We start from the raw sequence: 71,794 nt of genomic DNA, 5'->3' as shown, positions 1-71,794 counted from the left end.
AAGACAACAAGGATAAAATCTCAGGCTTGGTAAAAAGTTCTTACATATGACACCAAAACCATGGTCTGTAAATAAATAGGACTCCATCAAAATTTAAAAACTTTGCTCTAAGAAAGTCTGAAAAGACAAGCTACAGATTGGAAGGAAAATATTTGCAAACTAATATCTGACAAAGGTTTCATATCTAGGGTGTATAAAGAACTCACAAAACTTTAATAATAAACAGTTCATTTAGAAAATGACAAAAGACAGTTCACTGAAGAGGATATAGTGATAGAAATTAAGCACATGAAAAGATTTCCCCCATCATTGCCATTAGGGAAATACAAATTAAAACCACAATGATATATCACTACATACTTGTCAGAATGGCTAAAATAAAAAAATAAAAAAACAGTGATAACACCAAATGCTGATGAGGATGCAGAGAAACTGGATATATTCAAAAATTGCTGATGGGAATGTAAAATGTTACAGCCACTTTGGAAAATGGTTTGGCAGAGTCTTAAAAAGCGAAACATGCACTTACCATACAACCCAGCAATTGCACTCTTAAGCATTTATCCTAGATAAATGGAAATTTTTGTTCACACAGTAACCTATAAATCAATATTCACAGCAGCTTTATTCCTAATAGCCAAAAACTTGAAACAACCCTGATATCCTTCATGGATGAATGTTACACAAACTATGATACAACCACGCCAAGGAATACTACTCAGCAATAAAAAGAAATGAACTACTAATACTTCACATTCCCAACCACTTGGATGACTCTCCAGAAAATGATGCTGAGTGGAAAAAGGCTACAGACTGTATTATTCCATGTCTGTAATATTCTTGAAAAGAGAAAATTATAGAAATAGACAACAGATGATTAGTGGTTGCCAGGTGTTAAAGGAGAACCTGATGGAAATGGATGTGGTCAAAAAAGGGCAACGTGAGGGATCCTTACGGTGATGGAACTAGTCTATATCTTGAATGTGGTGGTGGATGCATGAACCTATGCATGTGATAAAATTAGGTAGAGCTAAATACACACACACATACACACATACACATACACAAGAACAAATAAATTGAGGAAATCTGAACAAGATAGATGGATTATATCAATATCCTGATTTTGATATTGTACTGTAATTTTGAAAGATGCTACCACTATGGGAAACTGGGTAAAAATACACTGGGTCTCTCTGTATTTTTTCTTACAACCACACCTAAACCTACAATTATCTCAAAATAAAAACTTTAATTAAAAAATCAATTGTAGATCTGTCTACTAACAACAAACATGTGAAAACCAAAATTAAACACACAGTACTATGTACAGCCACTCCAAAGAAAATGAAATAGGTATAACTCTAACAAAATATTTACAGGGTGGCTAAGTGAGAACAAAGAGGTAGCCCAAAGTAGTTCTTTTGTGGTGATGGAATATTTTTGAATCTTCATTGTGGTGGTGGTTACACGAATGTTGACATGGGAAAAAAATTGCTAGAGCTATACATGTACACACACAAACACACACACACACACACACACACACACACACACACACACACAAAAATTAAAGCAGGTTAGAACAATGGTGAATGCTGAATTAGCCCTGTGGTCTAGTTAACAGTAATGTACCAATGTCAGTTTCCTGGTTTTGGTATTATACTACAATTATTTCAAAATAAAATGTTAAAAATAAATGAGATGAGGGGCCGGCCCGGTGGCTCAGGTGGTTAGAGCTCCATGCTCCTAACTCCGAAGGCTGCCGGTTCGATTCCCACATGGGCCAGTGGGCTCTCAATCACAAGGTTGCCAGTTCGATTCCTGGAGTCCTGCAAGAGATGGTGGGCAGTGCCCCCTGCAACTAAAATTGAACACGGCACCTTGAGCTGAGCTGCCGCTGAGCTCCCGGATGGCTCAGTTGGTTGGAATGCGTCCTCTCAACCACAAGGTTGCCGGTTCAACTCCCGCAAGGGATGGTGGGCTGTGCCCCCTGCAACTAGAAAATGGCAACTGGACCTGGAGCTGAGCTGCGCCCTCCACAACTAAGACTGAAAAGACAACAACTTGAAGCTGAACGGCACCCTCCACAACTAAGATTGAAAGGACAACTTGACTTGGAAAAAAAAAAAGTCCTGGAAGTACACACTGTTCCCCAATAAAGTCCTGTTCCCCTTCCCCAATAAAAAAAAATCTTTAAAAAAAAAAATAAATGTGATGAGGCCAAGGAGAGGTTTCAGAAATGTTTGGAGGCTGCAAATGAATGAGGCTGGATCCAGTTTGGAATAAAGGAGTTTCTATGTGGCTTAAGTCTATATTTCTGTGACCGCTTTTTCAAATAATAATTGTTTTCATTGTATTACACGAGTAATATTTATATACATGTGGATATGCACGCATATGGAGTTTAAAGTGTTAAGTTGTCATTCCTACTGCCTTAACCAGAGGTAAACAATGTTGAGTAACTTGATGTATCGGTCCTAGTATTTTTTATGCATTCATACCCATGTATGATTGTTGTTGATAAAATTGTGATGCCACACAATAATCTAGTGTCTCTGAAACTCGCTTTTTTTCCTTGACTGTGTACTAGTAGGTATGACAATTGCTCAATCAGTGTATATGAATCTGCTGAGTTCCTTAAAGCGTTGCATGGATGCCATAGGGATGTTCACATGTGGCAGTGAACAGGCATTTTGAGAGGATCTTAATACTTAGGTCAGTGTGGGGGCAGAGCCCCAGAAAGTAGTTTCCAGGCTCTCGGCCTCACATAGACAGGTGCTGGCTCAGGTAGTAAATGGCCATCAACTGTGATTGCATGGCCATCAGCTGTGGCTAGTTGACCGTCAGCTGTAACCAGTGAGCCATTGGCCACTAATATAACTGCTGTGGCTACGCTAGCAGGAGGAGAGAAGAATGGGGGCTAGCAAGAAGATGGCGGCTGGGCTGGCAAGCATGGATGGCGGTTTGCGGACAGTGTGGATCGAGCCTCCAGTGAGAGTATAGTGCCGCCAGAGAGAATATAGTGGTATGACTCCCCTACCTATGGCTCCGTGGGTGTTCCTTTTTGGCCTCACCATATCCTGCGTTATGTGGGGAGCGGGAGCTGAGACTCCACATGACGCCCTGCACGACAAACAGCGCAGCGAGCAGGGTCTCCCGCCTGACAGTCAGCCTTCCTCTTGAAAACTGGCGTGAGGTCGTCGTGAATCTACTTCTTGCAGACAGATTTTTGGAAGTCATGACTAAGGAAATGTGAGCATTTCAATAGTCTTGAAAACAGTTTGGACTGGATTTGGTTTAGAATAAGGATTAGATGAAACTACGAAAGGGCTTTTAACCCCACCAACAAGAAAAAGGGCATGAACAAGGGCAAATGAAAACCTGAGAAGATCTTTCGAGTATCCAGGGCAAAGATAGACTAAGAGGAATGCTTAGAAACCACCATGCGGTGAAAGGTAAGGGCAACGGGCAATTCAGGAATAAAGAAATACACATGACCAGCAAATATACCAGAAAGGAACAAAAATGTGCATATGGGTTTGATTGAACTCCATAGTGCATTGGTACAAGAGACATACGAATTAAAGAAAGGTACAGTGGGTTGGCTGGCAGGATTTTCAGGGGAGAAAGTGGGGGATGGTGTGAGTGGGCAGAGCGTTCTGGGTGGGCCTTCTGTACAGAATCAATATACTGGTCCACACTTTTGGACCTCCACTCTGCTCTACAGCTTTCCACAAAAACAATCCCTGAGGAGCACCGCCTTCCAATGGTCTCAGACACTCCTGCTCTGTTCTTGGGAGCCTGGGCTTGCCAACTGAGTAGTGTTGACGGCAGGGCTATGCCTGCGGTGGCAGCACGGTGGCTCAGACCAAGGGGCGTGGCTATGGTACAGGCGCAGACGTCGGCTGCTGGCGCTCGGGAAACCCCTGAGGGGGCGGAGCTGTTGGGCAGCGGAGGAGGCGCAGTGGCTGCTGCAGTGGTAGCGGCCTGAGCCGAGTCAGGGAGGAGACTGAGGGCTGGGCGGGGCAGGACGGCGCCCCCGCCGGCGGGTCACACCAGGCCTCGCGTCCACCTGTCCGCTTGATCTCGCTCCTGCGGGTCAACAGGGCCTGCGTCAGCCCGGCCCATGGCGGCGTCGGCGGCTTTGTCGGCGGCAGCGGCGGCGGCGGCCCTGTCGGGCCTGGCAGTGAGGCTGTCGCGCTCGGCCGCGGCCCGCACTTCTTACGGCACCTTCTGCAAGGGGCTCACGCGCACGCTGCTCACCTTCTTCGACCTGGCCTGGCGGCTGCGCATGAACTTCCCCTACTTCTACGTCGTGGCCTCCGTGATGCTCAACGTCCGCCTGCAGGTGCGGATCGAGTGAGCGCCGGTGGCCACCGCGGCCGGTCCGGAGGGTCCCGCGGCCACACGCCCGCGACGAGCAGGGCCGCCGGCATGGAGGACGGCGGGGCCGCCCGGGTCACCCAGACACGGCCGGGGTAAGAGGCAGGACGGCCTGGGCCCCGGACCCTAGACCTTCGTGGGAGGGCGCCGGCCAGCGAGCCCCGAGGCCAGCGAGCCCCGGACCCAGCCGTGACCCGCCCACACGCTTCGCGGCCGGCGCCGGATTGCACAGAAACTCACAAAACGGGCCCTTTCCCTCGGGCTCGAGAAAATTATCTGAGTGCGGCTGACCTGTTGCCTCATATGGGCCGAAGAGGAAACAAGAAAGAAGAAATTGTGCTGCCGGGACTTGCTTTGACTGGCCCTGACTGAAAAGGTATGCGGCCCGGCGGTGGTAGCCTGGAGGGAGGCGGTTGCCGACATATAGACGTCCAGACCCCTTGGGGGTTCGGGAGAAATATGAAAGGGACCTGAGGAAACCATCCCGGAGAGCTGCGGAGCCCAAGATGGGGGTAAGGGGCGGCGGTGGCTTCTGCATTGAGCATCTCAGAGGTTCAGCCCATTCTGACGGAGACCCAGGCATCCCTCCCTCCCACAACCCAGTCCCCTCTCCGCCCCCCCCCTTCCCCCGTTTTCCAGAGGCCCTTGTGCCGTCACCTGAGCCTGAAGAAATGGAGGAGAATGGGCTGGGGTGGCCCTGGGAGGGCCCTAGGGAGATAAAATGCTGCCACCCTTCACCACCGCCTGGGTAGGCAGTCAGGAAGGATGGTTGTGTTCTTGGCCAAACCCCAGGTCTGCCCCTTCTCAGCTCTCAGGCCCGGGGCTCTCTGCAGCACCCTGCACCTGCTTCTGGGTCAGGGGCTGCTCTGCCTGTGCCTGCCTCCCTGAGGGCATCCTCCCAATCTCTGCTTTTGGAGACAGGGAAGAGTGGGAAAGACACCTTCCTCCCTAGCCCTCCCGCACAGTCTTGCTCTTATGCCATCTCAGCCATGCTTCCCCTCCCCCGGTCCTCCCAGGGCCAGAGAATGCCATCTTCCAGCACAGAGGGCCTCCAGCAGACCCTGTGGACCCAAAGGATCTGGGAAAATAGGGATTTCCTTGAGCAGAGGACAGCTCTCAGGCTGGGGTAGGGAGACCAGATGAAGAAGGGGCTTGTAGAGGAGGCAACATTGGGGAACTGGGGATCTCTTTCAGTAGAGAGGCAACTCTTAAGTCTCCATTTCTCTCTTTCTTTCAGGACCTGGTGTTTGTAGGTGGCGACTCACCCCTTCTCTAGCCTCATCGGGAGCCAAATCTGCCCAGCTAGCTGCCTGTGAGCAGCTGAGTGAGGGACCTGACCAAGGAGGAGATGAAGAGCCTTCCAGGTAGAGACCCAGTCATCCGGTTCTGGCATGAGGAAGGATGGGACCATGTCACGTGGGCACTGAGATCTCCTAGCAACACCATGAGGGACTTCTATTCTCCCCACTTACTGATGGGAAACTGGGGCTCGCAGGTGGAGACAGATTTGCCCCTGTCACACAGATAAGGAGTAGTGGAGCTAAATCTACCCCTAAGGCCTGCACTCACCTACCTGTCCCCCCAGTCTTCTCCAAGACAGCACAGTGAGATGGGGGAAGGGAGCGCAAGGCTCTCAGGTGAGAAGGCTCTCAGGGTAGGGAATGTGAGGAACTAGCTTACCTTTGAGTGGTATGGGAAGTCACAGGGAAGACCAGGAAGACAGGCTGAGCTGAGATGGGTGCGGAGAGATGAGCCCCAGAACCGCCTGGGAGCTGAGGTCCTCACCCACAGAGCCAGATCTCCCCACCCCACCCTACCCCAGGCTTGACTAAGTGCTCCTCAGCAATTGGGTGCAAGCTTCTCAGTTTGGGTGGTGGGGGGTGGCTCCTGGGGACATGATGTAAGCAGGAGGGTGAAGCGATAAACCTGGGGTGGGATGGGACTGGGAACTATGTATGACCCCATCTCTCTGCCCCCAGGCTCCGGCCCCCATGCCCACGATCACATGGGAGACTGTCCTGTAGATGGGCTTGGATTGGTCCTCGAGGCCCAGAGTGTGCCGCTGACCGGCATACCAACCAGCATACCAGGATGGCCAGGAGCAGCCCAGACGGGAGCCAGGGGAGACCCTGGCCCTCACCACCGTCTGCTCTGACACTGGTTGCTCCTGGCCCAAGTACTCAGAGTTCCTGGGACTGAAAACCGCAGTAGTCTGGTCAGCACGAGGCACAGAGTGGCCCAGTCTCACACCATCAGCGCTCCTCAGCTGCCCAGCTGGAGCCCAGGTCCAAGGTGAAGATCACCTGCCTCACCCTGGGAACTGAGACTGGACCGAGGCCACCACGTGCTCCCTGCGGTGGCCCACAGACAGGGCCTGATGGCTTCCTTCCTTGTGCCAAGTCTCCCGGGCGCCCCCAGTCCTGGTGGTCCCACCTCCACTCCAACCCTGTCCACCCTGGACTACTTCTGGGAGCCTGCCAGCATGCCAGCTCCGTCCAGAAATCTCTGGGGACAGCCTCGGAGCAAGGAGAGCAGCACAGGCTGCATGAAAGGGGAGGAGGATGAGGGCGCTCCTCGGGGCTGATACACCCTCTGGGGGACTGGATCCCCAGCTCCAGCCTCTTCCTGGGCCAGGCAGGGAGGAGGGAGGCCTGAGGTGGGCTGGAGGGAGGCTCCTCACTGATTGTCCCTGTCCCACAGGCAGAAATGTGTGTAAGCCTCAGGGGCCCTTGGCCTCACAGACCTGCTCCCGGCAGAGAAGCTCCACCCCATACAGAGGGGCACTGGAAGTGGCTCTGGGTGGAGCTGGCTGTGGCTGTGTCTGCTCCAAGGGAATGGCTGGGGGACGGGCCAGGGACTGGTCCTCAGCCTCTGTTCCTACCACTGCTTTTTGTACCGTTCTGGCCTTGACTAGTGAGCTGCTTCTGCTTTCCCACCTCCCCTCACCCCCCACTGGGCCCTGGCCACTGGATGGGCTCTCAATGCACTTTATTTATTTGCAGTCTGTTTTCCAGGCAGCAGAACTTCTACAAAATCAGAGACACCAACTCAAATAAGTTGACTTTCACTTTTCTGCGTGTGTTAACTACTGGTCAGCACACTCTGGTCAGAAAGATGTTCTTGTTTCTGGTGTTATCAAATTTTGTTGTCTCTCTAAGTTAAAAACGAAAAAGTCCTTGAGTTCAATAAAGTCAAATAAAACTGGAGGCCTCCTGTTTCTGGTGTGGTGCAATAGCCTTGGAGGAGACACGGGCCAGTGGTGAGATCACCCCTCTGATGGCCAGGGGCTGGGGGAGAGGAGCACCCTCAGAGGGCTTTCAGTGGGTAGGACCTGTTCAGGAGATGCTTGAGACCTGCCTTGACCTGGACCACTGCCCCCATGAGGAGAAGGCAGCAGCATGAGCCTGGCCCACGAGGTGGCAATTGTCCACTCACAATCTTTGAATAACCTCATGCCTGTCTTGTCTTCATTTTAGAGCATGGTGTTGGAAAGCACTTAATTCAGTTGTACCCCGAGGGTGGGCTGGGGGAAGTGAGGTGAAATAGACTGTGTGCAGATCATTTTGTGTCAGCTGGAGGCCCCTCTGTAGCAACAGGTGGCAAGGTCCCCATCATCTCCCTGCTGACCAGATGGGTGTAGAGTTGGAGAGGGTAAACCACCTGGATGGAAGCTCTCCTTCCCCCCACCTTAGACCCCAACTGTCCCATCGTGGCTTCACTCCCAGCATCTCCCCAGGGAAGCCAGGGACTGAGGCTGCTGCAGAGGTGAGGGTGGTGGTCGGGCAGAGGGCTGAGTGAGGGAGATCTGGGGAGGAGTGCAGCAGCCAGGATAGAGGAAGGCAGGCCCACAGGCCCCCGGAGGGAGGTGGCCCGAGGACGCAGGGTTGTGGTCTCACGGAGGAGCACAGCCTGGGGTAAGGGACCTGGGTGCACTCCTGACCTGTCGCCGAGAGCTCCCCAAGGGTCAGAACACCCTGACAAGAGGGACCCTTCCAATATCTGCCACCACAGGAAGGAATGGACCCCAGGCCCTGCCAGTGCCCTGAGCTTTCCCTCCAGATGGTCCTGTTCAGTCCCTGATTGTGTCACACCCACTCCAGGGATCATGCAATCTGGCACAACCAAGATGGAAGAGGGTCAGACCAGAGCCCCAAGGCACGCTGACGAGGGAGGACCACCCTTCCCAGCTAGGGAGGAGGGCAGCCCATGTCCTTCACCGACTACTGCGTGGTCAGGCCAGCCACATACACTCATGCACTTCCAGTAAGGAGCCTTTAGCGTAGTTGTGAGCATTCAAGGTGATGATGTCTATTCAACATTTGTCCTCAGGTCACATCTGGAGCATCCTTGTCACTCTGAGAAGCGGAGACTGCTATCGGAGCATGGACTCCCTCGGTGCGGTGTCCAGGTCTTTGGTAACCCGAACAAAGAATTGAGCACAAAAAGGCAGTGGTGAAAGAACAGTTTATTAGAAGCGAAAGTACACACTGAAGGGATAGAAGCAGGCGAGAACAAAAGAGTGACTCTAGGGCCCCAACTGGCGAGGACTTAGCAGTTTTATTTCCTTCTTTTCTAGAATGGGCTACTCCTCTCTAGATGTGGGGCCTCTCGATTGGCACTTATGATTGACAGGAGACTATTACCTCATCTTTTCAGACTGTGCACGTTTGTTCCCATAATTCAGTCTGTTATAATGATGTTAATGAACTTCCGGGCATATGTATGATATCATAATGAAAGTATAATGAGGCTGAGGTGGAATGAAGGTCGCTGAAACCCTTACTGCACAGGCGTGAGTGACCAGTCTAATCCAGTCAGGTATTTTGTATCCTTTAGCTTCCTCATAATGGTTGATGGTTATGGTAGATAGGGAAAGGTTTGGGTGGGGAGAGGAAGTCTGCGCGGTCGCTCTCCGCAGGTTGTGTGTGTCTGACGTGTAGGAGACCCAATTCCTATTGTTAGCTGCCTGCCTCAAAACCAAGCGAAGGGAACTGACGTGTAAAGAGAGCCTATAGAGCTTGAAGCACTGAGCTGGATGGTTTGCTGCCACCATCTCATTGTAATCCCCACAGCCGTCTGTTAGAGGAGGTCATTGAGAGGATGTGACTGCCAGTTGGATATGATCTTTGAGCTGGACCCGGGCAATCAGGGGCTCCTTACCCCTATCTCTGTCCTTGCCATGTACGTTCTGTCCACCATTCCCATAAGCAGAGCTGGTTCAAGGACGAAGCCTTGAGACCATCTGGAGGGTATAGTGACTGAACCCAGGTCAGGCCTCTGCATAAACTCTAAGATTCTTGCAGCCATCCAAGGAAGCCTTGTATGTAAGTTCCCTTGCTTATTAAACCTTCCAGCCCACCAATCGGAGTGGTCTGCCTCTTTATTCCGTCTCTCCTTGCCCTCCATGTTCACTGCTGTTGATAGATGCATAAAGGTTTGACTGTATATCTTCCTAATAAATAGGTTTTATCAGTATAAACAACCCCTCTTTGGCATGTTTAATGTGTGGTTCTTTGATTTGTTTTGTCGGAAATGAAAAATGCCATTTTTCAGCCATTTCTCCGAGGATTCCTGGTCCTTCTTATTGGAGAATATAGTGTTTAAAAGCCAAGATCTTATTTCCATATCTATTGAAAACTGTGAGATTACACCAGTGTCTTCAGTACCAGTCCAAGAGCACAGAGATCACTCCAGATTGCCCTCTTTCCACCTTTCCATGTTTATGGCGCTCTGGCATGGAGAACCCGACCTCCCAGGATCTTCAGCATATTTGCTTATTTGCACAGTCTTCCTGTATATACTCTGACCTGCTGGGCAGTCTCTGTATTGTATGCTAACTCACGCCTCTCACAGGCCCTGGCTTCCACCAGGCCACCTTCACACCCCTTTTGGGCAGGCTCGTAGCCCACCCTCCTACCCTTGGTGCCCTGCCCTCTGGGAAGGAAGGGGTAGAGAAAAGGGCTAAGCAGCAGCCTCCTGTGGCAAACTTTGCTAAGACTCAGCCACCTACGCAGGGGTTCAATCTCTACTTGCAGAGAAGCTACAGGGAGACTCTGGTACTAGGAAGACCGGGTCCTTGCTGGGAGAAGAATGCTGACCAAACAGGAGTCTCTTCAAAACTGCCACCCTGAGCACACTGTGAATTTACTCCCCTGGGACGAAGTGCCTCAGGGAGGGGAGCACAGCCGTCAGGATATGACTGATGACTTATGGTCTAAGTGAGACCCTGGTTGTGTCTCCCCGACCCGGCTGTAAAATGGACTTGACAATAAATACTATGACTTCTCTCATGGGAGTTTTTTGAGGATTAAATGCCAGGAATGCCCTTAAGGCCCTGAGACCCGGGCTTGGCACAGAGGAGTACTAGACTTAATTAGAATTAATGCGATTCACAGCAGGGATGCAATCTACCCCTCCCCTCAACCCAGCAAATCTCACATTTTAGCAGATTCCCACCAACAAAATTAGGCCTTCAAAGTGTCAGCTGAGTCATTCACTCAGTGCCAGATTCTGGGAAGTTTATGAGGATCCAAACATGAGCAAATTAAATATAGCCCCTGTCATTCTAGAGGCGACATTTATATGAATGCCCACAAATTCTTTTTTTTTTTAATTAAATTAATTGAGGTGATATTGGTTCATAAAATTCTATATGCTTCAAGTGTAGAATTCTATAATTCATCACCCAAGTCAATTTCCTTCCATGGCCACATATTTGACCCCCTTTACCCTTTTCGTAAAAGTGGAAGAGAGAGGCAGAAGAGTGGGCTAGAGAAATGCCATGTGAGAAAGACTCAGCCCACCGCTGTTGACGTTGAAGATGGAGGAAGGAGCCAGTAGCCAAGAAATGTGATGACCCCCAGTAACTGGGAATGGCCCTCAGTCTACAGAGAGCAAGACAATGGGACCTGGGTCCTACAACCACAAAGAACTGAATTCTGCCACTAGCCCCAATGACCAGGAAAGGGCGTATCCCCTATAACCTCCAGAAAGGAATGTGGCCTGCCAATACCATGATTATTCTCTGGGAAGACCCATACCAAACTTCTGGCATACAGAATTGTAAGGTGATGAATTCGTGTGGTAAATTTGAGATGATTTGTTAAATGCAATAGAAAACTAATACAAAGAGAAATATCCATATGATCATCCCAGTGGAAACAAAGAATAAACGTAGCCCATGCCCTGCTAGGGGCAACAGATATAAGACAGTCTGCTTGGCTGGAGAACACAAGGATATTTGTGAGACGAAACCAAAGGCACACTCTCATCAGGGAGACCCACACGACTGGAAATACGGAAAGGAATCTGCTACAGGAGTGCTAGGGAAATGCCTAGGAGGGAAGTGGCCCCACGGTCCTTCTCTGCCGCCACCCTCACCGCTTTGTGTGGACTGGAGAGTGTGGGGCTTGGGCGGATGCAGGTCCAGCTCTCAGGGACTCAAACACTTGGGGACCCTCCCCCAAACACAAAGATTGAGCTGCCTCCATTGCTCCAGGCAGGGGTTGGGGAAACACTCTAGGGAGGGTCGTGCATGAGGGACGAGGGGACTGAGAGGGTACCTGGTGGCCAGTCACCCACTCTCCTCCCCTCATGGCACCCTCCCCCGCCCCCGCCCCAAACACTCTCATCCTCGGAGTCCTCCCTCCACCAGAAGAAGGCCACAGCCCAGGTCAGAAGCCTGAGCGTGATCCTGCTATCTCCATGGCCTGGGAACTCCCCCCAGGAGACAAGGACGAGGCCTGCCTCTCTTGCAGCCACTGCTTCGCTGATGCCCTTCAGTCACAGCGGCCTCTCAAGGCCCACGCCTCCTGCTTCTGTCCCTCAGCCTCTGTGAACCCCGATGCCTGCGCTGCAATCCTGGCTGCAAGCTCCGTGCTCCTTGGTGCATGTTGTGCAGAGACCACTCCCGCCATGGTCCAGCCAATGGGGTGCAGTGAATGGGTTCCAGAGGCCACCACGAGGCGGTGGGCGGGACTGTCTTGGCTCCTCCCATCATCAGTGAAGGCACAAATATGGTGGCCGTAGGGAAGTGGGCTGGAGACAGCCCTGTGTGTGCTTCAGGGGATACAGGGGTTCCTGTGTGAGGTCCCTGGGAGGATGCTGGCCTGGTGTGGAAGGTATAGCTTTTTGAGCAGGGCTGCAGCCCTAGAAAAGACTGGCGGCTCCACACCTCCAATACCAGGATTCTCTTTTATTCTGCCCCATGGACAACATCCTCTGTGAATGGGAAGTAGGAAGAGCAGGTGAGTCCCGGTACAGTCACCCTCGAGGTACAGACCATGACAAGCTGGGGTTTATCCCAGGAATGCAAAGTTGGTTGAACATCTGAAAATCAATGGTTATGCACCACATTAATAGTACAAGGAGGGAAAACGTGCGCATTGCAATAATGTAGATGGAAACAACAGACTTGACCAAATCCAACAACCATTCATGATCAAAAAAGATTTCAACACATAAGGAATAGAAGGGGATTTCCTCAACATGATAAACGGCGTCTACAAAAAACTCACAGTGTGCAAAATACTTAGTGGTGAAAGAGTAAATGTTTTCCCTAATACTGGGAACAATGCAGGATTTCCACTTTTGCCTTTCTATTCAACATCGCACTGGAGGTTTAGCCAGTGGAATGAGCCCGCCACCCACCAAAATGAAACCATCCTGATTCGAAAGGAAGAACTAAAACAGACAGGATCAGATGACATGATCCTGTCTGGAGAAACTCCCAAGGAAAGACACACTTATGACGTGTGTAGGGGAAGGTGCGTTACAGCCTCTCAGACTCTGTTCACACTCGGTTATATCCCCTGGGAAAGCAGCATGCGTCCACCCCAACATCAGAAACACTGCTGCCAAAAGACCCACGTGAGGTCACTTGACCAGGCCTACACTCCAGGAGCAGGAGGCACTCCGTGTCCCCAACTGCCCCGCATGCTCCCTCGCCAGAAAAGCAGGCCAATCTCAACAGTGTAAGCAAGCACCTGGTATCTCTGCGGAGAGCCAAGTGCCCTGGACTGGGGAGAGCTCCCCAAAGAGTAGGGGAGGGGGGTTGAGAAGAGAAGCATTGCACCCTCAGCAGTTCTTTAGTAACTGGCCCATCTATTTGGTTTAGCGAATTAGGCGTTAGCCAAAGGAAGGAGGAGGCCATCCCAGCAACCAGAGGACTGAAGAGCAGAAAATAATTTCTACTGTAACCCCTTTGGGAAGCCCAGGTGAGCAGACAAATCATGACCTGGGAGAGGTGGGGCCAGCCTCGTGGAGGAGCACAAATCAGCTCAGGGGGGCAGAGGGATGTCTCCCAGAGCTACCAGATCTCTGTGTGACAGTGGTGCTCGTGGGCCTCTCCTCAGTGCGGAGGCGGATGGGTAGCTGCTGAAGGGAGACACAATGACTCCCCAGGCCCCCAATCCCACCGCAGGCTCATACGCAGAGGACAGCAGAATTTTCACTCAGGTGTGATGAGCCTTCAGAGGCCCCGGCAGGACCCACACAGCTCCTGTAAAGAGCAGAGATCAGGAGGCCCCTGGACACCACAGGGACTGAGAGCAAAAGGGAGGGGCAAAGATAACAAGACAGGAGAGGAACATCCGTCACATAACGTGTGACCCAAAACCCTCGATGGCAGCAGGCCAAGCAACTGAATATTCGGGAGCAGAGAAGAGGGCAGCTTTCTAATATCGACTCTAGACAAGAGTGCAAGGTAGTACTTCCTACTGTCAAGCCAAGAGCAGAGTAGACAGCAATGCTCTCCAGCTCCGAGATGAGAACGGCAGCACGAACTAGAAGCTTCCAGCCATGTTTCCATTCTTTGAAGGTACTGCCTTCACCGAGATCAATAGGATGTACAGAAAGCAGAGAATTATGACTCAACTTTGATCCAGTATTGAGGTGGAGACCAGGGGCAAGCAAGCGCTCATCTCTGCATCTGGATTTGTCTCAGCACCACTGCCAGACACCCACCTTTTATGCAGCCAGTTCGAATAGACACGAAACTCTCCTAAATCTGCCCTGATGGTGACTTTTGGCTGTGGGTCAGGACTTTCTGCTTTAAATGGATATTCTCACGTACATTTCGGTTTCAGCCGTGGGCCCCTTCCGCAGATGAACACCTCTCCTGGCCTCACAGCCCTTGCCCCAGCCCTGTGATAGAAGCTCACAAAGGTAGACCACCACCATCCCCTTAGTTCTGGAACAATCCCAGGCCTCAGTTCTTTCCCTATTAGGTTGGGTCAGAGAGAGAGCTGAGATCTCTAGTGAATGATCGGGTCATCTAGGACTGTTCTGCCCGTTTCCCAGTGCCTGCCTAGTGGGAAATAGCAGAGACAATGCTCTTTAGGCAAAGCGCAAGGGTGCTTTTGTTGCACTGCCTGCCCCTCCCCTCTTCCCACCCCACCCCCACCCCTGCAGGCTTGTCCACACTGCCCTTGAGCTTGGCTCTTGGTTCTGACCTTGGAGGCTTCTCCTTGGACACAGATCCTCCTGGGCTTCTGGGCACATCGATACTGCCCCAGATAAATGCCTACTCCCTCTTGACCCAACCCCATATCATCCCACATTCCCAGAACGGCCGGCAGGCTTTCCCCACCTCCTCCCAGGAAGAGGACCAGAATGGACAGGCAGCACCACGGCAGGGAGAGAACCCGAGGGGAGCACAGTCACTCACGGGGACTTTGTAGCTATTAACTGGATGGAGAGCGGAGATTGAGTCCCTCCAACAGTGTGACCAGACCCTCAGGGAGTGCTGGGGCCAGGTTTCTACAACCCAGAGTCCCGGCAGGGCCTTGGGACTCTGCTTGAGCACAGCACAGGTTTCACCAACACACAGGCTGACGTTTCTGAGCAGAATAGCATGCTACTGTCCTAACCTTGTCCCCACAGGCCTGAACCCTCGAGGAGGCTCTTATTTTTGGTTGGTCTGATGCAGCAGGCCTTTCCTGGCTTCTGGGTGTTGGGTGCAGCCTCAGGACCCCAGCCCTCACACCCTACACTGCCCAGCGATGGCCAGGTGAAGCTCTCTCGGGCTGTCTCCTGGCTCTGCCCCTCCTTAGAGCAGAATCAGCGTCCACCTCCTCAGACCTCACTGCCGCATCTGCACCCATCCACCCTTGTATGGGCACCCGCTGGCCCGTCAAGAGCAGTCTGCCATCTGCTGTCCCTCTCCCTCCTTTGGCCTCATCCTCTGGTCTCGACCGGGACTCTCCCACTGCCTGTCCCCTCCTCCTGCCTCCTGTTCTGCTCCCACATTTCCACAACCCTGAGCTCAGGGCTCACTCAGGATGTGGGCCCAGACACAGTCTGTCTCTTCCGGGCTCATGTCCAGCTGCCTCTCGGGCCTTCTTGGCACCCATATGGATACTGGGTCTGAGGCTGCCTCCGAGTGTGCATACTGCACCCCACCCAACTCCCTGTTCCCTGAACCCACTTCCACAGCCCTCCAGCGAGGCCCATTCTGGCCCCTGTGCTGCCCTTGCCACTCACCCAGGCAGGAACAGGATGCTGTGACAGTGCCTGCCCATCGAGGCCAGCGCTCCAGGGCCCACCTTCTCTGGTCAGAGAGCCACCCCAGGGTCCATGACTGAGCTGCCTTATCTCCACAATCAGCAGGCCTCCACGACCCACTGCCTGCCCAAAGCTGCGGGACTATCTGCCAGAACTTTTAAGGGCTCGTGCCCGCCTCCGCAGCACACTGCACTGGATTGGCTGCCGACCCACTGCCCGACTGACGAGGGCAGATACCCCTGACCACACACCAGTCACTGTTGCCATCTCCAGGCTGTCCCACCTCAGCCACCTGGAACCATGGTGGGCCTCGGACCCTCTCTCGCTTCTGCAGAGCAGTCCCCAAGGCCACCCCAGTCCAGCTTTTCCCTTCCTCTGCCACCAACCCTTTCTCAGAAGCCTCCCTCGGGGGCTGCCACCACAATCCTCCCTCTCTCTCTGGCCGCCACAGAGTCCATCTGCAACAACCACTACTGCTCTTCCACCCACAACACCCCGTTCCTCAGAAATCAGGAGTCTCTCCCATGAGCCCCACCTTTCCCCTGCTCCCCCACATACCAATTCATGCCACACACACCCCGGCGGCTCATTGAAGTTTACACGGGCTCCACGCTCCCAGGAAAGAAAGACCTTTAGGACACCCTGGCTCTCGGTGACACCCACAGAGCCTCAGGGGAGGTGAAGACCCTTGGCCCTTCAAACGGTGACACCTATTTCCTGGGCTCCTCTCCGTGCCAGATCGTGGTGGGCCCTGGGCACAGACCCCCAGTGGGGCAGTTAGGGGACCCAACAGAGAACACGTGAGTGCGGAAGAGTTTTGAGGATTGCCTGAGGGCTCGGCCAGGAGCAATGCCCCTTCCCCAAACCCAGGAAGTAATCTGGGGTGTAGATTAACTCAGAACTACCTGAAGCCCCTGACCAGCAGAGCCAGAGGTGGCCTTCACAGTTCCCAGAGATAGGCACCCACAGACTGCTTTTGAAAATCATGTACGTTAAAAAGAAATGACAAGGGCCGGCCCGGTGGCTCAGGCGGTTGGATATCCGTGCTCCTAACTCTGAAGGCTGCCGGTTCGATTCCCCCATAGGCCAGTGGGCTCTCAACCACAAGGTTGCCGGTTCAACTCCTCGAGTCCCACAAGGGATGGTGGGCTCTGCCCCCTGCAACTAGTACTGGCAACTGGACCTGGAGCTGAGCTGCGCCCTCCACAACTAAGACTGAAAGCACAACAACTTGACTTGGAAAAAAGTCCTGGAAGTACACACTGTTCCCCATTAAAGTCCTGTTCCCCTTCCCCAATAAAATCATTTAAAAAAAGAATGAAAATGACAAGGCAAACGTGACAAGAATGCCAGTGGATGCACCTGACACAACGGGAAGGTGACTCCACTGATATTCAAACAGTGTATTCAACGAAATTGTTCCGGAAGCTCTTTTCTAATGCACTTTCCTGGTGAAACTCATAGCAGATCTGAGCTCCCTTTAAAACATTTTTTATTCAGATGTCCTGCAAAATCTTGACCCAGACCCTTGGAAGTATTTTCCACCCTCCTCTGCCTACTTCCCTCTAGGACAGGCTTTTGCCACCAGGAATGCAGAGGGCAGAGTGCTGGCCTGGGAGTCCCAGCTCCAAGGCTCACCAGCTATGGGGACATGGTGGGTCACAGAGACGCTGTGCACCTGTTTCCCTGTCTGCTCCACAGGCACAGTAATGCAGGCCTGGGGGTGGGGGTGGGGTGGGGCGGGTGTGTGTGTGGGAAAAGTCACAACTCTATCAGTGTTTTGAGTCCAGCAAACTCATTTCTCTTGTCTCTAGTTTTTCATTTCCTGTGACTTCACAATAACAGCAAGTCTCCACATACCTGCCACGTACGAGTTACTGCAGTTGGAGGATGCACTGGCCTGGCGAGCTTCTTCCCCAACGCCAAATTTAGCAAAAAGTCAGACCATATCACCCTGGGAATCACAGAGAAATTGCTAAAGCAGAGGCTCTACAGCCTCACACTGACTCCACTTCCCCCACTCCCTTCCTGTGCCCCAAGACCTTCCTTCTCTCTTCTCTTCCCCTTACCCAAACCTGCTGTGCACGTGTGACTGTCCCATTTCACTGTAGCCTTAGCAACGCACACCTCGGGCTTCTTTATGTAGGTCAAGGGAGCGACCAGCAGATGGCGCTGCTCCATCCGCGCCGGCCAGACTCGGGCTGGAGCAAGGAGCATTTCGCCCAGCTTCAACAGAGTCAGCTTTCTCGAAATGAATAAACCACGAGAATGAGATATACAGGTTTTCAAAAGTTATACGGCGTGCTAGATCTTGAACAAATAAGAACTTCTGGACTAATCGATTATGTGCTTCCGATTGCTATGCACGCCACAACAGTGAGTCGCAAACACAGCAGGGGAGCAGGGCCGGCTCCCCATAAGTCACCAGGGTCTTTTCAGAACACCAGTGACACTGGGAGACAGGCAGTCCTGTCTTCTGACTAGGCTCAGTGCGGCTGGAGCAGGCTTGGAGGGGGCAACAAGCTGGGGTCCAACCCTGGCTCTTCAGGTCACGAAGGAATGACTTCGCCGGGTCCCTCCCACTCTGTGAGCTTCCCTTTCGTCTGCAAAATGCCTAGTGGTTCAGAGGTTCTGTGAGGAATCGGTGAAATAATGCACATCACTCAATAAATACTGAGCACAGTGCCTGACACGTGGAAGTGGTCAGGAAAGGAGGACTAGTCTTTATTAGCCATTAGTCTTATTCATCAGACCAGCTGTTCAGTCTCAGGGACATCCAAAGGCAGCACTATGCAGTGTCCAGGTCACAGACGTTAGATACAGCAGCTCTACCACTTAATTAGCGCTGTGGGAACACCACTGGGCCTCTCTGAGGCCCAGCTTCCTGACTGGTAAAATCAGCGTGTGCAACACCCACCTCCCAGGCTGTCGTGGGGATCGAATGTCGCCGTGTGCCTGTGGAAGTGCCTGGAACACAGGAAGGGCTCCCTAGGTGGCAGCTGCTGTGGCAGCCCGCACAACGGGAGCACCGCCACCACAGAGCAGCGGCCACGGAAACAACTCTTACTTGCGCCTTGTTTGAGCCTCGTCCATCTACTTCTCACCTGCTCTCGCTCAGTTGCACAGAACGGGCAGCAGATATCCAAAGGCAGAACAAAAGAAAACCTAAAACAGAGGGCATTCTATGCACCAAAAGTTTTCCAGATTTGGAAAAGACAGCCACTCTTATAACGTTGACGGCTGTACTACAGCTGAAGCCCTCAGTGAGCCTCCCTGAAGCTCACAGCCTTCCTCTGCTGGCGCCCAGCTTTGCTGGAAACATCCGGACTCCTGGCATGCTTGCACCTTTGGCCTCCCGCAGCCACAGAGCAAGTCTCCTGGTGCTGACTCTCCTGGAGAATGCCTCTGGGAGGACAAGCGAAGGACAAAGCCCGACCACATTCCCACCCTCAGTCTGCTCTGTCCTCTGCCTTCGCCCATCCCTCCCTCTCTCTGCTTTCCCATCACCTGTTTGTCCCAAGGATCACAGGGATTTGCTCAGCCTCTCAGGCGACAGAGGGCTTAACACTGAAACTCAGCCACACCAAAGTCCTCCTACTGGAACCCTCATGTAACTGCAGACTCTTATGACTCACCTGGGGCTCCTGAGGTCTTTATGCCCCCGGTGCCCAGTTATAAAACGCCGGTCCTGGGATTCCTTCCCCTTAAGAATACCTTCTGCTTTCGAGATCATATTGGTAGTTTATCTTGACCATTATACTTCTCACGATAGTTCTCAGTCATGAAAGTTGATCGGCACTCCGGGTCTGTAGATCAATCTCTGGTGAGTTTGCCTTGATTCCTGACTCTTGCAAAAATGAGCTTATTCCCTTGCGACGCCAAGGACCAGCCCTTAGACGGGGTAAACAAGCAGGTCCCGATCACTGATCTAACTGCCCATGTCACTCTCAAATGTTCAAACTTGAAATGTTCCAAGTTGAACTTGCCTTTTCTAAAAACCAAAAGTACCTCTCTTTTCTCCCTTGGTTCCCTGGTTTGGGTGTTATCACCACCATACCCCCCCCCCCATAATCAGGTTTCATCGCTGAGTCTGAGTGGGCTGTGTCCTTCTCCCCCACTTAATCAGATACTAAGACTCCATTTCCTGTGGTTTCTGGAATCCGTCCCCCACCCCTTTCTATCCCCATCAGCCTTGCCTTGGTTTAAGTACAAATTGTTTCCCCCTTGACATGTACAATTTCCTGTCACTGTCTAGCTGTTTCCTGGTTTTCAGCCTCACCTCCGCCCCCACCACCACCAAAGCCAAATTCATCCTCCCCATTGGGACGATGTGATCTGTGGAAAACATAAATATGGCCAAGACACTCTCCTCCTGAACAAAATCTTTCGAAAAATCTCAAAGTTTAGGATTGGACCCCATCTCCAGAGCCTCTGACCCTTTCTCTGAGAATCCGATTTCCAACCCCCAGTGCGAATCGCGAGGCTTGTGTTTTCCTGCTCTCCAGAGAATCACAAGCTCAATTAAGCCCTTCATGCTCAGGACGACCTGGATTTGCAGTTGCTCTCCAAGGCAGATCGCATTTCACAAACGTCATGGAAATGTTCAAACACATGGGAGTTGAAAAAATAACGCAGAGAAACTGCACGTCCCATCATCTATGTATATTGCATATCAACTCATAGTCAGTCGGGTTTGATTTCTGCCCGCTCCCCTTTCCTAATGCGACGGGATTCTTTTAAAATTAACCCCATGCGTCCTATATGAATACGTATAAGAAATTGCTTTCAAAAGGAGGAGCAGTAAGTCTAATGACTAGCTCTTAGTGATCAGTGTTTGGATCTGTTGTGCTCTTCCATTTTATCGGCTTGCAAAATGCTTCAGACATCCCCAGAGCCAGGACACGGCTGCTAGCGTGGCTGACGCGGGGATAATTTCTTGAGTTTCTGGGCATGTGAAAGGTATGCAACCCTACAGGAGGATAAACCTTTGCAGGTGACTGTGGCTGTGATGCAAGCAAGTGGACCAGGCAGCGAGATGCCAAGCGTGAGGGTGCTGCATTGCACAGCAGGGGGCTGTATGCAGCCTATGGCAAGCCACAAGATGAGCTTCTTCCTGACGTATGCCAGTGTGCTAATGGCAGTCCATACTCTCTTCGCTTTTTCACTGCCTCCCTGGGGTCGATACTAGGCTCTGATACTTGGAGACTGGACGCCCCGCCATGAGCTACCAGGTCCCCCAAACTGCCCGCCCCACCTGGTGATTCCTGAGGCTTAACCTTTCGATAAGGAAAGACAGGGGATAGGTAAATTAGTAGCTCCCTGTGAGAAATGACCCTTTGGGCCGTGACATGATGGCCACCGATACATATTGGAGGATTGTGGGTGGTATTTATGGAAATCTCCTGACCCAGCTAAGGGTAAGGCAGAGGTAGGATGACTGGTATGGTCCTACGGAAGACCATATAAGAAGTCAGAGGACCAGAACTGGAAACAGTGGGCACACAGCTAAATCCCTTTAAACTGACATCAGAAACTTGGTCCCTTAACTCTTAAGTTTCCCATTACATCACAGTGCCCGGTTTTAATGAAACTGTTGGAAAGGCAGAATCAAAATAGGCAAGTCAGAGGGCGACTTCTGGCATGGCAACGTGAGGCGCTCCACGAACCCACCCCCCGAGTGACACTGGTGAAAATTGTTTCAAAACCAGCCATTTAAAGTCTCTGGAATGACGTCAAGGGAATACAGTAAGTGAAGAAACATTTACTTAAGAAAGCCTGCTAAAACATCAGCTCTTGATGGATTTGACCTGATTCACCGTTGGGGCGCTGTGACTCTGGGTTTGTCTTTGTCTTTCGGTTGTTTTCCTTGTTTACGGTATGTGCACTTGTGCTTACACAAAGGATCTTGGAATTTTATATATGGAAAGATGTCAAAACGGATGCGTCCTGTGTTTGTAACCTACAGGGCGAAGGCAGTAGTCACAGGCTGATTGGTCTGTCCAACAGGCACCTTTTCTCTGATGCCTTCCCACTGCACACACACCCTCCTCTTGGTTGTGTGACTGAGTACCCTGGCCATAGCTACTTGGTTTGATACTTGTCACCTCAGTCAAGTTGAGCCGCTCATACTCTTTGCTCTTAATTTTCAAGTATTGAAATAAACACCAAGATGGATTGACTTCCCGCTAAGTCTCTTTAAAGCCATTTCTTTAGAGAGCTTTACTTAGAAGGCCTACTGTTGATTTCTCCAGAGCTACCCTTGTTCCTGTCCCTGTGATACTTGTTTGTTGCTTTGGTTTCTTGGATTTTGAAAAATACTTGTGTTCTGCTAATCAAAGTTGTCTGTTGGAGAAGCTCCCACTTGCAGATATGCATTCTTTGCGATGTATACAAGTGTGACCAAGGAAGCCGTGGATCTGCCGTCAAAGGTGCACCAGGGTGGAGCTCTGAGCTCTATGTTCTAGGGTATTGAGGTCAGGGGTTTGGTGCCAGGATGCGGGGTCTTCAGGCCGAGATTAAAATTCTCCCCTTGTTAAGGTAGGAAAGGTAGCAGGTAGCCTAACATCTTCCTCTGTGAAGGTGATACTTTTGGCCACTAAAGGAAGACCACATGTAATACAGGGTCTCTGGTCCCGCCCTCAGCGGGTGGACACAGAATATGGTGAGGCCAAACAGGAACAAGTGGTATGACACACATAGGTGAGTCATACCACTATATTCTCTATGGCGGCTGGTCGAGACACAAAAGCAAACATCCACCAGTACCCCAAGGAGGGGTCTTCCTGCACCCCAGTCTCGTTGGAAGCCGGGCGAGACACGGGTGGTAGGATTAACACGATCCGCAATCTGCCGTCCACTTCTCTGCCAACCAACCAACCCCCTAGCGTAGCCACAGCAGTTATATTAGTGGCTGGTGGCTAATTGGTAACAGCTGATGGCCATCTAATAACCGAGCCAGCACCTTTCCACGTGAGGCCGAGAGCCTGGAAACTACTCTCTGGAACTCTGTCCCGACACCACAAATACATACCTGGGTATTGTGGAGGTGGTGGGGCACCTTCTGTTCCAGCTAGAGTATGGCAGAGGTAGGGTGACTAGCATGGTCCTGCAGAACATCGTTCCAGAAGTCAGGAGGACCAAAACTGAAAGCCGTGAGCATGCAGTTAATTTCTGACCAAGCCTGCATTAGAATCTGGGTCCTTGAAGTCTCAGGTGTTTCTCGTACCACCGTGCCCGATCTTATAAAGTCTTAGTAAGGGTGGAATCCAGAGAGGCAGATCAGTGAAAGGTTATTTGTCGCATTGTCCCTTAAACATATCAATACAGCAGCCTCCTCCTTCCCCCTGAACCCGAGGATAGTACTGAACCATATAAATACTATTTTTTCCTACACATACCTACACGTTGTGACTTCTCCTTGACATATCCGAATTGCCAGCATTTTACGCCTTGTGGCCATTATTAAGTAAAATAAGGGTTACTCGAACACAAGCGCTGTGATACCGAGACAGTTGATCTGATAACTGCGACGGCTACTAAGTTACTAATTGCAGGGATGGGGGAGGTGTAACATACACAAGGGGAAAGGTGGACAAATGATGGTTCACATCCTGGGAGGGATGGAGTGGGATGGTACCGAATTTAAACCTTATGAATTGTTCATCTCTGGAATGTTCCATTTAATATTTTCAGACCGCAGGCGGCCACGGGTAACTAACTGAAATGGCAGAAAGCGAAACCGTGGGTAAGGGGCACTACCGTACATTTTCCATTACTCGTATAAAATTTCCAATTAACTAAAATCGTACGCCCTCTTCACCTGAAACTAACATGAAATAATACCGAATGTCAACTGTAACTGAAAAACAATGAATAATTTAAAAAACCGTATGCCCTCTGTACAGCTTAGCATGGTGTAAACATCCATGAAGTTGCCTTATCATTATGGTCGTCAAAATCTCCCCCACACACACCATGAGAAGCGAGAAAGACAGTGACAGACTGTCCTGCCTGAAGATGTGCCACGCTGGCACATCTCTCTCTCTCCCTGGGATTTCATAAAGATCTTGGGCTGCAGGTGTCAGCAGTTCTATTGTTGCCATCCAGTCTAGAGGGGCCCAAGCTTCAACAGCTCATGTCCTGCCTGAGGGGTTCCTCAGTGTTCAGAGTTCAAAGAACCTCCCCTGGCCTACCATAACAGCTGAAACTTTATTTATATCCCTGTCATTAAGCTCTGTGTGTTAAGGGACGAGTCGCCATTAGGCTGTGAGCCACTCCCAGCCAGCTATGCTCATCCTCATCCCAACCAGTACACTGTCATCACAGTGTGTGTCCCTCTCTCCAGAGAGTCTCAGAAATGCTGCTCTGGGCGCTGAGCAGTTTGTAAGGGATGGAAGAGTTAGATGAGCAGATGGTCAGTGACAGTTGGAGTATTATTACCAACCAGACTCCATTGCAGCACTGGCACAGCCACAGGTGGCAACAGATGGCCTTCTCAAGCTTGTGATGGGAATCCAGTAATGAATCTTTGTCACAACTCAGATGTGAGCTGGGATGCTTGGCTCCACTGGCCGCCCAGCCAAGTGTATGGTGTCTCCCCTCAGCTGTTGGATGTTTTCCCAGCTGTCACCATCCATAAGGTAGGACCTGCAGGGCAAGAATCAAGAGGAAGCTTTGGGAGACTCGTGGGACTCACATCTGCTTTCCATTTTGGATCCGCAAGTATAAAACACACACACACACACACACACACACACACACACACACACACACACACACCAAATAAACATACAAAGAAAGAAAGAAAACAGGGAGGTTGAGTGTTTGCTCCTGATAGTAAGCTGAGGCAATCACGTGGGTCTCCTCAGGTGTTGTTGTTGTTGTTGTTTTTCACTCTAAGGAACACTACCCTGGCTGCTTGATGTCTAATGTCAGAAAACTTCTGTTTCATATATTTTGAGTGTTTCTCTTTTAACTTGTGAAGAATTCTGGGTGAGCCAGATACACAAGAGATATTTTGCACTTGGAAGGACATGGGGACACCAGACACTGTTTCAAGGCAAGCAAGTGGAAGCAAATTGACTGTCACGGTATTGGTAGGGCGCAGCAGCTGGCTCTGCAGCTCACCTAGCTCCAGCTGAGTCTCTTCCATCAGCTTCTCCGACTCCTGAGGCAGCATGTGCACGTCCTGGGACAGCACCTGGGTCCATACCCCCTCTATCTCCTCACACAGGGGAAACGAACATCTTTAAGATGTTGTGCCATCCTGTCTCCGACCTGGGTATGCATTTCGGTTTGCTTGAGGATTCTTTTGTTTCCCTCTTTAGCACTTAAAAATGTTCTTGAAGTGGCTTTTTATGATTTTTCAAATATATTCCTAAGCACTACTATTTCTTTTGCATTGCTTTTCTGAACCGAGTCATTAACACCATTATCTATTTTAACTGGTTATTTTCTGCAGATACAAAGTTTGTGAAGGATTTACGTTAATTTTGTACTCAGCCAACAAATGTATTCAGATATAATAACCTGTAATAGAGTCCCCTCCTCCAATTGGTTAATCCCTTAGTCATTCCTTTCCTTTATTCTTACACATAGAAATGTATCACGTCGTGGCTGGAAAGCATGCAAGGACTCTCTAGTCTGTCACAGGACCCCACTCAAGTGGCACCCAGAGTCTAGGGTTAGCAAAAATTACGCTGGAGCGGAAGGGCAGAAGCGGTCGGAAGGCAGGACTCTTCGACCCCCAGGAGAGGGACGCTAAGATCCCAAACTTGCAGCGTACTCCTCCCTCACTAAATAGAGCCAGGTGTCCGGGGCTCCTCCCTGGTCCCTGCCCCTACCCAGCGGCCCGCCCGGAAAACCGCGGCCCCGCCCTCCGATTCTGACCCCGCCTTCTCGAGCGGGAGGCAGCCCCGCCTGCCTCCTCGGACGCCTCCACCCCATCCCCACCTTCCGCTTCTCAGGCCTTCCGTCGGCTCCCTGCGCGCCTGCGCATTAGCGACCACCAGGCCTTGCAGGCGGAGCTCGCGCACGCGCCCTGCACCGCCTGCGGCCCCGCCCACCCCGCCTGGACCCGCCTCCGCACACGCACTTCCCGCCACGCCTCCCGCCCTCCTCCCCGCCCCCAGCCCCGCCCAGCCCAGCCAAGCGAGCGAGGCGCGATGGACGGCCGAGTGCAGCTGATCAAGGCCCTCCTGGCCCTGCCCCTCCGGCCCCAGGCGCGTCGGTGGAGGAACCCGATTCCCTTCCCGAGACGTTTGACGGAGACACCGACCGGCTCCCGGAGTTTATCGTGCAGACGGGCGCCTACATGCTGGTGGACGAGACCCTGTTCTCCAGCGATGCCCTGAAGGTGACGTTCCTCATCACCCGCCTCACCGGGCCGGCCCTGCAGTGGGTGATCCCCTACATCAGGAAGGAGAGCCCCCTGCTCAATGATTACCGGGGCTTCCTGGCCGAGATGAAGCGGGTCTTTGGATGGGTGGAGGACGAGGACTTCTAGGCCGGGAGACCCTCGGGCCTGGGTGGCGGGTGCTCGGGGGAGGGTCCGCGCGCCCGTCGCCACCGCCCAGACCGCCACAGGCGTCCTCCCGCGCCTCCCCGCCCTTACGTTCGAGTCGCCGTGATCCACCCCGCGCTCCTGTCCCCTCCCGCGTAGTGCTTGCCTTTGTTCCAGGAATAGCGCTCCAGGTCCCGCTGCTGCAGCGGGGCCTCTCTCTGGAGCGCGCCGCCGCCGCCGCCGCCCTGGGTCCAGCCCGGCCCCTCCCACGCACACTTGGACTCGGTCCTGGGCTCCAGCTGCGAGCTGCGCTCCCGCTGCACGCTGGACAGACCCCCACAGCCCAGCCGCTCCCTGTCAGGCTACCAGGCCTGCATCGATGTGCCTGGAGACCTGCGCGGCGGCTGCCATCATCACCATCCGCCGCATCCCAGCGACAGACTGCAGCCTCCAGCGGTCTGGTCTCACCCGGGAGGTAGCTGACTGAGCTGGCCACAGCCCCTGGACAATGATTCCAACAGCTCACCGCCTCCCTGGAGGGGCTCTGCCAGCCGTTCACCTTCGGCGGGACCCAGTCCCTCCCTACTCCCAGAGACACCTTCTGCTCCTGCCAGATGGCTGCCGGGTCCCAGGGCTGCCCGGCAGCCAAATCGAGTCGCTCATGTTCTCCTGTGGACCTGTTCGTTTTGCCCAGCATCCGGTTCTCTTCTGAATTTGCAGCCGTCTCTCTGATGTGTGCCTTTTGTTCAACACAGTGACCCCTGCACTCTGCCCGGCTCTCCTACACTACCTGGACAAAAGTCTTCTCCTTATTTTCAATAAATGTCAGATGCTATTAAAAAGAAATTGAGTCTCAATGAATATGGCGCCTCTCCTCCCTGGTCCAGTACGCAGGGTCCGTGTCTTGTTCAGCAGGTATGTCCCCTGCCACTCTATGGCTGATGTGGCCCTGGGCATGGAGACCCCTCTGGTGATGGATCACTCAGTCCCAGATGCTGACTTCCAAAGCAGTCAGCTCCATGCCCCTTAGGAAATGGACCTCGATGTGATTCTGGCCAAGGCGATGTAAGGACAAGTCACCTAGGAGGCTCTTCAGACAAGGTTTCTTCATTTCCAAAGAGCAGCTTGAAAGCCCAACACCTAATTGTTACAAACGGTGAATTCCACACATTTGTTGGTGAACACCTGTCAAAGTTTTACTTAACCCATTATTCTGGGAACCAGCAGGATGGCAGAGGTGCTTCAGAAAATGCATTTACATTTATAGAGCCTTGGATCCTGTAAGTAGTGGGGAAAGGAATAATGCAGAATTGCGGTTAGTTCAGGTACAAACCTGGCTGATGACCTGCAGGACCATAACATTATAACTTTCTCTCACAGGCAGAAAAGGAAAAGGCGCTGCTCCTTACTGCTCCTTCGCATGCTAACCTCTTAAATCCACGGTGCTGAAACAGCCTCTGCTACCTCGTGTATGGCTGCGAAAAGTTAAATATACTGATATTCAGCGGGGTGCTCAGACAGGGTAGCACTCTGGTGTGATGTTAAAAGGTCATTGAATCAACTCTGCCTTATTCCAATTACGGTTATTTTTCCAGAACGTGTAAGAGGTGGGAAAAGACTGAGCTTAGTTCATGGGTGGGTTGGCTCCATACGTGGTAGAAAACAAAATGGACTTTGCACTAGAAAGAGGACTAATGCTTACATGCCCAATCCTTAGACTTCCCTGCCTTCTGCCTCTAGGTGAGACCCTTTGGCTTTGGACTTGATGTCAAATTGGCTTAATCGCTCCGAGCCTTGTCATTGTCATTCTGCAGTTCATTTAATAGCCTCTTATAACAACCATCTCATTGCACAATCTTTGTGATTATTACTTCCTCTGGACGTCTCAAACTCCTGAGATACTGCACCTGCCTGCCAGTAATTTTCCTTCCGTTGGTGTCCTATGTCCGTTCTTCCCTGGTGAAAGTTTTGACAGTTAGACCGCTGTCACATCACAGAGGTTATCGGTACTTCACTTAACCACCAGTGATGTAGTCCTCATTTCCAACCAGCTGGTAGGCAACCGTGCTCCAAACTCCCATTTAATAATCTGCTTCTTAGGACCACTTCTAGCACCAAATATACTTTAAGTCCCTCCAGAAACAGATCTCATTAACAGCTCTTGTCAGGGAGTGAAGGAAGCTGGACTGAGCAGAGGGAGTATTTGAAGAGGCACGCAGTTGCAATAGAGGACTCAGCTGATCCTCCAGGGATATCTAAAGCTGGGATGGCCGTTTGGAAATGTTAGGAGTTGAAAAGAGGAGGCTAGGCCTTTGTACCCCCACACTGACTAGTCATTGCATATAGTCTTACCTGGAGGAAGCAGTGTACCCCTGAGCAAGGCAGCCCCCTTTAATCCATAGCAATTCCTGGGGAGTGATTCAGCTGTGACTTTCAGCAGGCTACACTCCTAGCCGCTGAGGCAATGAATGCCTCGGTCCTAAAGGTTGGATTGGGGGGCAGTACATCATAGCATCCACTTCACTCATCAGTAGGGGAATGGCATTAACAGGATGGAACATAATTCAGCATTTAAAAGGAATAAGATAGACCTATGCTAGCCTATTTGGAGAGATTTTTGCAAGGTTTTGTTAAGTAAGAAACAATTTGCAGAAAACTGCACAATGTGCCCATTGTTTTGTTAGACGTTAACCAAAAAGGGCTTACACATGAACACACAGGCACACACCCACGCACGCGTGCGTGTGCACACACACACACACACACACACACTCGATTAGCTAGGTATGAAGAACCATGCAGACATATACATACTAGGTTGTTAGTGTGGGTCACAAGAGGTGGCGAAGGGTTGATGGCAGAGACAGATAGGGCCTTTGGGGAGGGGATCCACAAAGAAAAGGAAAGAAAACAGGGTGTGCTAAAATCGGGGGATTAATGTATTCCCAGAAACCTGGAAAAGCTGTAGAAACTTGTGAGAAGGAAATAGTATCAATCAGGGTGCCAACAAGAAACCGATGGTACACATAAGTGGGGTAAGGGAGGAGAATTAACTGAAGAGACTGTGTACAAAGGTATGAGCATGGTTAAGAGAAATTGTGATAGATTGGATACTTGTTCTGCAAACATTCACTCCTCACTCTCCCCGACCCTGTGGGATGGAGTGTACATACCTGTTGCTCTGAATCTAGGCTTGGTCATGCACTTGCTTTCGTCCATCGAATATGAGCAGACATGATGTGAGTATAGGATTTCAATGTGTTTGCGTGGTTTGGTAGTCTTCTTGCCCTCCTGCGATTGTCATGAGAAGAGCATGCCCCAGGCAGTTGTTGATCCTTCAGATTGGGGTACACAGTAATTCACCTGGAGTAGATTTGAACACAATCTGCATCCTAGAGCCAAGCCCACCCTAACTGCATCCTGAAGGAAAATAACCCCAGACAGCTCAGAGCACATAAGCATGGAGAAAAAGTGACTCTTGTAAGTCTTGGGGAGATTTCTTATACAGCATTATTGCAGCAATAGCTGACTAATACTGACACCAACAAGGGATTCTGAAATACCCTGGGGCTAGCAAGAGTGGGGAGCTGTCACCTCCCACTGAAGCATGGAGGGGTAAGGGCAGGGAGTGATTACTGGAACACAACAGCTATACGAGGTCTGACAAGTTTGCGAACTTGTTGCACTGATGTTGCTAACTTTTTTTTTTTTAATATCAGAGGGATTATTCATTATGAGTGTGTACCAACTGGACAAACAGTTTCCCATGTTTACTATTTGGAAGTGCTGAAAAGGCTGCATGAAAACATTAGACGACCTGAACTTTTCGCCACCAATTCGTGGCTCTTGCATCACGACCATGCACCAGCTCACACGGCACTGTCTGTGAGGGAGTTTTCACCAGTAAACAAATAACTCTATTGGAACACCCTCCCTACTCACCTGATCGAGCCCCCAATGACTTTTTTCTTCACCCAGAGGTAAAGGAAATATTGAAAGGAAGACATTTTGCTGACATTCAGGACGTCAAAGGTAATAACGACGACAGCTCTGATGGCCATTCCAGAAAAAGAGTTCCAAAATTGCTTTGAAGGGTGGACTAGGCGCTGGCGTCAGTGCATAGCTTCCCAAGGGTAGTACTTTGAAGGTGACCATAGTGATATCCAGCAATGAGGTATGTAGCACTTTTTCTAGGATGAGTTCTCGAACTTAATTGTCTGACCTCGTAGAAAAGAATCCTGGACAGGATTTGTGGCCTTTGGTAGAGGAACTCAGCCACAGTCACCTCCTGGTCAGAAGCCAGAGGGCAAGGGAGCCATTTATTCAGTCCATAAAGGTCAGCCTCCTGGGCACAGAACAGGGTGGTGGTGAGTGGTTTTAGAGGGCAAACGGGAGATGTCCAAAAGATTTGTGCACAATCAATTCCAAGTGAGGCACATTGGAAGAGATGCACAATCACATTAGTAATTAGAGAGATTTTAAATAGAACAAAAATGGGATCCGGTTTCAAACTATTTGGCAAAAGTAAAAATAATGACAATATCAAATGTTGAAGGGATATGGGGAAATGAGAATTTTCATGTACGGCTTATGACAGTGTAGAACAAAATTGGAGTTGTACAAGAAATTAATATGATGATGCCTCATAAAGTTAAGACATACATACCCTACAAACAAGCAACTCCAATAAGGATGTTGAGGTGCAGCATTTTTTTTAATGGGTGTGTGATTAAGACCTCTCTTGAAGCTGTTTATTATCTAATATTTTCCTTTAAAGCCTTAATTGTTTGGGCTTTCAAATTTAAGTCTATAATCCACACCGAATTAATTTTTATGTATGCTGAGAGGTAGTGGCCAATGTTCATTGTTTCAAAATGGAAATCTAATTAACCCAATAAAATTTATGAGAAAGAATGTTTTCTTCCCCACAGAATTTACTGCCTTTGTCATAAACCAGGTGACCATACAAGTGTGTATTTCTTTCTGGATTTTTTATTGTACTCCATTTGTCTATCTGTCTCCTTGCACTAATACCACATGCTTTAATTTTTGTGGTGTGTGTGTGTGTGTGTGTGTGTGTGTGTGTGAGAGAGAGAGAGAGAGAGAGAGAGTGTGTTTTATACAATAAGCCTTGCTATCTGGTGGTATAAGTCATCCAGCTTCGTATGTCTTCAATATTGATTTGGGTGCTCTAAATTCTTTGCATTTCCATATAAATTTTAGATTAACTGATCAATTTCTCTTGTGATTAGTGTTCTTTGTATCCTGTTAAAGAAATATTTGCCTAACCCAATATCGTGAAGGTATCCTGCTGTATTTTCTTCTAAAAACTGCTTGATTTTTATTGGAATAGCATTGAACCTAAAAACAAATTTGGGGAGACTATATACTGTAACAATTTTGAGGTTTTCAATTCATGAACATCTCATATGCTTCCATTTATTTTATTTTATTTAGCTCACTGTTATTCTTTAGTTTCCACTGTTGAAGTATTGCAAATATTTTATAGATTTATGAGTATTCCTTGATATTTGATCATTTATAACACTATCATAAATGGTATCACTTTTGTTAAATTCTGTTCCCACTAATTGTGTTAGTAAATATGGATACAGTTAATTTTATAACAGCTTTATTGAGATATAATTTACATACCACAGTATTCACTCTTTTAAAGTATACAAGTCCGGGGCGGATGGGTGGCTCAGTTGGTTAGAGTGCGAGCTCTGGGCAAAAGGGCTGCCGATTCGCACAAAGGCCAGTGAGTTGTGCTCCGCAGCTAGAATGAAGACAAGCTGCACCTCAGCTCCCGTGCAGCCTGATGGTTCAATTGGTTGGAGTGCAGGCTCTCAACCACAAGGTTGCCAGTTTGACTCCCACAAGGGATGGTGGGCTGTGCCCCCTGCAATCTGCATCTAAGATTGAACAATGTCGACTGGACTTGGAGCTGAGCTGCGCCCTCCATAACTAAGATTGAAAGGACAACAACTTGACTTGGAGCTGATGGATCCTGTGAAAAACACACTGTTCCCCGATGAAGTCCTGTTCCTCTTCCCCAATAAAATCTTTAAAAAAAATAAATGAAAATTAAGTATACAAGTCAGTAGTTTTAGTATATTCAGAATTGTACAACTATTACCACTACCTAATTTTAGAACATTTTCATCACCCCAAAAAGAAACACTGTGCCTCCCCATTTTCCCCTCCATCAAGCTCCATCAACCAATAGACTTTCTGCATCCATATATTTTCCTATTTTGAACATTTCATATAAATAGACTGATCTAATATATGATCTTTTGTGACTGGCTTCTTTCGCTTAGCATTAGGTTTTCTAGGCTCATCCATGTTGTAGTATGTGTCAGACCTTCATTGCTTTTTAATATTCCATTGTGTGGCTATACCACTTTTGTTTATCCATTCATCAGCTGCTGGACTTTTGAGTTGTTTCTATTTTTTTTTGGTAATTATGAATAATGCTATTATAAATATTCACATACAAGTTTTTGTGAAGGTGCATATTTTCAGTTTAATTCAGAAGATGCATATTTTCAGTTCCACAACTGGAGTGGAATTGTCAGGTGGGTGACACAATAACTCTATGCTGAAAAGAAACATTTTGAGAAATGGCCAGACTGTATTCCACAGTAGTTGCACCATTTTACTAGCAATGTAGACGGCTCTAATTTCTCTACACCCTCACCAACAGTTGTTATTGTGTTTTTAAATTTTATATATTGATCTTCTAGTCACAAAAATTGCAAACTTTATTATTTCTAATTGTTTGTAGATTTCTTTGGATTTTGTATGTCATATCTTCAAATAATGGATTTTATTTCTTTTCCAATTTTAATACACTTTATTTCATTTTATTACCTAGTTGTAATGGCTAACAATCCTAAGACATTGTGAATAAAAATGGTGATGGTTGACAATACTGTCTAGTTCGTGACCTCAGAGGAAAGCATTTGATATTTAACCACTAAAAGTTATTTTATTTTTCTAAGATTTTATTGGGGAAGGGGAACAGGACTTAATTGGGGAACACTGTGTACTTCTAGGCCTTTTTTCCAAGTCAAGTTGTTGTCCTTTCAATCTTAGTTGTGGAGGGCGCAGCACAGCTCCAGGTCCAGTTACCATTGCTAGTTGCAGGGGGCGCAGCCCACGATCCCTTGTGGGAGTCAAACTGGCAACCTTGTGGTTGAGAGCCTGCACTCCAACCAATTGAACCATCAGGCTGCACGGGAGCTGAGGTGCAGCTTGTCTTCATTCTAGCTGCGGAGCACAACTCACTGGCCTTTGTGCGAATCGGCAGCCCTTTTGCCCAGAGCTCGCACTCTAACCAACTGAGCCACCCATCCGCCCCGGACTTGTATACTTTAAAAGAGTGAATACTGTGGTATGTAAATTATATCTCAATAAAGCTGTTATAAAATTAACTGTATCCATATTTACTAACACAATTAGTGGGAACAGAATTTAACAAAAGTGATACCATTTATGATAGTGTTATAAATGATCAAATATCAAGGAATACTCATAAATCTATAAAATATTTGCAATACTTCAACAGTGGAAACTAAAGAATAACAGTGAGCTAAATAAAATAAAATAAATGGAAGCATATGAGATGTTCATGAATTGAAAACCTCAAAATTGTTACAGTATATAGTCTCCCCAAATTTGTTTTTAGGTTCAATGCTATTCCAATAAAAATCAAGCAGTTTTTAGAAGAAAATACAGCAGGATACCTTCACGATATTGGGTTAGGCAAATATTTCTTTAACAGGATACAAAGAACACTAATCACAAGAGAAATTGATCAGTTAGTCTAAAATTTATATGGAAATGCAAAGAATTTAGAGCACCCAAATCAATATTGAAGACATACGAAGCTGGATGACTTATACCACCAGATAGCAAGGCTTATTGTATAAAACACACTCTCTCTCTCTCTCTCTCTCTCTCTCTCTCTCACACACACACACACACACACACACACACACACACCACAAAAATTAAAGCATGTGGTATTAGTGCAAGGAGACAGATAGACAAATGGAGTACAATAAAAAATCCAGAAAGAAATACACACTTGTATGGTCACCTGGTTTATGACAAAGGCAGTAAATTCTGTGGGGAAGAAAACATTCTTTCTCATAAATTTTATTGGGTTAATTAGATTTCCATTTTGAAACAATGAACATTGGCCACTACCTCTCAGCATACATAAAAATTAATTCGGTGTGGATTATAGACTTAAATTTGAAAGCCCAAACAATTAAGGCTTTAAAGGAAAATATTAGATAATAAACAGCTTCGCAGAGGTCTTAATCACACACCCATTAAAAAAAATGCTGCACCTCAACATCCTTATTGGAGTTGCTTGTTTGTAGGGTATGTATGTCTTAACTTTATGAGGCATCATCATATTAATTTCTTGTACAACTCCAATTTTGTTCTACACTGTCATAAGCCGTACATGAAAATTCTCATTTCCCCATATCCCTTCAACATTTGATATTGTCATTATTTTTACTTTTGCCAAATAGTTTGAAACCGGATCCCATTTTTGTTCTATTTAAAATCTCTCTAATTACTAATGTGATTGTGCATCTCTTCCAATGTGCCTCACTTGGAATTGATTGTGCACAAATCTTTTGGACATCTCCCGTTTGCCCTCTAAAACCACTCACCACCACCCTGTTCTGTGCCCAGGAGGCTGACCTTTATGGACTGAATAAATGGCTCCCTTGCCCTCTGGCTTCTGACCAGGAGGTGACTGTGGCTGAGTTCCTCTACCAAAGGCCACAAATCCTGTCCAGGATTCTTTTCACGAGGTCAGACAATTAAGTTCGAGAACTCATCCTAGAAAAAGTGCTACATACCTCATTGCTGGATATCACTATGGTCACCTTCAAAGTACTACCCTTGGGAAGCTATGCACTGACGCCAGCGCCTAGTCCACCCTTCAAAGCAATTTTGGAACTCTTTTTCTGGAATGGCCATCAGAGCTGTCGTCGTTATTACCTTTGACGTCCTGAATGTCAGCAAAATGTCTTCCTTTCAATATTTCCTTTACCTCTGGGTGAAGAAAAAAGTCATTGGGGGCTCGATCAGGTGAGTAGGGAGGGTGTTCCAATAGAGTTATTTGTTTACTGGTGAAAACTCCCTCACAGACAGTGCCGTGTGAGCTGGTGCATGGTCGTGATGCAAGAGCCACGAATTGGTGGCGAAAAGTTCAGGTCGTCTAATGTTTTCATGCAGCCTTTTCAGCACTTCCAAATAGTAAACATGGGAAACTGTTTGTCCAGTTGGTACACACTCATAATGAATAATCCCTCTGATATTAAAAAAAAAAAAGTTAGCAACATCAGTGCAACAAGTTCAAACTTGTCAGACCTCGTATAGCTGTTGTGTTCCAGTAATCACTCCCTGCCCTTACCCTCCATGCTTCAGTGGGAGGTGACAGCTCCCCACTCTTGCTAGCCCCAGGGTATTTCAGAATCCCTTGTTGGTGTCAGTATTAGTCAGCTATTGCTGCAATAATGCTGTATAAGAAATCTCCCCAAGACTTACAAGAGTCACTTTTTCTCCATGCTTATGTGCTCTGAGCTGTCTGGGGTTATTTTCCTTCAGGATGCAGTTAGGGTGGGCTTGGCTCTAGGATGCAGATTGTGTTCAAATCTACTCCAGGTGAATTACTGTGTACCCCAATCTGAAGGATCAACAACTGCCTGGGGCATGCTCTTCTCATGACAATCGCAGGAGGGCAAGAAGACTACCAAACCACGCAAACACATTGAAATCCTATACTCACATCATGTCTGCTCATATTCGATGGACGAAAGCAAGTGCATGACCAAGCCTAGATTCAGAGCAACAGGTATGTACACTCCATCCCACAGGGTCGGGGAGAGTGAGGAGTGAATGTTTGCAGAACAAGTATCCAATCTATCACAATTTCTCTTAACCATGCTCATACCTTTGTACACAGTCTCTTCAGTTAATTCTCCTCCCTTACCCCACTTATGTGTACCATCGGTTTCTTGTTGGCACCCTGATTGATACTATTTCCTTCTCACAAGTTTCTACAGCTTTTCCAGGTTTCTGGGAATACATTAATCCCCCGATTTTAGCACACCCTGTTTTCTTTCCTTTTCTTTGTGGATCCCCTCCCCAAAGGCCCTATCTGTCTCTGCCATCAACCCTTCGCCACCTCTTGTGACCCACACTAACAACCTAGTATGTATATGTCTGCATGGTTCTTCATACCTAGCTAATCGAGTGTGTGTGTGTGTGTGTGTGTGTGTGTGTGCACACGCACGCGTGCGTGGGTGTGTGCCTGTGTGTTCATGTGTAAGCCCTTTTTGGTTAACGTCTAACAAAACAATGGGCACATTGTGCAGTTTTCTGCAAATTGTTTCTTACTTAACAAAACCTTGCAAAAATCTCTCCAAATAGGCTAGCATAGGTCTATCTTATTCCTTTTAAATGCTGAATTATGTTCCATCCTGTTAATGCCATTCCCCTACTGATGAGTGAAGTGGATGCTATGATGTACTGCCCCCCAATCCAACCTTTAGGACCGAGGCATTCATTGCCTCAGCGGCTAGGAGTGTAGCCTGCTGAAAGTCACAGCTGAATCACTCCCCAGGAATTGCTATGGATTAAAGGGGGCTGCCTTGCTCAGGGGTACACTGCTTCCTCCAGGTAAGACTATATGCAATGACTAGTCAGTGTGGGGGTACAAAGGCCTAGCCTCCTCTTTTCAACTCCTAACATTTCCAAACGGCCATCCCAGCTTTAGATATCCCTGGAGGATCAGCTGAGTCCTCTATTGCAACTGCGTGCCTCTTCAAATACTCCCTCTGCTCAGTCCAGCTTCCTTCACTCCCTGACAAGAGCTGTTAATGAGATCTGTTTCTGGAGGGACTTAAAGTATATTTGGTGCTAGAAGTGGTCCTAAGAAGCAGATTATTAAATGGGAGTTTGGAGCACGGTTGCCTACCAGCTGGTTGGAAATGAGGACTACATCACTGGTGGTTAAGTGAAGTACCGATAACCTCTGTGATGTGACAGCGGTCTAACTGTCAAAACTTTCACCAGGGAAGAACGGACATAGGACACCAACGGAAGGAAAATTACTGGCAGGCAGGTGCAGTATCTCAGGAGTTTGAGACGTCCAGAGGAAGTAATAATCACAAAGATTGTGCAATGAGATGGTTGTTATAAGAGGCTATTAAATGAACTGCAGAATGACAATGACAAGGCTCGGAGCGATTAAGCCAATTTGACATCAAGTCCAAAGCCAAAGGGTCTCACCTAGAGGCAGAAGGCAGGGAAGTCTAAGGATTGGGCATGTAAGCATTAGTCCTCTTTCTAGTGCAAAGTCCATTTTGTTTTCTACCACGTATGGAGCCAACCCACCCATGAACTAAGCTCAGTCTTTTCCCACCTCTTACACGTTCTGGAAAAATAACCGTAATTGGAATAAGGCAGAGTTGATTCAATGACCTTTTAACATCACACCAGAGTGCTACCCTGTCTGAGCACCCCGCTGAATATCAGTATATTTAACTTTTCGCAGCCATACACGAGGTAGCAGAGGCTGTTTCAGCACCGTGGATTTAAGAGGTTAGCATGCGAAGGAGCAGTAAGGAGCAGCGCTTTTTCCTTTTCTGCCTGTGAGAGAAAGTTATAATGTTATGGTCCTGCAGGTCATCAGCCAGGTTTGTACCTGAACTAACCGCAATTCTGCATTATTCCTTTCCCCACTACTTACAGGATCCAAGGCTCTATAAATGTAAATGCATTTTCTGAAGCACCTCTGCCATCCTGCTGGTTCCCAGAATAATGGGTTAAGTAAAACTTTGACAGGTGTTCACCAACAAATGTGTGGAATTCACCGTTTGTAACAATTAGGTGTTGGGCTTTCAAGCTGCTCTTTGGAAATGAAGAAACCTTGTCTGAAGAGCCTCCTAGGTGACTTGTCCTTACATCGCCTTGGCCAGAATCACATCGAGGTCCATTTCCTAAGGGGCATGGAGCTGACTGCTTTGGAAGTCAGCATCTGGGACTGAGTGATCCATCACCAGAGGGGTCTCCATGCCCAGGGCCACATCAGCCATAGAGTGGCAGGGGACATACCTGCTGAACAAGACACGGACCCTGCGTACTGGACCAGGGAGGGAGAGGCGCCATATTCATTGAGACTCAATTTCTTTTTTAATAGCATCTGACATTTATTGAAAATAAGGAGAAGACTTTTGTCCAGGTAGTGTAGGAGAGCCGGGCAGAGTGCAGGGGTCACTGTGTTGAACAAAAGGCACACATCAGAGAGACGGCTGCAAATTCAGAAGAGAACCGGATGCTGGGCAAAACGAACAGGTCCACAGGAGAACATGAGCGACTCGATTTGGCTGCCGGGCAGCCCTGGGACCCGGCAGCCATCTGGCAGGAGCAGAAGGTGTCTCTGGGAGTAGGGAGGGACTGGGTCCCGCCGAAGGTGAACGGCTGGCAGAGCCCCTCCAGGGAGGCGGTGAGCTGTTGGAATCATTGTCCAGGGGCTGTGGCCAGCTCAGTCAGCTACCTCCCGGGTGAGACCAGACCGCTGGAGGCTGCAGTCTGTCGCTGGGATGCGGCGGATGGTGATGATGGCAGCCGCCGCGCAGGTCTCCGGGCACATCGATGCAGGCCTGGTAGCCTGACAGGGAGCGGCTGGGCTGTGGGGGTCTGTCCAGCGTGCAGCGGGAGCGCAGCTCGCAGCTGGAGCCCAGGACCGAGTCCAAGTGTGCGTGGGAGGGGCCGGGCTGGACCCAGGGCGGCGGCGGCGGCGGCGCGCTCCAGAGAGAGGCCCCGCTGCAGCAGCGGGACCTGGAGCGCTATTCCTGGAACAAAGGCAAGCACTACGCGGGAGGGGACAGGAGCGCGGGGTGGATCACGGCGACTCGAACGTAAGGGCGGGGGAGGCGCGGCGGGAGGACGCCTGTGGCGGTCTGGGCGGTGGCGACGGGCGCGCGGACCCTCCCCCGAGCACCCGCCACCCAGGCCCGAGGGTCTCCCGGCCTAGAAGTCCTCGTCCTCCACCCATCCAAAGACCCGCTTCATCTCGGCCAGGAAGCCCCGGTAATCATTGAGCAGGGGGCTCTCCTTCCTGATGTAGGGGATCACCCACTGCAGGGCCGGCCCGGTGAGGCGGGTGATGAGGAACGTCACCTTCAGGGCATCGCTGGAGAACAGGGTCTCGTCCACCAGCATGTAGGCGCCCGTCTGCACGATAAACTCCGGGAGCCGGTCGGTGTCTCCGTCAAACGTCTCGGGAAGGGAATCGGGTTCCTCCACCGACGCGCCTGGGGCCGGAGGGGCAGGGCCAGGAGGGCCTTGATCAGCTGCACTCGGCCGTCCATCGCGCCTCGCTCGCTTGGCTGGGCTGGGCGGGGCTGGGGGCGGGGAGGAGGGCGGGAGGCGTGGCGGGAAGTGCGTGTGTGCGGAGGCGGGTCCAGGCGGGGTGGGCGGGGCCGCAGGCGGTGCAGGGCGCGTGCGCGAGCTCCGCCCGCAAGGCCTGGTGGTCGCTAATGCGCAGGCGCGCAGGGAGCCGACGGAAGGCCTGAGAAGCGGAAGGTGGGGATGGGGGTGGAGGCGTCCGAGGAGGCAGGCGGGGCTGCCTCCCGCTCGAGAAGGCGGGGTCAGAATCGGAGGGGCGGGGCCGCGGTTTTCCGGGGCGGGCCGCTGGGTAGGGGCAGGGACCAGGGAGGAGCCCCGGACACCTGGCTCTATTTAGTGAGGGAGGAGTACGCTGCAAGTTTGGGATCTTAGCGTCCCTCTCCTGGGGGTCGAAGAGTCCTGCCTTCCGACCGCTTCTGCCCTTCCGCTCCAGCGTAATTTTTGCTAACCCTAGACTCTGGGTGCCACTTGAGTGGGGTCCTGTGACAGACTAGAGAGTCCTTGCATGCTTTCCAGCCACGACGTGATACATTTCTATGTGTAAGAATAAAGGAAAGGAATGACTAAGGGATTAACCAATTGGAGGAGGGGACTCTATTACAGGTTATTATATCTGAATACATTTGTTGGCTGAGTACAAAATTAACGTAAATCCTTCACAAACTTTGTATCTGCAGAAAATAACCAGTTAAAATAGATAATGGTGTTAATGACTCGGTTCAGAAAAGCAATGCAAAAGAAATAGTAGTGCTTAGGAATATATTTGAAAAATCATAAAAAGCCACTTCAAGAACATTTTTAAGTGCTAAAGAGGGAAACAAAAGAATCCTCAAGCAAACCGAAATGCATACCCAGGTCGGAGACAGGATGGCACAACATCTTAAAGATGTTCGTTTCCCCTGTGTGAGGAGATAGAGGGGGTATGGACCCAGGTGCTGTCCCAGGACGTGCACATGCTGCCTCAGGAGTCGGAGAAGCTGATGGAAGAGACTCAGCTGGAGCTAGGTGAGCTGCAGAGCCAGCTGCTGCGCCCTACCAATACCGTGACAGTCAATTTGCTTCCACTTGCTTGCCTTGAAACAGTGTCTGGTGTCCCCATGTCCTTCCAAGTGCAAAATATCTCTTGTGTATCTGGCTCACCCAGAATTCTTCACAAGTTAAAAGAGAAACACTCAAAATATATGAAACAGAAGTTTTCTGACATTAGACATCAAGCAGCCAGGGTAGTGTTCCTTAGAGTGAAAAACAACAACAACAACAACAACACCTGAGGAGACCCACGTGATTGCCTCAGCTTACTATCAGGAGCAAACACTCAACCTCCCTGTTTTCTTTCTTTCTTTGTATGTTTATTTGGTGTGTGTGTGTGTGTGTGTGTGTGTGTGTGTGTGTGTGTGTGTGTTTTATACTTGCGGATCCAAAATGGAAAGCAGATGTGAGTCCCACGAGTCTCCCAAAGCTTCCTCTTGATTCTTGCCCTGCAGGTCCTACCTTATGGATGGTGACAGCTGGGAAAACATCCAACAGCTGAGGGGAGACACCATACACTTGGCTGGGCGGCCAGTGGAGCCAAGCATCCCAGCTCACATCTGAGTTGTGACAAAGATTCATTACTGGATTCCCATCACAAGCTTGAGAAGGCCATCTGTTGCCACCTGTGGCTGTGCCAGTGCTGCAATGGAGTCTGGTTGGTAATAATACTCCAACTGTCACTGACCATCTGCTCATCTAACTCTTCCATCCCTTACAAACTGCTCAGCGCCCAGAGCAGCATTTCTGAGACTCTCTGGAGAGAGGGACACACACTGTGATGACAGTGTACTGGTTGGGATGAGGATGAGCATAGCTGGCTGGGAGTGGCTCACAGCCTAATGGCGACTCGTCCCTTAACACACAGAGCTTAATGACAGGGATATAAATAAAGTTTCAGCTGTTATGGTAGGCCAGGGGAGGTTCTTTGAACTCTGAACACTGAGGAACCCCTCAGGCAGGACATGAGCTGTTGAAGCTTGGGCCCCTCTAGACTGGATGGCAACAATAGAACTGCTGACACCTGCAGCCCAAGATCTTTATGAAATCCCAGGGAGAGAGAGAGATGTGCCAGCGTGGCACATCTTCAGGCAGGACAGTCTGTCACTGTCTTTCTCTCGCTTCTCATGGTGTGTGTGGGGGGGAGATTTTGACGACCATAATGATAAGGCAACTTCATGGATGTTTACACCATGCTAAGCTGTACAGAGGGCATACGGTTTTTTAAATTATTCATTGTTTTTCAGTTACAGTTGACATTCGGTATTATTTCATGTTAGTTTCAGGTGAAGAGGGCGTACGATTTTAGTTAATTGGAAATTTTATACGAGTAATGGAAAATGTACGGTAGTGCCCCTTACCCACGGTTTCGCTTTCTGCCATTTCAGTTAGTTACCCGTGGCCGCCTGCGGTCTGAAAATATTAAATGGAACATTCCAGAGATGAACAATTCATAAGGTTTAAATTCGGTACCATCCCACTCCATCCCTCCCAGGATGTGAACCATCATTTGTCCACCTTTCCCCTTGTGTATGTTACACCTCCCCCATCCCTGCAATTAGTAACTTAGTAGCCGTCGCAGTTATCAGATCAACTGTCTCGGTATCACAGCGCTTGTGTTCGAGTAACCCTTATTTTACTTAATAATGGCCACAAGGCGTAAAATGCTGGCAATTCGGATATGTCAAGGAGAAGTCACAACGTGTAGGTATGTGTAGGAAAAAATAGTATTTATATGGTTCAGTACTATCCTCGGGTTCAGGGGGAAGGAGGAGGCTGCTGTATTGATATGTTTAAGGGACAATGCGACAAATAACCTTTCACTGATCTGCCTCTCTGGATTCCACCCTTACTAAGACTTTATAAGATCGGGCACGGTGGTACGAGAAACACCTGAGACTTCAAGGACCCAGATTCTAATGCAGGCTTGGTCAGAAATTAACTGCATGCTCACGGCTTTCAGTTTTGGTCCTCCTGACTTCTGGAACGATGTTCTGCAGGACCATGCTAGTCACCCTACCTCTGCCATACTCTAGCTGGAACAGAAGGTGCCCCACCACCTCCACAATACCCAGGTATGTATTTGTGGTGTCGGGACAGAGTTCCAGAGAGTAGTTTCCAGGCTCTCGGCCTCACGTGGAAAGGTGCTGGCTCGGTTATTAGATGGCCATCAGCTGTTACCAATTAGCCACCAGCCACTAATATAACTGCTGTGGCTACGCTAGGGGGTTGGTTGGTTGGCAGAGAAGTGGACGGCAGATTGCGGATCGTGTTAATCCTACCACCCGTGTCTCGCCCGGCTTCCAACGAGACTGGGGTGCAGGAAGACCCCTCCTTGGGGTACTGGTGGATGTTTGCTTTTGTGTCTCGACCAGCCGCCATAGAGAATATAGTGGTATGACTCACCTATGTGTGTCATACCACTTGTTCCTGTTTGGCCTCACCATATTCTGTGTCCACCCGCTGAGGGCGGGACCAGAGACCCTGTATTACATGTGGTCTTCCTTTAGTGGCCAAAAGTATCACCTTCACAGAGGAAGATGTTAGGCTACCTGCTACCTTTCCTACCTTAACAAGGGGAGAATTTTAATCTCGGCCTGAAGACCCCGCATCCTGGCACCAAACCCCTGACCTCAATACCCTAGAACATAGAGCTCAGAGCTCCACCCTGGTGCACCTTTGACGGCAGATCCACCGGCTTCCTTGGTCACACTTGTATACATCGCAAAGAATGCATATCTGCAAGTGGGAGCTTCTCCAACAGACAACTTTGATTAGCAGAACACAAGTATTTTTCAAAATCCAAGAAACCAAAGCAACAAACAAGTATCACAGGGACAGGAACAAGGGTAGCTCTGGAGAAATCAACAGTAGGCCTTCTAAGTAAAGCTCTCTAAAGAAATGGCTTTAAAGAGACTTAGCGGGAAGTCAATCCATCTTGGTGTTTATTTCAATACTTGAAAATTAAGAGCAAAGAGTATGAGCGGCTCAACTTGACTGAGGTGACAAGTATCAAACCAAGTAGCTATGGCCAGGGTACTCAGTCACACAACCAAGAGGAGGTGTGTGTGCAGTGGGAAGGCATCAGAGAAAAGGTGCCTGTTGGACAGACCAATCAGCCTGTGACTACTGCCTTCGCCCTGTAGGTTACAAACACAGGACGCATCCGTTTGACATCTTTCCATATATAAAATTCCAAGATCCTTTGTGTAAGCACAAGTGCACATACCGTAAACAAGGAAAACAACCGAAAGACAAAGACAAACCCAGAGTCACAGCGCCCCAACGGTGAATCAGGTCAAATCCATCAAGAGCTGATGTTTTAGCAGGCTTTCTTAAGTAAATGTTTCTTCACTTACTGTATTCCCTTGACGTCATTCCAGAGACTTTAAATGGCTGGTTTTGAAACAATTTTCACCAGTGTCACTCGGGGGGTGGGTTCGTGGAGCGCCTCACGTTGCCATGCCAGAAGTCGCCCTCTGACTTGCCTATTTTGATTCTGCCTTTCCAACAGTTTCATTAAAACCGGGCACTGTGATGTAATGGGAAACTTAAGAGTTAAGGGACCAAGTTTCTGATGTCAGTTTAAAGGGGATTTAGCTGTGTGCCCACTGTTTCCAGTTCTGGTCCTCTGACTTCTTATATGGTCTTCCGTAGGACCATACCAGTCATCCTACCTCTGCCTTACCCTTAGCTGGGTCAGGAGATTTCCATAAATACCACCCACAATCCTCCAATATGTATCGGTGGCCATCATGTCACGGCCCAAAGGGTCATTTCTCACAGGGAGCTACTAATTTACCTATCCCCTGTCTTTCCTTATCGAAAGGTTAAGCCTCAGGAATCACCAGGTGGGGCGGGCAGTTTGGGGGACCTGGTAGCTCATGGCGGTCCCTCCTGTCTCCAAGTATCAGAGCCTAGTATCGACCCCAGGGAGGCAGTGAAAAAGCGAAGAGAGTATGGACTGCCATTAGCACACTGGCATACGTCAGGAAGAAGCTCATCTTGTGGCTTGCCATAGGCTGCATACAGCCCCCTGCTGTGCAATGCAGCACCCTCACGCTTGGCATCTCGCTGCCTGGTCCACTTGCTTGCATCACAGCCACAGTCACCTGCAAAGGTTTATCCTCCTGTAGGGTTGCATACCTTTCACATGCCCAGAAACTCAAGAAATTATCCCCGCGTCAGCCACGCTAGCAGCCGTGTCCTGGCTCTGGGGATGTCTGAAGCATTTTGCAAGCCGATAAAATGGAAGAGCACAACAGATCCAAACACTGATCACTAAGAGCTAGTCATTAGACTTACTGCTCCTCCTTTTGAAAGCAATTTCTTATACGTATTCATATAGGACGCATGGGGTTAATTTTAAAAGAATCCCGTCGCATTAGGAAAGGGGAGCGGGCAGAAATCAAACCCGACTGACTATGAGTTGATATGCAATATACATAGATGATGGGACGTGCAGTTTCTCTGCGTTATTTTTTCAACTCCCATGTGTTTGAACATTTCCATGACGTTTGTGAAATGCGATCTGCCTTGGAGAGCAACTGCAAATCCAGGTCGTCCTGAGCATGAAGGGCTTAATTGAGCTTGTGATTCTCTGGAGAGCAGGAAAACACAAGCCTCGCGATTCGCACTGGGGGTTGGAAATCGGATTCTCAGAGAAAGGGTCAGAGGCTCTGGAGATGGGGTCCAATCCTAAACTTTGAGATTTTTCGAAAGATTTTGTTCAGGAGGAGAGTGTCTTGGCCATATTTATGTTTTCCACAGATCACATCGTCCCAATGGGGAGGATGAATTTGGCTTTGGTGGTGGTGGGGGGCGGGAGGTGAGGCTGAAAACCAGGAAACAGCTAGACAGTGACAGGAAATTGTACATGTCAAGGGGGAAACAATTTGTACTTAAACCAAGGCAAGGCTGATGGGGATAGAAAGGGGTGGGGGACGGATTCCAGAAACCACAGGAAATGGAGTCTTAGTATCTGATTAAGTGGGGGAGAAGGACACAGCCCACTCAGACTCAGCGATGAAACCTGATTATGGGGGGGTATGGTGGTGATAACACCCAAACCAGGGAACCAAGGGAGAAAAGAGAGGTACTTTTGGTTTTTAGAAAAGGCAAGTTCAACTTGGAACATTTCAAGTTTGAACATTTGAGAGTGACATGGGCAGTTAGATCAGTGATCGGGACCTGCTTGTTTACCCCGTCTAAGGGCTGGTCCTTGGCGTCGCAAGGGAATAAGCTCATTTTTGCAAGAGTCAGGAATCAAGGCAAACTCACCAGAGATTGATCTACAGACCCGGAGTGCCGATCAACTTTCATGACTGAGAACTATCGTGAGAAGTATAATGGTCAAGATAAACTACCAATATGATCTCGAAAGCAGAAGGTATTCTTAAGGGGAAGGAATCCCAGGACCGGCGTTTTATAACTGGGCACCGGGGGCATAAAGACCTCAGGAGCCCCAGGTGAGTCATAAGAGTCTGCAGTTACATGAGGGTTCCAGTAGGAGGAGGGGGGTGTGGCTGAGTTTCAGTGTTAAGCCCTCTGTCGCCTGAGAGGCTGAGCAAATCCCTGTGATCCTTGGGACAAACAGGTGATGGGAAAGCAGAGAGAGGGAGGGATGGGCGAAGGCAGAGGACAGAGCAGACTGAGGGTGGGAATGTGGTCGGGCTTTGTCCTTCGCTTGTCCTCCCAGAGGCATTCTCCAGGAGAGTCAGCACCAGGAGACTTGCTCTGTGGCTGCGGGAGGCCAAAGGTGCAAGCATGCCAGGAGTCCGGATGTTTCCAGCAAAGCTGGGCGCCAGCAGAGGAAGGCTGTGAGCTTCAGGGAGGCTCACTGAGGGCTTCAGCTGTAGTACAGCCGTCAACGTTATAAGAGTGGCTGTCTTTTCCAAATCTGGAAAACTTTTGGTGCATAGAATGCCCTCTGTTTTAGGTTTTCTTTTGTTCTGCCTTTGGATATCTGCTGCCCGTTCTGTGCAACTGAGCGAGAGCAGGTGAGAAGTAGATGGACGAGGCTCAAACAAGGCGCAAGTAAGAGTTGTTTCCGTGGCCGCTGCTCTGTGGTGGCGGTGCTCCCGTTGTGCGGGCTGCCACAGCAGCTGCCACCTAGGGAGCCCTTCCTGTGTTCCAGGCACTTCCACAGGCACACGGCGACATTCGATCCCCACGACAGCCTGGGAGGTGGGTGTTGCACACGCTGATTTTACCAGTCAGGAAGCTGGGCCTCAGAGAGGCCCAGTGGTGTTCCCACAGCGCTAATTAAGTGGTAGAGCTGCTGTATCTAACGTCTGTGACCTGGACACTGCATAGTGCTGCCTTTGGATGTCCCTGAGACTGAACAGCTGGTCTGATGAATAAGACTAATGGCTAATAAAGACTAGTCCTCCTTTCCTGACCACTTCCACGTGTCAGGCACTGTGCTCAGTATTTATTGAGTGATGTGCATTATTTCACCGATTCCTCACAGAACCTCTGAACCACTAGGCATTTTGCAGACGAAGAAAGGGAAGCTCACAGAGTGGGAGGGACCCGGCGAAGTCATTCCTTCGTGACCTGAAGAGCCAGGGTTGGACCCCAGCTTGTTGCCCCCTCCAAGCCTGCTCCAGCCGCACTGAGCCTAGTCAGAAGACGGGACTGCCTGTCTCCCAGTGTCACTGGTGTTCTGAAAAGACCCTGGTGACTTATGGGGAGCCGGCCCTGCTCCCCTGCTGTGTTTGCGACTCACTGTTGTGGCGTGCATAGCAATCGGAAGCACATAATCGATTAGTCCAGAAGTTCTTATTTGTTCAAGATCTAGCACGCCGTATAACTTTTGAAAACCTGTATATCTCATTCTCGTGGTTTATTCATTTCGAGAAAGCTGACTCTGTTGAAGCTGGGCGAAATGCTCCTTGCTCCAGCCCGAGTCTGGCCGGCGCGGATGGAGCAGCGCCATCTGCTGGTCGCTCCTTGACCTACATAAAGAAGCCCGAGGTGTGCGTTGCTAAGGCTACAGTGAAATGGGACAGTCACACGTGCACAGCAGGTTTGGGTAAGGGAAGAGAAGAGAGAAGGAAGGTCTTGGGGCACAGGAAGGAGTGGGGAAGTGGAGTCAGTGTGAGGCTGTAGAGCCTCTGCTTTAGCAATTTCTCTGTGATTCCCAGGGTGATATGGTCTGACTTTTTGCTAAATTTGGCGTTGGGGAAGAAGCTCGCCAGGCCAGTGCATCCTCCAACTGCAGTAACTCGTACGTGGCAGGTATGTGGAGACTTGCTGTTATTGTGAAGTCACAGGAAATGAAAAACTAGAGACAAGAGAAATGAGTTTGCTGGACTCAAAACACTGATAGAGTTGTGACTTTTCCCACACACACACCCGCCCCACACCCCACCCCCACCCCCAGGCCTGCATTACTGTGCCTGTGGAGCAGACAGGGAAACAGGTGCACAGCGTCTCTGTGACCCACCATGTCCCCATAGCTGGTGAGCCTTGGAGCTGGGACTCCCAGGCCAGCACTCTGCCCTCTGCATTCCTGGTGGCAAAAGCCTGTCCTAGAGGGAAGTAGGCAGAGGAGGGTGGAAAATACTACGCAGGGTCTGGGTCAAGATTTTGCAGGACATCTGAATAAAAAATGTTTTAAAGGGAGCTCAGATCTGCTATGAGTTTCACCAGGAAAGTGCATTAGAAAAGAGCTTCCGGAACAATTTCGTTGAATACACTGTTTGAATATCAGTGGAGTCACCTTCCCGTTGTGTCAGGTGCATCCACTGGCATTCTTGTCACGTTTGCCTTGTCATTTTCATTCTTTTTTTAAATGATTTTATTGGGGAAGGGGAACAGGACTTTAATGGGGAACAGTGTGTACTTCCAGGACTTTTTCCAAGTCAAGTTGTTGTGCTTTCAGTCTTAGTTGTGGAGGCAGCTCAGCTCCAGGTCCAGTTGCCAGTACTAGTTGCAGGGGGCAGAGCCCACCATCCCTTGTGGGACTCGAGGAGTTGAACCGCCAACCTTGTGGTTGAGAGCCCACTGGCCTATGGGGGAATCGAACCGTCAGCCTTCAGAGTTAGGAGCACGGATATCCAACCGCCTGAGCCACCGGGCCGGCCCTTGTCATTTCTTTTTAACGTACATGATTTTCAAAAGCAGTCTGTGGGTGCCTATCTCTGGGAACTGTGAAGGCCACCTCTGGCTCTGCTGGTCAGGGGCTTCAGGTAGTTCTGAGTTAATCTACACCCCAGATTACTTCCTGGGTTTGGGGAAGGGGCATTGCTCCTGGCCGAGCCCTCAGGCAATCCTCAAAACTCTTCCGCACTCACGTGTTCTCTGTTGGGTCCCCTAACTGCCCCACTGGGGGTCTGTGCCCAGGGCCCACCACGATCTGGCACGGAGAGGAGCCCAGGAAATAGGTGTCACCGTTTGAAGGGCCAAGGGTCTTCACCTCCCCTGAGGCTCTGTGGGTGTCACCGAGAGCCAGGGTGTCCTAAAGGTCTTTCTTTCCTGGGAGCGTGGAGCCCGTGTAAACTTCAATGAGCCGCCGGGGTGTGTGTGGCATGAATTGGTATGTGGGGGAGCAGGGGAAAGGTGGGGCTCATGGGAGAGACTCCTGATTTCTGAGGAACGGGGTGTTGTGGGTGGAAGAGCAGTAGTGGTTGTTGCAGATGGACTCTGTGGCGGCCAGAGAGAGAGGGAGGATTGTGGTGGCAGCCCCCGAGGGAGGCTTCTGAGAAAGGGTTGGTGGCAGAGGAAGGGAAAAGCTGGACTGGGGTGGCCTTGGGGACTGCTCTGCAGAAGCGAGAGAGGGTCCGAGGCCCACCATGGTTCCAGGTGGCTGAGGTGGGACAGCCTGGAGATGGCAACAGTGACTGGTGTGTGGTCAGGGGTATCTGCCCTCGTCAGTCGGGCAGTGGGTCGGCAGCCAATCCAGTGCAGTGTGCTGCGGAGGCGGGCACGAGCCCTTAAAAGTTCTGGCAGATAGTCCCGCAGCTTTGGGCAGGCAGTGGGTCGTGGAGGCCTGCTGATTGTGGAGATAAGGCAGCTCAGTCATGGACCCTGGGGTGGCTCTCTGACCAGAGAAGGTGGGCCCTGGAGCGCTGGCCTCGATGGGCAGGCACTGTCACAGCATCCTGTTCCTGCCTGGGTGAGTGGCAAGGGCAGCACAGGGGCCAGAATGGGCCTCGCTGGAGGGCTGTGGAAGTGGGTTCAGGGAACAGGGAGTTGGGTGGGGTGCAGTATGCACACTCGGAGGCAGCCTCAGACCCAGTATCCATATGGGTGCCAAGAAGGCCCGAGAGGCAGCTAGACATGAGCCCGGAAGAGACAGACTGTGTCTGGGCCCACATCCTGAGTGAGCCCTGAGCTCAGGGTTGTGGAAATGTGGGAGCAGAACAGGAGGCAGGAGGAGGGGACAGGCAGTGGGAGAGTCCCGGTCGAGACCAGAGGATGAGGCCAAAGGAGGGAGAGGGACAGCAGATGGCAGACTGCTCTTGACGGGCCAGCGGGTGCCCATACAAGGGTGGATGGGTGCAGATGCGGCAGTGAGGTCTGAGGAGGTGGACGCTGATTCTGCTCTAAGGAGGGGCAGAGCCAGGAGACAGCCCGAGAGAGCTTCACCTGGCCATCGCTGGGCAGTGTAGGGTGTGAGGGCTGGGGTCCTGAGGCTGCACCCAACACCCAGAAGCCAGGAAAGGCCTGCTGCATCAGACCAACCAAAAATAAGAGCCTCCTCGAGGGTTCAGGCCTGTGGGGACAAGGTTAGGACAGTAGCATGCTATTCTGCTCAGAAACGTCAGCCTGTGTGTTGGTGAAACCTGTGCTGTGCTCAAGCAGAGTCCCAAGGCCCTGCCGGGACTCTGGGTTGTAGAAACCTGGCCCCAGCACTCCCTGAGGGTCTGGTCACACTGTTGGAGGGACTCAATCTCCGCTCTCCATCCAGTTAATAGCTACAAAGTCCCCGTGAGTGACCGTGCTCCCCTCGGGTTCTCTCCCTGCCGTGGTGCTGCCTGTCCATTCTGGTCCTCTTCCTGGGAGGAGGTGGGGAAAGCCTGCCGGCCGTTCTGGGAATGTGGGATGATATGGGGTTGGGTCAAGAGGGAGTAGGCATTTATCTGGGGCAGTATCGATGTGCCCAGAAGCCCAGGAGGATCTGTGTCCAAGGAGAAGCCTCCAAGGTCAGAACCAAGAGCCAAGCTCAAGGGCAGTGTGGACAAGCCTGCAGGGGTGGGGGTGGGGTGGGAAGAGGGGAGGGGCAGGCAGTGCAACAAAAGCACCCTTGCGCTTTGCCTAAAGAGCATTGTCTCTGCTATTTCCCACTAGGCAGGCACTGGGAAACGGGCAGAACAGTCCTAGATGACCCGATCATTCACTAGAGATCTCAGCTCTCTCTCTGACCCAACCTAATAGGGAAAGAACTGAGGCCTGGGATTGTTCCAGAACTAAGGGGATGGTGGTGGTCTACCTTTGTGAGCTTCTATCACAGGGCTGGGGCAAGGGCTGTGAGGCCAGGAGAGGTGTTCATCTGGAAGGGGCCCACGGCTGAAACCGAAATGTACGTGAGAATATCCATTTAAAGCAGAAAGTCCTGACCCACAGCCAAAAGTCACCATCAGGGCAGATTTAGGAGAGTTTCGTGTCTATTCGAACTGGCTGCATAAAAGGTGGGTGTCTGGCAGTGGTGCTGAGACAAATCCAGATGCAGAGATGAGCGCTTGCTTGCCCCTGGTCTCCACCTCAATACTGGATCAAAGTTGAGTCATAATTCTCTGCTTTCTGTACATCCTATTGATCTCGGTGAAGGCAGTACCTTCAAAGAATGGAAACATGGCTGGAAGCTTCTAGTTCGTGCTGCCGTTCTCATCTCGGAGCTGGAGAGCATTGCTGTCTACTCTGCTCTTGGCTTGACAGTAGGAAGTACTACCTTGCACTCTTGTCTAGAGTCGATATTAGAAAGCTGCCCTCTTCTCTGCTCCCGAATATTCAGTTGCTTGGCCTGCTGCCATCGAGGGTTTTGGGTCACACGTTATGTGACGGATGTTCCTCTCCTGTCTTGTTATCTTTGCCCCTCCCTTTTGCTCTCAGTCCCTGTGGTGTCCAGGGGGCCTCCTGATCTCTGCTCTTTACAGGAGCTGTGTGGGTCCTGCCGGGGCCTCTGAAGGCTCATCACACCTGAGTGAAAATTCTGCTGTCCTCTGCGTATGAGCCTGCGGTGGGATTGGGGGCCTGGGGAGTCATTGTGTCTCCCTTCAGCAGCTACCCATCCGCCTCCGCACTGAGGAGAGGCCCACGAGCACCACTGTCACACAGAGATCTGGTAGCTCTGGGAGACATCCCTCTGCCCCCCTGAGCTGATTTGTGCTCCTCCACGAGGCTGGCCCCACCTCTCCCAGGTCATGATTTGTCTGCTCACCTGGGCTTCCCAAAGGGGTTACAGTAGAAATTATTTTCTGCTCTTCAGTCCTCTGGTTGCTGGGATGGCCTCCTCCTTCCTTTGGCTAACGCCTAATTCGCTAAACCAAATAGATGGGCCAGTTACTAAAGAACTGCTGAGGGTGCAATGCTTCTCTTCTCAACCCCCCTCCCCTACTCTTTGGGGAGCTCTCCCCAGTCCAGGGCACTTGGCTCTCCGCAGAGATACCAGGTGCTTGCTTACACTGTTGAGATTGGCCTGCTTTTCTGGCGAGGGAGCATGCGGGGCAGTTGGGGACACGGAGTGCCTCCTGCTCCTGGAGTGTAGGCCTGGTCAAGTGACCTCACGTGGGTCTTTTGGCAGCAGTGTTTCTGATGTTGGGGTGGACGCATGCTGCTTTCCCAGGGGATATAACCGAGTGTGAACAGAGTCTGAGAGGCTGTAACGCACCTTCCCCTACACACGTCATAAGTGTGTCTTTCCTTGGGAGTTTCTCCAGACAGGATCATGTCATCTGATCCTGTCTGTTTTAGTTCTTCCTTTCGAATCAGGATGGTTTCATTTTGGTGGGTGGCGGGCTCATTCCACTGGCTAAACCTCCAGTGCGATGTTGAATAGAAAGGCAAAAGTGGAAATCCTGCATTGTTCCCAGTATTAGGGAAAACATTTACTCTTTCACCACTAAGTATTTTGCACACTGTGAGTTTTTTGTAGACGCCGTTTATCATGTTGAGGAAATCCCCTTCTATTCCTTATGTGTTGAAATCTTTTTTGATCATGAATGGTTGTTGGATTTGGTCAAGTCTGTTGTTTCCATCTACATTATTGCAATGCGCACGTTTTCCCTCCTTGTACTATTAATGTGGTGCATAACCATTGATTTTCAGATGTTCAACCAACTTTGCATTCCTGGGATAAACCCCAGCTTGTCATGGTCTGTACCTCGAGGGTGACTGTACCGGGACTCACCTGCTCTTCCTACTTCCCATTCACAGAGGATGTTGTCCATGGGGCAGAATAAAAGAGAATCCTGGTATTGGAGGTGTGGAGCCGCCAGTCTTTTCTAGGGCTGCAGCCCTGCTCAAAAAGCTATACCTTCCACACCAGGCCAGCATCCTCCCAGGGACCTCACACAGGAACCCCTGTATCCCTGAAGCACACACAGGGCTGTCTCCAGCCCACTTCCCTACGGCCACCATATTTGTGCCTTCACTGATGATGGGAGGAGCCAAGACAGTCCCGCCCACCGCCTCGTGGTGGCCTCTGGAACCCATTCACTGCACCCCATTGGCTGGACCATGGCGGGAGTGGTCTCTGCACAACATGCACCAAGGAGCACGGAGCTTGCAGCCAGGATTGCAGCGCAGGCATCGGGGTTCACAGAGGCTGAGGGACAGAAGCAGGAGGCGTGGGCCTTGAGAGGCCGCTGTGACTGAAGGGCATCAGCGAAGCAGTGGCTGCAAGAGAGGCAGGCCTCGTCCTTGTCTCCTGGGGGGAGTTCCCAGGCCATGGAGATAGCAGGATCACGCTCAGGCTTCTGACCTGGGCTGTGGCCTTCTTCTGGTGGAGGGAGGACTCCGAGGATGAGAGTGTTTGGGGCGGGGGCGGGGGAGGGTGCCATGAGGGGAGGAGAGTGGGTGACTGGCCACCAGGTACCCTCTCAGTCCCCTCGTCCCTCATGCACGACCCTCCCTAGAGTGTTTCCCCAACCCCTGCCTGGAGCAATGGAGGCAGCTCAATCTTTGTGTTTGGGGGAGGGTCCCCAAGTGTTTGAGTCCCTGAGAGCTGGACCTGCATCCGCCCAAGCCCCACACTCTCCAGTCCACACAAAGCGGTGAGGGTGGCGGCAGAGAAGGACCGTGGGGCCACTTCCCTCCTAGGCATTTCCCTAGCACTCCTGTAGCAGATTCCTTTCCGTATTTCCAGTCGTGTGGGTCTCCCTGATGAGAGTGTGCCTTTGGTTTCGTCTCACAAATATCCTTGTGTTCTCCAGCCAAGCAGACTGTCTTATATCTGTTGCCCCTAGCAGGGCATGGGCTACGTTTATTCTTTGTTTCCACTGGGATGATCATATGGATATTTCTCTTTGTATTAGTTTTCTATTGCATTTAACAAATCATCTCAAATTTACCACACGAATTCATCACCTTACAATTCTGTATGCCAGAAGTTTGGTATGGGTCTTCCCAGAGAATAATCATGGTATTGGCAGGCCACATTCCTTTCTGGAGGTTATAGGGGATACGCCCTTTCCTGGTCATTGGGGCTAGTGGCAGAATTCAGTTCTTTGTGGTTGTAGGACCCAGGTCCCATTGTCTTGCTCTCTGTAGACTGAGGGCCATTCCCAGTTACTGGGGGTCATCACATTTCTTGGCTACTGGCTCCTTCCTCCATCTTCAACGTCAACAGCGGTGGGCTGAGTCTTTCTCACATGGCATTTCTCTAGCCCACTCTTCTGCCTCTCTCTTCCACTTTTACGAAAAGGGTAAAGGGGGTCAAATATGTGGCCATGGAAGGAAATTGACTTGGGTGATGAATTATAGAATTCTACACTTGAAGCATATAGAATTTTATGAACCAATATCACCTCAATTAATTTAATGTTTTTGAAAGTGTTTATGTGAGTAGATAATCAAGGATAATCTGACTATTTTAAGGTCAACTGATTAGAAACTACATAGTCTATCTGCAAGTTTAAATCCCTGTTTCATTATAGTCTCAGGTTCTGGGGATTAGGACACAGACATGTTTGCAAGACCATTATTCCGTCTACTACATTCTTCTTTGTGGTTAATATGGCATGTTACATGAGTGCTTTTTAGTTGATAAAACAACCGTGCTTCCTGGGATAAACTTCATTTAATACACTACTAGATTATGGAAATCGATAATTGGTGGCTTATTTATACAGTGTAATTCTGGAATATTTTAAGATGAACTACTAGTAGTCCCTGCAATTTGGATGACTGCTACAGATAATATATTCAGTAAAAGAAGTGAGGTACAAAATAGTATATACTTCATTGATTCCATTTTATAGCAATGTCGAGAATAGACACTAAGTGTTTATAGAACTCAGAATAGTGGTTATCTCAGGAGAGGGGAAATTACAGTTTACAAAGTTGCATGAAGATACCAAATATATTTTCTGAAGCGGTTCTACTATTCTGTGTTCCCACCAGCATTGTATGAGATTAATCTGCTCTTCAAACTTAAGGGCACTTAGTATTGTCAGGTTTTGTTTTGTTCTGTTTTGGTTTGGCTTTCTTTTGTTTTTATTTTAGCCATTTTAATAGCTGTGACGGCTAATTCATTGTGTTTTTAGTTTGTAATTCCCTAATTATTAATGATGTTGAACATCTTTTTGGTTTGCTTATTTGCCACACATGTATACCTTCTTTTGTAAAGTGTCTGTTCAAATATTTGCCCATTTTTAATTGGGCTGTTTACTTTTCTAATATTGGGTCTGGTGATGGAAGAAGGTTTGACTTTGGATGATGAATTATAGAATTCTACACTTTAGACATATATAATACGGGGTCTGACAATTAAGTTCACGAACTTGCCACCATGCGTTTATTTTGGCAGCACTGCACAAACAGCTTGGTAAGGTTTCATAACCTTGGTATATCAGTGTCTCACAGCTGTTTTTGTGTCAACATGTGACGGTGTCTTGCTGAGTGGCATTCATTATTGTTGTTGCATGGTTTGGTGTGCCGTTGCAAGAATGTCTTAGCTTGAATTAGAGCAACGAACAAACATTAAATTTATTGTTAAACTTGTCAAGAGTGGAAGTGAAATCAGGAACATGTTAGTCCAAATTTATGGGGATAATGCTGTGAAGAAAACGGCAGTGTACAAATTGATTAAACGTTTTTCTAAGGGGAGAGAATGTGTTGCTGATGAAGAGAGTTCAGGGTGGCTAGTAAGGAGCAGATCTGATGAAAACATTGCAAAAATTCGTTAAATTGTGCGTCAATATCATCAGCTGACTGTGAGAAGCATAGCAGACCAAGTAAACATTGCTAGAGAAACAGGAAAATCTTAACTGAAAATCTTGGCATGAGAAAGGTGTATGCAAAAATGGTCCCGAAGGACCTCTTGCATCATGGCAATGCACCAGCTCACAGGGCACTGTCTGTGTGGGAGTTTTTAGCCAGTAAACAAATAACCGCATTGGAACACCTTCCCTACTCACCTCATCTGGCCCCCAGTGACTTCTTTCTTTACCTGGAGATAAAGGAAATATTGAAAGGAAAACATTTTGATGACATTCAGGACATCAAAAGTAATAAGACAGCTCTGATGGTCATTCCAGAAAAAGATTCCAAAATTGCTTTGAAGGTTGGCATCGGTGCATAGCTTCCCAAGGGGAGTACTTTGAAGGTGAGTGTAATGATATTCACCAATGAGGTATGTAGCACTTTTTTTAGGATGACATCGCGAACTTAATTGTCAAGCCTTGTGTGTGTGTGTGTGTGTGTGTGTGTGTGTGTGTGTATGTGTGTGTTTCTTGTATTCATCTTAATCAGATATGTGATTTACAAATATTTTCCCCCAGCCTGTGACTTTTCTTTGCATTCTCTTAACTGTGTTTTTTGAAGAATCAAAAAGCTTTTTAATTTGTTGAAGTTCCATTTACCCAATTTTCCATTTTTGAATTATGCTTTTGTGTAGTCCGTAGAAAATCTTTGCCTAATCTTAAGTTTCCACAGGTTTTTCTTCCCTGTTTTCTTCTAGGAGTTTTATCATTTTAGGTTTTACTAGTAGGTCTATGAAATATTTTGAGTTAATTTTTGTACATGGTATGAGATATTGATAAAAACAATTTTTGTAAATGGAGAGCTAATTGTTCCTGTGTCTTTATTGAAAAGACTGTCCTTTCTCCAGTGAACTGTATTTACACCTTTGTCAAAACTCGGCTATCCATATACGTGTGGTTCCTTTTCTGGATTCCATATTCTGTTCCATTCACCTATTTGTCTATCTTGATGACAATATTACTGTCTTAATTACTGTAGGTTTATCATAAATCTTGAAATCAAGCAGTACTAGTCTTCCAAGTTAGTTTTATTTCAAAGTAGTTCTGACCATTGTATGTCCTTTGGATTTCCATATGAATTTTAGAATCAGTTACTTTTTATATATTAAAACTTTGGTGGGACTTTGAATCTATAGATTAATTTGGGGAGAATTGCTATCTTAACAAGAGTGAGTCTTCCAACCCATGAAAATATATCTCTCCATTACTCAGATCTTCTATAATTCATCTCAGTAATGTACTGTAGTTTTTAATGTTTACTTTTTTAACATTGTCATATTTAACCCTAAATTTGTCACATTTATGGTGTATAAAATATTTTTAGTTTAAAAGTTCTCTTGTTTGTTACTAGAAATAATGATTAACTTTTGTATATTCATCTTATGTCCTGAAATCTTGTTAAACTCACTTATTAGTTCTAGTTTTTTGTTGTTCATCCTGGATTCTGGAGAATCTGTTTTCGATGTATGTGATCAGGAAATCTGTGAATAACAAGAGTTTACCTTCTTTTTTCCTGCTAATCTAGATGACTTTTATTTCATTGCCTTTTCTTTCTTTTTTTTCTGCCTTATTGCATTGGCTGGAACCTCCACTACAATACTAACTTGAAGTGTTGAGAATGTGCATGTCTGCCTTGTTTTTTATGTAAGGGCGGAAAGCATTCTGGCTTTACCTTTAAGTATGATGTTAGTTGGTATTTGTAGATGCCCTTCATCAGATTGAGAAGTTCCCTTCTATTCCTAGTTTGATGAGAGTTTTTTGTTTGTTTGTTTATTTGTTGTTTTTAACTAAGGAGAGCACAGCTCACAGTGGCCCATGCGGGGATCGAACTGGCAACCTTGTTGTTAAGAGCACTGCACTCTAACCAACTGAGATAACCAGCCGCCCAGAAAGTGACTTATTTATAACAAATAGACTACAGCAATGGCGATGGAATGTCACTCCTATGATTTACATTATACACAGCTCCATCTTACAAGCTGACTCAATCGCCTTCTCCTGATGGCCATGAAAGCAAGTTGCAGTGTTGTGAACTGCCTATGGAGCAGGCCAGAGAATTGCTGGCAAACTTTAAAACAAATAGACTTCTGAACACTTAACGGTCTTAACATTAATTAGTAATGATGCATTATTTTTTTTTTAATATCCTGCACTAGATTATGTTGGATAACACTTGGGACTTTTCCATTATGGTGTAAGGCCGCCACATCTACAACCAGTGGTGCAATACTTCTCTGGCTGAGAAATGCATCCGTAAGCAGCAGAATGCGTTCACAGGACCCCACTCAAGTGGCACCCAGAGTCTAGGGTTAGCAAAAATTACGCTGGAGCGGAAGGGCAGAAGCGGTCGGAAGGCAGGACTCTTCGACCCCCAGGAGAGGGACGCTAAGATCCCAAACTTGCAGCGTACTCCTCCCTCACTAAATAGAGCCAGGTGTCCGGGGCTCCTCCCTGGTCCCTGCCCCTACCCAGCGGCCCGCCCCGGAAAACCGCGGCCCCGCCCCTCCGATTCTGACCCCGCCTTCTCGAGCGGGAGGCAGCCCCGCCTGCCTCCTCGGACGCCTCCACCCCCATCCCCACCTTCCGCTTCTCAGGCCTTCCGTCGGCTCCCTGCGCGCCTGCGCATTAGCGACCACCAGGCCTTGCGGGCGGAGCTCGCGCACGCGCCCCGCACCGCCTGCGGCCCCGCCCACCCCCGCCTGGACCCGCCTCCGCACACACGCACTTCCCGCCACGCCTCCCGCCCTCCTCCCCGCCCCCAGCCCCGCCCAGCCCAGCCAAGCGAGCGAGGCGCGATGGACGGCCGAGTGCAGCTGATCAAGGCCCTCCTGGCCCTGCCCCTCCGGCCCCAGGCGCGTCGGTGGAGGAACCCGATTCCCTTCCCCGAGACGTTTGACGGAGACACCGACCGGCTCCCGGAGTTTATCGTGCAGACGGGCGCCTACATGCTGGTGGACGAGACCCTGTTCTCCAGCGATGCCCTGAAGGTGACGTTCCTCATCACCCGCCTCACCGGGCCGGCCCTGCAGTGGGTGATCCCCTACATCAGGAAGGAGAGCCCCCTGCTCAATGATTACCGGGGCTTCCTGGCCGAGATGAAGCGGGTCTTTGGATGGGTGGAGGACGAGGACTTCTAGGCCGGGAGACCCTCGGGCCTGGGTGGCGGGTGCTCGGGGGAGGGTCCGCGCGCCCGTCGCCACCGCCCAGACCGCCACAGGCGTCCTCCCGCCGCGCCTCCCCCGCCCTTACGTTCGAGTCGCCGTGATCCACCCCGCGCTCCTGTCCCCTCCCGCGTAGTGCTTGCCTTTGTTCCAGGAATAGCGCTCCAGGTCCCGCTGCTGCAGCGGGGCCTCTCTCTGGAGCGCGCCGCCGCCGCCGCCGCCGCCGCCGCCGCCGCCGCCCTGGGTCCAGCCCGGCCCCTCCCACGCACACTTGGACTCGGTCCTGGGCTCCAGCTGCGAGCTGCGCTCCCGCTGCACGCTGGACAGACCCCCACAGCCCAGCCGCTCCCTGTCAGGCTACCAGGCCTGCATCGATGTGCCCGGAGACCTGCGCGGCGGCTGCCATCATCACCATCCGCCGCATCCCAGCGACAGACTGCAGCCTCCAGCGGTCTGGTCTCACCCGGGAGGTAGCTGACTGAGCTGGCCACAGCCCCTGGACAATGATTCCAACAGCTCACCGCCTCCCTGGAGGGGCTCTGCCAGCCGTTCACCTTCGGCGGGACCCAGTCCCTCCCTACTCCCAGAGACACCTTCTGCTCCTGCCAGATGGCTGCCGGGTCCCAGGGCTGCCCGGCAGCCAAATCGAGTCGCTCATGTTCTCCTGTGGACCTGTTCGTTTTGCCCAGCATCCGGTTCTCTTCTGAATTTGCAGCCGTCTCTCTGATGTGTGCCTTTTGTTCAACACAGTGACCCCTGCACTCTGCCCGGCTCTCCTACACTACCTGGACAAAAGTCTTCTCCTTATTTTCAATAAATGTCAGATGCTATTAAAAAAGAAATTGAGTCTCAATGAATATGGCGCCTCTCCCTCCCTGGTCCAGTACGCAGGGTCCGTGTCTTGTTCAGCAGGTATGTCCCCTGCCACTCTATGGCTGATGTGGCCCTGGGCATGGAGACCCCTCTGGTGATGGATCACTCAGTCCCAGATGCTGACTTCCAAAGCAGTCAGCTCCATGCCCCTTAGGAAATGGACCTCGATGTGATTCTGGCCAAGGCGATGTAAGGACAAGTCACCTAGGAGGCTCTTCAGACAAGGTTTCTTCATTTCCAAAGAGCAGCTTGAAAGCCCAACACCTAATTGTTACAAACGGTGAATTCCACACATTTGTTGGTGAACACCTGTCAAAGTTTTACTTAACCCATTATTCTGGGAACCAGCAGGATGGCAGAGGTGCTTCAGAAAATGCATTTACATTTATAGAGCCTTGGATCCTGTAAGTAGTGGGGAAAGGAATAATGCAGAATTGCGGTTAGTTCAGGTACAAACCTGGCTGATGACCTGCAGGACCATAACATTATAACTTTCTCTCACAGGCAGAAAAGGAAAAAGCGCTGCTCCTTACTGCTCCTTCGCATGCTAACCTCTTAAATCCACGGTGCTGAAACAGCCTCTGCTACCTCGTGTATGGCTGCGAAAAGTTAAATATCCCAGTAGTTAGATAAAAGTTCCGCTTATAGGACAGCATTCAATCAACTGCCTCATTTCTAATTTACCTGATTTTTCCAAAACACATGAAAAAGGAATCAATCACAATAGTGATTTTGATTGTATATCCTCTCTCCACTCGAACAGGTACAGCTTTACCTTTCATGTTTAGTTGTTCATAAGGCTGTACGTGTGACTTGAGGTACATTATTTGCAGTATGTATCTGATAATGTTTTTATTCTCAGAAATAGTGGGAACATTAACTTGCAATTTGGCATGTAATAAGTCAAAGTCTTCTTGAAACCTTTGAATTAATAAAATGAAGTTGTTATGGTTCACAGTGTTCTTAAAAGCAATGATTCTGAGGTTCCAGTTGAAGGGGCTGGCAGTCTGCCTTCCTGTTGGTGGAAGGATAATCGTGTTAAGCATATTCACTGCTTTGAAACATAGATTCAAAGTGGTTTGAGAATTGTTTGCAAGCAGTTGACTTTATGCAGTAGGTCCAGCATATTCCCTATGATCTGTGTCCACCTGGCTGTAGAGGTAGGTGGAATGGGCAGAGAGCTGCTGGGTATCCTTTGAACAATATCGGTAATCCCCTACCTCCCTCAGCAAAAATGCCCCTGCAGTGTTCTTCCTCCTGCCAGAGCAGCTCTGTTAGAAATTGTTCGTTGAACTACACTAGTTGTACCATCCCAAGTCGTTGCCTAAAATGTCTTGAAGAGGGTATTACTTTGCAAGAATTAATCATGAACATCTTAGCAAGATTCCATAAAGGGACAGAAGACATTGCATTTGTAAAAGAAGAAGGGAGGTTCTTTTTTGTTTTGTGAACTTGCCTCTTGCAGTTGTCATTTTGTTTCCTCTCATTTCCTACTCTAATCTAAACGTGAAGCCACACTGAAAAGTAGATGATACTAATAGAGAAAAGGAAGAAGAATACGGGAAATTCCACACAGAAAAAGAAATTAACTTTTAAGAAATTGATGATAAATGATTCCTAATGAAACACCCAGTACAAAGAAATTGGGGAAGGCCACCACCTCCTACAGAAATCTGGAGCAACTTCTGATGATGCCACTCAAAAACCCACCCATTTTTATAACAACACCAGTCATTCTGGATTAGAGCCCGCCTGAATGACCTTATTTAACTTGATTACCTCTGTAAAGGCCCTATGATTAAGGTAATGTTCTAAGGTACTGGAGGTTAGGATTCCAACATATATTTTCAGGGGGACAGAATTCAGCCAATAACAGGTCCCATGTTTATATCAGTGTCTCAAAAGAAAAACTCTCTGGCAAGCCATGTGATCTATTCATGTGACCCATGTTATTCTAGATCTTGTATGTCATTTCACTTTGAAATGTGTATAAGATGTGAGGGAATTCACCTCCTTTTAAAAAGTCTTCAAGGAATTTAGAGTCCATTTGACTATAGTGGAAAACCATGTATGAGAAATATCAGCTTTGGATTTGATTAGGAAGGACTTGAATCCATGCTTGGTCACACCAGCTATATGACATTATACAAACTTCTTAACCTTCCCAAGCCATTATTTATTTCCTCATGTAAAGTGGGTAAAATAATACATACATATTGGGTTCCTTATGAGATTTCAGTGTGATAACAAATATGAAGTGTGAGCACTCAATAAATGGGACTTTTTGCTACAACTACAATAGCAACAATAGTTTTTAACTATTTTTTAGGGAATGACAATGACTTGGGGCTTGTATATGGCACAGTGGGATCATAAGACAAAGAACATTTAAATATGCCCTTGATGAGGCAGGAACCATCTGAATAGAGGAAGTTGTAAATGAGTTCTGACTTGATTCCAATCTAAGAGGGCCATCTCTATCAGAGATACAGAAGAAGGAAAGAGGTGGTTAGTATACAAAAGTCAGGAGAAGACATGGTAGAAGCTGAGATGGCACAGGTGGAAGGTTACATCATAGAAAGATTTTGTATGTCATGCTAAGGCATATATCAATTACCCTACATTCACCAGGAAACAATGGAAGATTGAATGGGGGACTGATGTGATTCATTCTGTGTTTTAATGTTCACTCTGAGGCTGATGCTGAAGGTTGGAATGTGGGTCAAGTCCAGTAATGAGTATTTTGCAGGTGATATTTATTGAGAGCTTAAAGACAAGATAGGAAGATAAAAGTGACATTTAGAGTCATTAGAACTTGGTGATTAGCTGGAAAGTGGAGGTTAGGGGGAGGTAGGGATCTGGGATGGGCCCAAGTGTCTGACTTAGGCAATCAGACCTGACATGGGTTAGGCTCTCTATAGCTTTTTTATTCTTTTGCCTGGAATATTTCTTATTTTCTCTTAGCTTTCCCCAGACTAATTCCTACTCACTGGATCTATTCATTTAATTCAGGATTTCTGACTTAACTACCAAGTCTCTTTTAGTAGATCCTCTAATAGGCATCCCATAGGTCCTCAAACTTTCATATAGCACCATATTGAAATAGGATGAATCTCATTAAATTGTGGATATTCAACCCATTTTTTATAGATTTCAAAATCAACTTTAGATCATGTTATAATTAACATGCAATAAAATCACCCATTTTAAGTATACACTTCAGTTTGGTTTGAAATACATTTATACATATGTACGCATATATGTGTGTGTGTCTGAGTTTTTTTAATTGCATCCTATTCACACCATTGGTGAGGGAGGGATACCTGCCCTAGGGTTATAGGGATGGCTGAATACACAACTCCTGACAATGGGCAGACAAAATCAACAGCAGTTAATTACCCACATATACTCACAACGCAGGTGAGGGGAGGTGAGGGGGACGCTGCATGCCACATGGGGGGTTGCACTTGAGAACAGTGAGTAAGCAGGGTCTGTGGGAGGCAGGTTTTATAGTATCAAGAGGATGTAGTGCCCTTGGTTCCTGGAGGAGGATGTGATTGGTTTGTTTGACTACTTCCTTGTGCTGGTGGGAAATGGAAACCCACTACTCAGGGATAAGCAAGAACTATGCCTGGTCTCCTTGATAGGAGTTGTTTGGCTGGGGACCCTACCTATGGAAGCAGAGTGGCGAGAAGAACTTGTGGTTAGAGCATTTGAGGTCCTCCTAGTTTCCCCAGATGTCAAGTCAGCACATAAATATTGGGCCTTAATTTTAGGCCTTATACCACAGTATGTGTATATCCATGTATGTATATATGAGTATATGTGTGTGTAAACACGACCACAATTGAGATATAGAACATTTCTATCACTCCAGAATCTTTGCTTCTGCCCCTTTGCAATCAGTTATACCCCTGGTCCAAACAATCCGGACTACAGATTAGTTTTGCCTATTCTAGGACTTCATATAGATCAGGGGTGTCCAAACTGTGGCCCGCGGGCCAACTGCGGCCTGCGATCCATTTTTTATTGGCCCGCAGCAAATTCCAAAAACATATTTAGTTTACTTAAATAAACCAGGTGAGGCAATATGTACTTCACCTCGAGTGAGTGGCCCGGCTGTTTGTGTATTTTACAACATATGGCCCTTGGTGAAAAATGATGAAAAAAGTTTGGACACCCCTGATATAGATGGAATTATGTAGTATGTACTATTTTAAATCTGGCTTGCTTCACCTCAGCATAATGTTTTTATATTCATCATGTTACAGCACGTATCAGTACTTTATTCCCTATTATTGCCAGGTAGTACTCCAATGTATGGATAGGCCATATTTGTTTTATTTATTAATCTGATGAAAAGGTGGGTAGTTTCTACTTTAGGCTATTATGAATAAAGCTACTATGAAAATAATTATGCAAATCTTCATTTGGGCATATTTTTATTTCTAGAGCAAACACCCAGGAGTGGAATTTCTAAGTTATATGGTTGGTATATATTTAACTGTATAAGAAACCGTCAAACTGTTTTCTAAAATGGTTTTACAATTACACACTCCCACCAGCAATATGTGAAAGTTCCAGTTCTCCACATCCTCACCAATATTTGGTACTGTCATTATTATAGTGCATTTTTAATTTATATTTAATTTTAAACATACATGTGTGTCTTATCTCGTATTTTTTATTTTTATTTCCCTGATGAATGGAATATTAAACACATTTCTCATGTCCTTATTGTCCATTCATATATCTTCTTTTATGCAGGTCCTGTACAAGTTGCTGAGCTATTTTTAAATTGTCATCTGTCTTCCTATTATTGAGTTATAGTGGTTCTTTATTGTATTTTGGATAAAAATCCTTTGTCAGCTATATACACTCCAAATGTTTTCTCAAGGTATGTACCTTGCTTTTCAATTTTCTGAAAGTAATCTTTTGAAATATGACATTTTTCATAATTTATATAAAGTCCAATTTATAATTTTTGTCTTTCATGATTTGAGGTCCTCTGAAAAGCAGATGCCAAGATAGAATTAGACATTCAAGAAGTTTAATGGGGGAAACACTGGTGGAGAATAAAGAACAGGGGGAGAAGAAAGGGCAGGTGAGGGGAGCCTTCAGTCTCTGAAGGGAGAGGGGAAAGGAAGGAAGAGCCTCAGTCTGCAGTACAAGCCTGAAAAAGTCTCCTTTGGGCCAATGGGAACTCAGAGCAAAAACTGTTACTGGAGTCCTGTGTTGGAAAGCAATGGCTCAGCTCTAGTATCCCTGCTCTGCTTGGTCATTGGAAAAGAGCCTGACTTCAGTGTGAATACTACATTGGGTCCAAAAGTACAGTAGCTGGAAGGTGGTTCCTCACTATTATCATCACAGAAGTTTGTCTTGAAGGGTGATCTGAGAGGCACACTTCCATGGCTACCTCAGTGCCCCCCTTGTGTAGCACAGATCTATTTCTCTCTACAGATTAGGGGAGTATCTCCTCCATGGTTTGCATGGCCTTTCTTCTGGAGGAAAAACTTAGAAGACGTAGATTACTGTAATTACACCCCCATCGGTGTAATCGGTTTCCAGGCGACAATTGTGACTCATCCTCTTCCTCCTCTACTATCCATTCTAAAACTCTATCATTTTCAGATATCACCTTTCAGGTCCTGGTGGCTTACCTGGAAGTAAGGGTTTGAGACTTTGGCAACCATACCTTCCCAACCCAGCGTTCTTGCAAATGTGCAGCAATTCACAGTTAAAATTGAGCAAAGGAATACCAGGAGGTACCCAAGTGAATTACCTGGGTTCAATCCAAATGAAGTTTGTTGCCTTCTTTTTTAAGTCTGGATAATATTCCATTCTATGTATATACTACATTATCTTTATCCATTCACCCATCGATGAACATTAGGTTGTTTTCATATCTTGGCTATTGTGATGAATATTGCAATGAACAAGAGAGTGCAGGTATCTCTTTGAGATCTTGATTTCAATTTCTTGGATGAATACCCAGAAGTGAAATTGCTAGATCACATGGTAGTTCTGTTTTTAATTTTTTGAGGAACTTCCATAATATTTTCCATAATGGTTGTGTCAATTTCTATTCCCACCAACAGTGTACCAGGGTTCTCTTTACTCCACATCCTCACCAACACTAGTTATTATTATTTTTAATAATAGTCATCCTAATAGGTGTGAGTTGATATCTCACTGTGGTTTTGATTTGCATTTTCCTAATGATTAGTGATGTTGAGCTCTTTTTCATATACCTGTTGGCCATGTACATGTTTTCTTTGGAGAAATGTCTATTCAGTTCCTTCACTCAATTTTTAATTATTTGTATTTTGCTATTGAGCTGCAGTTCCTTACATATTTTGGGTATTAGCTCCTTATCAGATATATGGTTTGCAAATATTTTCTCCCATTCTGTAGGTTGACATTTCATTTTGTTAATTGCTTGCTGTGCAGAAGCTTTTTAGTTTGATGAAATGCCACTTGTTTGTTTTTTACTTTTGTTGCCTGTGCTTTTGGTGTCATATCTAAAAAAAAAAAAATCGTTGCCAAGACTAATATCAAGGAGTTTTTCCCGTTTTCTTTTAAGAGGTCTTATGTCAAGTGTTCTAGTAGATTTTATGTTAAGTGTTCTTACACCACACACACACACACATACACACACACACACAATAATAAAGGGGGTGGGAAGAAACATTGGGAGGTGATAGATATGTCTATGGCCTTGATGGTGGTGATGGTTTCATAGGTGTGTACTTATCTCCAAACTCATCAAGTTGTATACATTAAACATATAAAGCTTTTTACATATCAATAATACCTCAATTAATTATTATTTTATAAAAGGAGAGACCAAAGTGCTCCCTTCCCTATGTGAGGATACAGCAGGAAGGTGGCCATTCTGCAAACAAGGAAGAGTGCCCTATCAGACACCGAATCTGGCAACACCTTGATCTTGGACTTACCAGCCTCCAGAACTATGAGAAATAAATGCCATTTAGGCCACTCCATCTACGCTATTTGTTATAGCAACCTGAGCTGACTAAGACAGGAAGCGACTGATAACAGACTTGAGGTTTCTTTTTGGGTTAATGAAGATGTTCTAAAATTAGATTAGGGGCCGGCCCGGTGGCTCAGGTGGTTAGAGCTCCATGCTCCTAACTCCGAAGGCTGCCGGTTCGATTCCCACATGGGCCAGTGGGCTCTCAACTACAAGGTTGCCAGTTCAATTCCTTGAGTCCCGCAAGGGATGGTGGGCTGTGCCCCCTGCAACTAGCAACAGCAACGGCAACTGGACCTGGAGCTGAGCTGCGCCCTCCACAACTAAGACTGAAAGGACAACAACTTGACTTGGAAAAAAGAAAGTCTTGGAAGTACACACTGCTCCCCAATAAAGTCCTGTTCCCCTTCTCCAATAAAATCTTTAAAAAAAAAAAAAAAAAAAAAAAAAAAAAATTAGATTATGGTGAGTATAACTGTGAATAAACTAGAAACCATTGACTTGTACACTTTAAATGGTTGAATTTTATTGTATGCAAATCATATCTCAATCAAGCTGTTAAAAATAGTCCTAGGACAGACAGCATATTGGTTAAGAGTGTAAGGCTTCTGATATCTTCAAGTCCGAACTCTGCCACTTTTTAGCTATAGGACCCTGGGCATATTAGTTGCCCATGCTAAGCCTCAATTTCCTCAAATGTAAATGGTACTTACCTCATCAGGGATGTTAAGGATTAAACAAGAACATCTGTGTAAGTTTCCTGGGATATAGGGTGTGCTAAAAATTCTCCAGCCATTTTGTTATTACATAGGCCTTCATCTCTAATTCAAGGACATTCTTTCAATGTAGTAAAATGAGCCTTATGAAAATTGAAAAAAATACTGTATATTTAAGAGGTTAATTTGTAGACATATAGTAAGAAGTGATATTTTTCTGGACATGGACTAGGTTTATACTTAAATTGAAACTCTTATTTCAGCATTCCTTTCCCCACAATCTTTAAATGATTCTATGAACTACCTCTGCCATTCTGTTGGTTTCCTGAATAATGAGTTAAATAAAACGTTTCATAGGTGTTCACTAAGAAGCTGTGTGAGAATTATGGTTATGACATTTTGAGAATTTTTTTTCAAGCCACTTATTACACATGTTCTCTCTCCCAGGATTGCCCTGGAAACAAAGATCTCAGGACACTAAACCACTCAAAGGCTATTTTGTCCCCTCTGTGCCTACATTTCCTATATTAAATATTTTTGTCCATGTGTGTCATCAAATTTGTGAAATGTTGTCTTTTTTTTTTCCTTTAAGTTGAAGTTTATCGGGGCTACAATTGTTAGTGGTTACATAGATTTCAGGTGTACACTTCTGTATTACATTATCTATATCTCACATTGTGTGTTCACCACCTAGAGTCAGTTCTCTTTCCATCACCAGATATTAGACCCCATTTACCCTCTTCTAGAGCCCTGCTCACCTGTTCCTCTTACCCTCTGGTAACCCCTAAACTATTGTCTATGTTTATGAGTTTTTGTTCTTTCAGTTGTTTTTCTTGTTCTTTTGTTGTTTTCGGTCTATATACCACATACCAGTGAAATCATATGGTTCTCTACTTTTTCTGTCTGACTTATTTTGCTTAGCATTATAATCTCAAGATCCATCCATGTTGTCACAAATGGTTCTATTTCATTTTTCCTTACTGCCGAATAGTATTCCACACCTGCTTTATCCTTTCATCTATTGAAGGACATTTTGGTTGTTTCCATGTCTTGGCCACCGTAAATAAAGTTGCAATGAACATTGGAGCACACATGTCTTTATGGATAAATGTTTTCAGATCTTTTGGGTAGATACCCAGGAGAGGGATTGCTTGGTCATATGATAGTGGAATTATATCTTAATTACAGACTTCAAGTCAACATTGACCCCAGCCACACACACACAAGATCAATTTTTTAAAAGATTAATTGCATTTTCTTTCTTGTGCCTCTTACATTTCTCTTCCATCAGTCTTTATGTTTCTCCTTCCTTTGATGTTCACTTCTGAGTGGGACTTCATGGTGGGAGATAGATGAGATTGCTGAGAAGAAAATGTGGGAAAGGAACCAAGAATGACAACTGTAAGAGGTGAGATTGCCAAATAAATTGCTATGGAATGAATGTGCACCACCCCTAGCCCTAAATCTGTATGTTGAAGCCCTAATCCCCAATGGGATGGCATTTGGAGGTAGGGCATTTGGGGAGGTTATTAGGTTTAGATGAGGTCACTAGGTTGGAGCCCCTAAAATGGGATTAGTGTCCTTATAAGAGGAAGAGCCTAGGGTACTGCCCACCCCCCCTCACCATGTGAGGAGAAAAGGCATCCATTTGCAAGCCATTTTCCTCTGACATCAAGACTGATTTATTACATGTCAAATGTAAGTGAGCCTTCACAAGACACCTAATGTACCAGGACCTTGAACATGGACTTCCAAGCCTCCAGAACTGTAAGAAATAAGTGTTTTATTGTTTAAGCTAACAAAGCTATGGTATTTTGTTATAGCAGCCTAAACTGAGAAACTAATGAAAAAGAACCTACCTTCTCCCCTTACAATTAACATTTCTTCCTGCTGTCCCTTTATGGAATCTTGCAAAATGTTCATGATTAATTCCTGTAAAGTATTAACCCTCCTCAAGGCATTTGTATCACATAAAAGGACTGGGGATGATATAACTAGTGTAGTTCAAGGAACAATCTCTAACAGAGCTGCTCTGGCAGGAGGAAGAACACTGCAGGGGCATTTTTGCTGAGGCAGGTAGAGGATTACCGACATTGTTCAAATGATACCCAGCAGCTCCCTGCCCATTCCATCTACCTCTACAGCCAGGTGGACACAGATCATAGGGAATATGCTGGACCTACTGCATAAAGTCAACTGCTTGCAAACACTTCTCAAACCACTTTAACAGAATCTATATTTAAAAGCAAACAGTGAATATGCTTAACACAATCATTCTTTACTCCACAGGAAGGCAGACTGCCAGGCCCTTCAACTGGAACCTCAGAATCAGCTGCTTTCAATTGCTTTAAGAACCCTGTATATCATAACAACTTCATTTTATTAACTCAAAGGTTCTCTGTGACTTCAAGAAGACTTTGACTTATTACGTGCCAAATTGCAAGTTAATAACAGTTTCACTATTTGGAGGAACAAAAAATAGTCAAGACACATAATGCAGGTAATGTACCTCCAGCTCAATGTACAGTCCTGTGAACTACAGCACATGAATGGTAGCTTATCTGTGCAAATGATGAAAGAAGACAGATAGAGGAATAAAAGTGAAAAAACACTGGTGTGATTTATTCCTCTATCCCATGTCTGAAAAATCACCAAAATTTAGAAATGAAGCAAAAAGTTAATTGTAAAATAGAAGGCAGCAGGAAAAGAGAAGACTACATATGCGATGGATTGACTCCATAAAAAAACGCCATAGGTATGAGTCTACAGGAGCTGAGCAGGGCTGAGGACAGGAAATTGTGGACATCACTCATTCATAAGGTCTCCACTGTCAGAGCCAACTCAATGGCAAGTAACACAGACAAAATCTTGAAACATCACACCAGATAACATGTGGATCATCTGACCCAGGATATTTAACTTTGCTGACCAACAATTGTTGAGGGAGCACAGGATTTTCACAGTACTATAAACATGAGATTATGCTGCAAATAAACGAAGAGCGGTGACTTTTTTCTGCTCATTAGAGAAGCATACACTTTTATTGTCCTACAGGTCAAAAACCATATTTGTACCTAAACAATCTCATTTTTGCATACTTTTCCCCACTCCACTACCTACATAAAGAAGGTTCCATAAATGTTTTTATAAGCACCTACCCTGTTTCCCCGAAAATAAGACCTAGCTGGACCATCAGCTCTATTGCATCTTTTGGAGCAAATATTAATATAAAACCCAGTCTTATTTTACTATAAGACCAAGTCTTATATAGCATAATATTACAGTAAAACAAGACCGGGTCTTATATTAATTTTTGCTCCAAAAGACGCATTAGAGCTGATGGTCCAGCTAGGTCTTATTTTCGGGGAAGCACAGTATATAATTTTGTTGCTTCCCTGAAGAATGGATTATAAAACCGTGACATTGTTGACTATCTCTGTGAGATTTATGGTTAAGATATTTGGGTGCTTTGAAACTGCTTTTTTAAATGAGGAAGTCTTTTAGGAGAAGCATCCTGGTTGACTTTTCACATTCGCTTGGCCAAAACAAAGATCCATTTCTTAAGAGGCCGGAAACAATCCTAACTGGTTTAGCGGATACTTCCTCTGGGATCCAACGGGTGTCAGTGGGCTTCCCATCCCCAGGACCACCTCAGGTTTCTAAATTTGATGTTTTATATGTAAGAGTCAACAGAGGAGAGTATCTCTAATATCACCCATAGAATGGTAAGGGATATATTTTCTGAACAAGACATGGAC

At 48.0% G+C, this 71,794-nt stretch overlaps 2 protein-coding genes and 1 long non-coding RNA gene across 3 annotated transcripts; 2 read left to right on the top strand and 1 right to left on the bottom strand.

Annotated features, from left to right (window-relative positions):
* The first annotated feature begins 3,873 nt into the window (after window positions 1–3,873).
* On the top strand, window positions 3,874–7,592 carry SMIM10L2B (small integral membrane protein 10 like 2B). The gene is made up of 3 exons (XM_074323647.1): window positions 3,874–4,762; window positions 5,624–5,750; window positions 6,366–7,592. The coding sequence occupies exon 1, from the start codon at window positions 4,130–4,132 to the stop codon at window positions 4,364–4,366; it is 237 nt and encodes a 78-aa protein (XP_074179748.1). The 5' UTR covers window positions 3,874–4,129; the 3' UTR covers window positions 4,367–4,762; window positions 5,624–5,750; window positions 6,366–7,592.
* A 31,017-nt stretch (window positions 7,593–38,609) lies between these two features.
* On the bottom strand, window positions 38,610–39,834 carry LOC109437933 (retrotransposon Gag-like protein 8). Its single transcript, XM_019717459.2, is given in 2 exon segments — window positions 38,610–39,708; window positions 39,711–39,834. Coding segments are annotated over 2 exon segments (339 nt in total). The 5' UTR covers window positions 39,799–39,834; the 3' UTR covers window positions 38,610–39,457.
* Window positions 39,835–40,028: 194 nt separating this feature from the next.
* On the top strand, window positions 40,029–47,806 carry LOC141569641 (uncharacterized). Its single transcript, XR_012493354.1, has 3 exons — window positions 40,029–40,840; window positions 41,320–42,939; window positions 46,162–47,806. It is a non-coding gene; the product is annotated as an uncharacterized LOC141569641 (long non-coding RNA).
* Window positions 47,807–71,794: the final 23,988 nt, after the last annotated feature.

This window comes from Rhinolophus sinicus, chromosome X (assembly GCF_036562045.2).
Source record: "Rhinolophus sinicus isolate RSC01 chromosome X, ASM3656204v1, whole genome shotgun sequence".
NCBI lineage: Eukaryota > Metazoa > Chordata > Mammalia > Chiroptera > Rhinolophidae > Rhinolophus > Rhinolophus sinicus.
The sequence above is the reverse complement of the archived record's forward strand: the minus strand, read 5'-3'. Positions and strand labels throughout refer to the sequence as shown.

Bases quoted from the DNA above. Each gene is read 5' to 3' on its own strand.
- SMIM10L2B (XM_074323647.1), top strand. From the start codon at position 4,130: ATGGCGGCGTCGGCGGCTTTGTCGGCGGCAGCGGCGGCGGCGGCCCTG.